The 72089-nt window shown below is 38.4% G+C and overlaps 1 protein-coding gene across 1 annotated transcript; it reads left to right on the top strand.

Annotated features, from left to right (window-relative positions):
• The first annotated feature begins 13370 nt into the window (after positions 1-13370).
• Positions 13371-48402, top strand: LOC145770729 (phosducin-like protein). The gene is made up of 3 exons (XM_082582428.1): positions 13371-13772; positions 28466-28591; positions 47772-48402. Exons 1-3 carry the CDS (start codon positions 13371-13373, stop codon positions 48039-48041), a joined length of 798 nt encoding a protein of 265 aa, XP_082438554.1. The 3' UTR covers positions 48042-48402.
• Positions 48403-72089: the final 23687 nt, after the last annotated feature.

Raw genomic sequence — 72089 nt, 5'->3', positions numbered from 1 at the left:
ATCAATTGAAAACCTGACCGATGGAAAATGTTAAGGCAGTGGCTATTTGACCGGCGCTGGTCTTTGAATCTGAAACACTATTTGACCGGTCATGACGTCACTATGCAGCCACTTTTTTTCTTTTTCTCTTTCAAAGCAAAAGACGAGAAGCGCGTATGTAAGTTCTAAATCCAACCATTTTATTCAACTCGTTACGTGGCGCGTGTGGTACGTCGCCGCTTCCTATTCTAGAGGGACTGAGTTCGATACTTCTCGGAAGCACTCCTTTTTTTTATATTTTTTTTTTTTAACTAAATTTTGACCCGAAGTGCATTTTTGTAGTCAATTTTTAATTTGAGTTGTCTACAGCTCATTTTTATAGGTCTTTTCAAATGTGAGTAATAAAGTTAGAGTTTTTTTAATTTGCTAGAATTTGAGAATTTCTCTGGGTAATTTTCCGTTTGTGGCCGTGCTAACTATAGCCTAGGTACTACATAATTTTTCATTCAAGCACGTTTTAAACCTTTCAAGGTTTTGCCACCTTTTCCCGTTCATTAACGTGCTGGTAGGTCTATATCGATTTTTGTAGTTAGTATCTTTTTCGTCCCGGACACGTTAATGACGAAAAATAAAATGATTGATTGATTGATGTGACCGTGTTTGCCGAACGAAGCAATACATTTTTGCTCTCAACAAGTTAGTTATATAGGCTACAATGCTTCTTTTAAAAAAATGGTAATGGTATGTAAATGTAATGCAACTCAAATTAAAAATTGACTACAAAAATGCAAAAATGCATTTAACCTAAAACTTACTCTTGCCAATTTTTTTTCGATTTGAAGAATGTTTGGAGGTAACTCATAACTTTACATTTTAGGGGAAAGTAGGCGAATTTACGAAATTTGATGCATTTCCAAAATTTTAACAAAATTTTCCTTTATTTTCAGTTGTTTAGTATGATATAGTACATTGCATATTGGAAATTTATAAGGATAATATTTTATTCTGTGTTTGATCATGCCATCCAAAACTAGAAGTTCTCCAGAAATTTGGATGCTGGGGCATTTCCAAGAAGATATTACCTCTTCCGGATTACCAACAAATAAAGAGGTCCTTCGAAAATCTATGTTTCAGCATCAAGAGAAAGGCTTGTGTATAAGTGAAAGTGCTAAAATTGCAGTAAATGCAACAGTTAGTTTCTGGAACAAGGCACATATACCTACCCAAAGAATTGGTTCTGCTATCAGAAAATTTAACAAACTTCTCAAATATTATCATGCTATTAAAAGCCAACCAGCTCAAACAGCACAACTGCTATAGAGCAAAGGAGGGATTATTCCAAGCCAATTTAGATAATCTATTTGATATCTCAGCAAAAAATTGGGAAACAACAATGTAAAATGAAGAAGACAAGAAATTCCTGCATATGCAGCAAATTGATACCACTAGCTGCAGCATGGCTGGAATTGATGGCACAAACAGAGTCACATAAACGAATGCAAAGTGAAGCATTTGCATGCCAGATGCAGCGCTCAGCAACCGACAGCCAACAAACTGTACCACTTGCTGAAATCTTATCAGAGTCTGGTAATTCAACTGAATCATCAGAAGATGATTTCAACCAAGCAGCAAGCACTGCCATCAACTTCGAAGATTAGAGTTGTCACCAGTAAAGTTGCAGCTTCTCTGGATCGCACCAATGTTTCAGACCGTAATGCAATGTTCATTATGGGAGCATACACCCAGGCCATGGGCTATAATCTAAATGATGTCATTCTCAGGGAACACTATTAAAAGATCTGTATTGTAACACGTAAAGAAACAGCTGCATCAATCAAGGCACAGTTCACACCGAAAATCCCACTTGTTCTGCACTGGGATGGAAAATTATTGCAGTACTCAGTAGTGTCAAAAACAAGCCCTTGAATTTTATCTTTTAGCTTCCACTCTTCTAGTGCATTTAAGAATGAATCAGCTTGTGTTTTCCCAGTGCCTCTACCAATTTTTGGTACACCAAGAAGCTGCTCTACTTCTGTTCCTCCAGTGACTGGGATAGCAATGCGATCTACCATTCCCTGGCCACTAGCATCGAGTAATAATTTTCCATCCCATTGCAGAACAAGTGGGATTTTCGGTGTGAACTGTGCCTTGATTGATGCAGCTGTTTCTTTACGTGTTACAATACAGATCTTTTAATAGTGTTCCCTGAGAACGACATCATTTAGATTATAGCCCATGGCCTGGGTGTATGCTCCCATAATGAACATAGCATTACGGTTTACAACATTGGTGCGATCCAGAGAAGCTGCAACTTCACTGGTGACAACTCTAATCTTCGAAGTTGAAGTTGATGGCAGTGCTTGCTGCTTGGTTGAAATCATCTTCTGATGATTCAATTGAATTACCAGACTCCGATAAGATTTCAGAAAGTGGTACAGTTTGTTGGTTGCTGAGCGTTGCATCTGGCATGCAAATGCTTCACTTTGCATTCGTTTATGTGACTCTGTTTGTGCCATCAATTCCAGCCATGCTGCAGCTAGTGGTATCAATCTGCTGCATATGCAGGAATTTCTTGTCTTCTTCATTTGACATTGTTGTTTCCCAATTTTTTGCTGAGATATCAAATAGATTATCTAAATCGGCTTTGAATAATCCCTCCTTTGCTCTATAGCAGTCGTGCTGTTTGAGCTGGTTGACTTTTAAAGGATGATAATTTTGAGCAGTTTGTTAAATTTTCTGATAGCAGAACCAATTCTTTGGGTAGGTATATTGTGCCCTGTTCCAGAAACTAACTGTTGCATTTACTGCAACTTTAGCACTTTCACCTATGCACAGACCTTTCTCTTGATGCTGAAACATAGATTTTCGAAGGACCTCTTAATTTGTTGGTAATCCGGAAGAGGTAATATCTTCTTGGAAATGCCCCAGCATCCAAATTTCTGGAGAACTTCTAGTTTTGGATGGCATGATCAAACACAGAATAAAATATTATCCTTATAAATTTCCAATATGCAATGTACTATACTAAACAGCTGAAAATAAAGGAAAATTTTGTTAAAATTTTGGAAATGCATCAAATTTCGTAAATTCGCCTACTTTCCCCTAAAATGTAAAGTTATGAGTTACCTCCAAACATTCTTCAAATCGAAAAAAAATTGGCAGGAGTACGTTTTAGGTTAAATGCAACAAGAAAATGCTTGTGGAGCATGACATTTCCGATTTTTCTTTTTTTTGGGCCAGTCTAGCGCACAGATAAGATACAAGATGCAGTAATGCAACGCAGAAGCGATTTTACGGCAATTCAGCTCCCGAGAAGCCATCTAGCGATAAACTGCGCTATTGAACCGAGCTTACATTGAATCTACAAAACAGTTAAATAACGAAGGAGCTGAATTGCAACTAATGACAACCAACGGTTTCGTCCGGCCAAACCACAGTTTAATATCAGTGACGTAACAGACGCAACTGTGATAATTGAGATGACAAAATAGAGCATTTTGGCAGCAGAGTTAATTGATAACGTGGTTTGAGAGACAATTTTACTCCTTTGAAGAACAATGCTACAGTTTTTACACCGATTTAACATTTGGCGATGTTAAAACAATGCAAAAGCAGTGGAAATTGCGGTCAGACTTTTGCCACGAATGAAGTTTTTCGGAGGTTTGCGTAATTTACTTGATGTGGCAGAGTGGAGACAAACGGCGCGGCTGGATACTTTTGCTCGTTTAACCCTTTACAGGCGGCGAAGACTACCTTTCGTTATTTGTTCGTGATTTTTCCGTATATTGTCGTTTTTAGTCTAACTAAGAATATTTTATGAAAAAAATTTAAAATTTTTAATTCTTTGTTTGTTTTTTATTATGTTCCCAAAATGGGAACGTTGGCATGGAAAGGTACCAAAAGTATCGTATCGTGTTGTTTATTTGAATAAGACGTAAACTTGGCTAGCCTACTTTTTTCGATACAATAGGATTGAAAAAGACAATAAACAAAAGTCCACACGTTTCAAAGATCCATCAAACAACAAATATAGGCTACTTTCTACCCAAGTGTCAGTAACTTTATTTTTGGTGGTATGCGTCACTGCATAACTTATGCATCCGTTTTTCGCATTTTGTGCATTGCAATCTTGTATTTTTCATACACACTACACATCTTCCTTGTAACGATGATACAAGAAAATGATTCAACGAGTCGAATCGCACGGTTGCAGACGGAGGTGCAGTAGGTTCCCCAAGTCGACGCATAGGTTTCTCCACTTTCACCAATGACCGAGCAATCTCGCACTTGAACTGAAGGTGGTTTTCAGAACATTGATGCCTACGTGATTACAAAGACGGAAGGCAGCTACAATTGAAAGGTTGACAATATGGGCAAAAAGATTCCACCACCATTTTTTCGATCGAAGTCGTGGCCGGTAAGAAGATAGCAACCTGTCACATACATCTACACCCCCCATTCCCTGATTGTACATTGCAATCAGAAATGGTTGTGTCACTGATTTTTTCTTTTCATGTTTCACTCTTCGTTGAACTGTTTGAGTTGGTGCTACACCGTAGTAATTGCTTGCAACAGTGACAGCACAATTATCGTTCCATCTGGCACAAATTACAGTGCCGTCAGATCTATAATCAAATTCTCCTCTAGGCTTTTTCTGGAAGATTTTCTTACTGGAGAGAGGACAGGATCCGGTCCTGTTCTCTCTAATGGTACCACATGCTCTGATATTTTCTCCAGCAAGATCAGTAAGTAGTTGATGGCTTGTGAAAAAATTGTCAAAGAATACAATATGTTGATCTTTGTTGGAAACACATGACAGCATTGTCTCAACTACGTGTGCTCCCAAAGGTTTAGTTCTTCTTTCATCTTTACCACAGTAGATTTCGAAGTTGTAAGGATAACCATCGGAGCTACACAACATCCATAACTTGTAACCAAACTTTACAGGCTTTCCTTTTATGTATTGTTTTGCGCTGTGCAGTCCTCGATAAGGAACCATCGATTCGTCAATGCTAAGTAACTGATGAAATGTACCAAATTGTTGACAATTGGATCTTAGCAGATCTAACAGCGGCAGTACCTTGGCCATTTTAGACTGAGCTAGATTATGATTATCAGCAAGGTGCAAGTACGTTTTTATATTGCGGAAACGGTCTCTGCACATGGTCTTAGAAAATATTGGTGCCTCCATGTCATCTGCTGTGCACCAATAGTCATTTTCTGATGGAAGACTGTGGTAACCACTGATAACTAGTAAACCAATAAATTTTCTCATATCAGCCTCATCAACTTTGAAGTTTGTCCTATTCTTGTCTCTTCTTGCGTATAAGTTTGTTTGTTCTACGAGTAAAGAGAACATGTCATCAGTAAAGAACAGAGAAAATATCTCAAACATGCTTTTCCCTCCATGCGCTTGAACCTCGTCGGATGGTTGCAGTTCTTTCGGGTCGCTCAATGATGCTTTGTCCTTTTTTCGCCATCTGCAAGCTCTTTCTGTTCCTTCGATAGACTCTAAATCATCAGTGAACTCGCCTCGGTGTATTTCGATCTCACCTGTAATATCAAGTAGGTTTTATTAGTATTACTTTCCTGCAGTAACAAGATTAACGTTGTGACTACATGTTTATCCTCGGGAGTACAGAGCCACTTGCGGTTATGACATGGTCTGAACCCGACTCCTGAGTGCCATCGAGTTTCCAGGTGATAAAGTGAGCGTTAAGTGTCTTGCTCAGAGACATAAAGAATGGCCTGGTAAGACATCGAACCCACAACCTCTCGATTGTGAGTTGCGCGCCACCATCTCGCTTACATAAATTTTATGTTTTGAAAATATCGCTTACCTGCAACTTCATCAGGAATTGTATCTTCGTCAAGAATGTCGTCATTTATCTCTTCGTCGCTGTCTATTCCTTTATCACCTGAGTCGGGCGGAAGTACCACGAGCTCTAAATCATCAGCAGCCTCCGCAGACTCGATAATATCTGCTGCCGATTCCAAAAATCTCAGTCGCGGCCTTGGCCTTGATGCCCCATAAAATATTCTACCATTCATTACTGCTCTTGCAAAAACTAACTACTGTACCTATACTTGACTTATCTAAATTGAAATGATCACTAGTTTCTAGCCTACTGTTGCAGCTAGTGCCTAGTGATAGCAATTACTTTTATCACGTCATAGAAGTGTTTTTTGCTAAGATTAAGCTGTGAAAACATCAAGCTGTGACAGCATCAAGCAGTAAAAATGTTCTCGTGGTAAAAGTAGTGAGAACTTTTTTGAGATAAACTCCGTTATTTGTGTACCACATGTTGCCAACGTTCCCATTTTGGGAACAACGTATAAATTTAATTAGGTAAAGAAAAATGTTAAATATAACGAAACAAATGGTAGGGGAAACAAGTTATTAGTACTAATCTCAAATAAAAAACGCAAATATTTCGAAAAAAAGTTTAATTTGTATTTTCGAGAAGCACTTTTTCTCGAAGGGTGAAAAACATGATTTTTGGTTAAATCTATCGCTTTCATAAAGGAAGAATTTTGCAGATATTATTTTTTCAACAAATGCATCTGAAACAATAATCATTCAACAACATTATCCAAAACAGAAAATTCTTCAATGAGGTCTGTGCAAAGCTGTGCGCGACTTCAACCCCATGTTCCCATTTTGGGAACGTTGGCGTGTAAAGGGTTAACAGCGAATCAACGTTGTTTAACGTTGCATGAATGTAACAATGGCAATAATTGACGAAAACTAATCGCTTAGTTAGTAGGTCTAGTAGGGCCTATCATATGGCGACAAAACCCTGCGAATAAGGTACCTAAGTAGGCTAGTATCAGAAGGTGGCAGATGGTTACAGAAATTTTGGGACTTAAAATTGCATTAATTTTTTTTTTGTAATTCCTGAAATGTCCGGCGGGCAGGGCCCGCCCGCCCGGGACTCGTCGCCGGTGATCACATCCAAATTTGTTTCTGCGGGTCATTGTCTTGGAATCAAACTCCGTGACAAGTTCTTCCATGTTTAATTTCTCCGCCAATTTGCGATGACTACCGATAACGGCCAAATTGTTCATTCGTTGTTGCGTTTGAGTGCTGCGAAGGTAGGTCTTCAAGCGTCGTAATAATGAAAAGGAACGTTTAGGAACTTCACAGGAAGAAGTCGGCATAACAATGTAAGTTATCAAAGCTGCATATATATTTGGCATTATATCGACCATTGACGGCTGTGCAATGAATTTCTGACGTAGCGTATTCACTGTCACAACATCACCGTCACGTTTGCAACAAGCGAACCACTGTTTGCGTTCACGCAGCAAATCCTTGCGTTCCCAGTCACCATCATAAAATTTGCTTACTTTCGTAACATCGGCTTCTTTCATTGTGGGATTCTCTAGCAGCTCTCGTAGCAAGTCTGCCATTCGGTATGATGAAGAAGGAAACGGCTAACGATTGCATTGCATCTGACGCCGTTTGCAGAATGTTTTTGTAGACGTTTGAGTAGAAAACAGCAATTTTCTTTGAGCCAGACAAATTGTTTTCTCTCGAACGGCACTTCTTGACGCAGTGGGCGTGTTTGTGCTTAATTGTTACGCAATAGTACAATCATGTCTGCCTTTGATATGTATGGCGCTGCGTACCACACACAAATGTAAAACACTGAAAATATTGCGCTTTGGTGAAACGACTTTCAAGAAAGAAAAAGAAACATTATTTAGCAATGCAAATTTCCATTTGAATCGGTGTATTTTGTATGCAAATCAGGGCCCAGGGGTGCTCTCGCATTTATGTTGTTACCTCAGATTTTCACTTTGGGGTGCTCAAGTACCCTTCGCACCCCTGAAATGACGCCTATGGACCTACCAGCACGTTAATGAACGGAAAAAGGTGGCAAAACCTTGAAAGGTTTAAAACGTGCCTGAACGAAAAATTATGTAGTAGGCTATATGTACATAGGCGTCGATTTTTTCTTAGAAGCGAGGAATTCTGGGTGGGCGAGAGTTTTCAAACAGATTTCATTGAATCTGTATGTTCGCAAATTCGCAATGATTCAGTCTTCAAAATTAGCATATTTTTACTTCGGCAAAAACGTTGCCGAGGCCAAATTGCCCCGGCAATTGCTGTGAACACTTACTACGAAAAGAGTGTACTAAAACATGTAAAACGAGAAGCTAAAAATATACTAGAGTAGTTTATCACGAACGCATTGTTTGATTTGTTGTGATGTAATAATACCATAAGTAGCGATAAAGCGAGCAACGCGATACGCCATGGATTACGCACGCTGTTACGGTAATTCACGTTAAAAAACTCACGGGGAGAGGGGAGAACAACAATGCCCAATAAGAAATTTATGTTTGTTTCACATTAATTCGACATCTAGCGACATTGAATTATCATAAAATAACGTTACTTGCTCAACCAGGTACAGGTAGCATATTAATAGCTCCCTGCGTGAAGATTGCCTTGATTTACGAATAGTCTAACATAATTTCGGCACAATTGGGACACTGCGAGCAACACAAAGTCTGTTTGAGGAACTAGTCAGAATCGGTATCATCAGATGCTGTATCAGCTGGACGAGATAACGGAAAGCGAGGCGCAATAAGGAGAATAAATGCTTACAATAATTTGACGTCTACTAGAGTTAAATCATTGCAAATAGGGTGATATTTCTATAAAAGATTCTCCCAGCTGGGCACGTGGCTAAGCGCCAGCGAAGTAGGAAGTATCCCAAATAAAAACATCCAGCAATAGTAAGATTGAATCAACATCCTAGTCTGGTGTAGTCTTAGAAGATTATTTTTTTTTTGTAATCTTATGGTCCTTACAACAAGCGCTCGTGTGGCTTCGGCATTGTTATTGCCGATGCTAATTTCGAAGACTGTGGCTGGTGTTTCTCACAAAGACTGCGTTTAGCGTCGCTGCAGCAGTTAAGCTTTAATAGGTTTGATGTTTGCTTTCTTGCACCTTTCGATCTTATGAGCTCTGCTAAACTAAACAAACTTCTTTTATGTAACTTTCCTTTGCGACCTAAAAAGCGCGTGACTCGTGGCGCCTTCGGGTTTGCCATATTTTGATTTGTAAAAAGCGATTGTTTCAGTGCGTCTTTAGTTTGTATCTTTAGTTATTTTATTGTCATGTTCATTATGATGTCATATTCCCTTACGATGACCCGGAACTGAAGTTTGATTGTGACGTAACAAAAGTGAGACCATTCGGAGATCAAACGTGGCTTTCTCTCACCAGGAATTGCCAGCATGTGGCAGTTGTCGTAGCAACAACAATGCAGTGAGCAGGGCTGCGATTTTTTCTTTCTTGTCGAACGACCAAAAATTATGCGTTTGTTTGTCGAATAGTGGTATGACGTCACAAGAGTCAGATTATAAGCGTTTGGCCGCGAATTGCTGCGTGATGGAGAATTTTTTCTTTGGCATCTCTTTAGTCTCGCTTAGTACGTTAACGGTTATGCACGTAGCCGCATGCGAACATAGTTAGGAGCGAAACATGCAAGTTACCAAGATACGCAGCAAAGATAAAGCAAAAAATGAACTGCAGATAAAAGAAAACGGAACAATACCACGATAATGCAACTTGCCTATTACCTTGCCTTGTCCACTCCCAGTGACTACCTAGTACCTACTATGCTTCTAGAAGCGAACTCTTATATACAGCGACCTTTCTTATCTGTGTTTCTGATTCTGAACATCTGGTCGGAAACTAGGCTATTTTCTTGATGTAAAAAACTTGCGTTAATAAGTAGGCTTTATTGTGTTCTTTTATTGTACGTGCTTCTGCGATCATTTTCTCCTGTATCAATCACCTGCTTTAAGTTATGTATATAACGGAAAGGAAATCTTAAATTTGTTTTCGTCATCATGCACTGGCTACATAAATCCATCATTGTTTATTCTTTCAAAGGATGGCATCTCGCCTGGTGCGAGACAAATTTCCTGCAGATGTCCAGACTTCCCAGCCAGCAAACTTGTTTATACATGTTATGCATTCTGCAGCGTCATAACGTCTGCAGACATTGAATCAATGTAAAAATGACGGGTTTTGCTAGCTTTGTTGTGTGCTTTTGTGAATGTGCAAAATTGCCCATTACGTATTCACAGAAACTCTTTTAGTGGAAGGAAGTCCAGTTGCAACCGTGTTTATATGTCTACTATTCTTTATTCACATTGCAAAACATTTCTGCAATCTTGGAACAACAAGTGCATAAGTCAGACATAAATACAAACTTGCAAACACGTTGACAACTAAAAGTAGCCTACTTCGGTTGTTTTATCTATAAAAGAAACCCGTTGTGTCGAATAGCACGAAATGTATGTTGCGAAATGTTTGATGTCAGGCTTTGGAACTTCGATCAAAGCATTCTCCCGCAGTGTTCAAAATGGCGGCGCAGACGCCGTGGGAGTTTCTCGTGTGAAGCGTTACTTTTAGACCTTTGAAGTACCTGGAGCAAGAAAGTTTTCGTAAGTCAGCACTTTTATGATTGCATCACGTGATGCACCCCCCCCCCCGATTGTTCCTCGACCTGACGACGTTTAGTCCTCTCTCAGTTTTTTTCCTTTTTATTTTCCTTTTTTTCGTTTTTTTTTCCCGTACGGCAAAGCGTGTCGAGTGATCTCGTCACCGAAAAAGACAAAAATCGCAGCCCTGGCAGTGAGTACCGCATTTTTTCAATGCAGCGTTGTTGCGGAATTGCTTTGTTCTGTCGGATACCTAGCGAGAGACATACCGCAAAACAAGAAGTTGCGCTGCAGTTGGTTGGATAATTCAGCGTTTAACAAAAACGGAAATAATTGTAATGAACATTTCATAAGTGTCATGAAAACAGGGTGGGCGAAACATATTTTGCCCACCCTCGTTTCACGGCAGGGTGGGCGTCGCCCACCCGGCCCACCCTATTTCGACGCCTATGGCTATGTACTGTATATCGGTAGTTAGCACGGCCACAAACGGAAAATTACCCAGAGAAATTCTCAAATTCTAGCAAATTAAAAAAACTCTAACTTTATTACTTACAGTAATAAAAAGTTTCTGCAGACTCTTAACCTCAGTTCTGGCTTCTCGGTGTTATGGGAATTGCTAATCATCAATAATTGTAGGATCCATGTGAGAGGATTCAACCAAACGTATAATAATCAATAAAAAATCAACCAGGTTTGGTAACTACAAAAATTTATTGGTAGAGCTTTCGCCGCCGTAAAGGCGGCTTCATCAGTACTCTATAAAAGCACAAATAAATTAGCATTAAAAAAAGAATATGTAAAAAATTATAAAGTACAAGGTAACACTTCAAAAGGTAACGTTTGAGCCATAAATAAATAATAATTTAAATTAAATGTAAACAAAGTCTAGGTTTGAAATAATTATCAGCTTAAAAATATCTTAAAATTAGCCAAATCTTATAGATTAGTTTGACTGCATTAGCTTGTTATGGTTTTGTTATTATCGCCCAGCATTGCCAAAAGCACATTTTTGGGATGAGCAAAAAGCAATTTTGTTGATGTTTATTGGAAAAGTCACATTCAAGCTAAATATAAAAGTACTATCAGGGATGAGCTGAATAATCTTTTTCAAGAAATGCAATTGAAAAAGAGTCTATTCAATAGCAATGAAGTGCTCCTAGTCATACAACAGAGTGTTCAACAAAATTACTTTTTTGCTCATCCCGAAAACGTGCTTTTGGCAATGCTGGGCGATGATAACAAAACCATCACAAGCTAATGCAGTCAAACTAATCTATAAGATTTGGCGTCCACCACCGTCCACCAATGATAAAAGTCAACTTCACCTTCCCAAATTAAATTTTGAGGCAACATCTTATATCATACGGTACAGAATTGATAACCATATATGGCAGTGGGTGCTCCACAATATCTTACCTCTCAAACAAAAAACGAATCATTCCCTTGAATGAACCTCCCCTGACCAAACCATGCATTAACATTAAGCAATTTGTGGAACATCCTTTTCATCTAAATTATCCAAGTCACACTCAATCTGTAGAACATGGAGTTAAACTGACAACAACAGCAACTGGGCAGATAGCCGGGCAAAAATGACAAATTGGGGAAGCTTTGTGCACCATAGAAGGAAGAAAAGCCATGGATCTGGAAAAAATATCGTGTCACCAGAAAATCCAAGCAAACATAGATTCTATTGTGTGAAATGTGATGTGCTGTTACTTCTTGGTCAATAAGTTAGTAGTGCTTTCATCACTTTGTCTTTTGCCTAACTCAGAAAGAAATCATACCACTTCATCGGTCAATTTAAGAAGCATTTACATTGATACTATAAAATGAATTATATAATAAAAAAGTTGTTCAAATCTTGAATCAAGGCATGCAAGTGTCTTCCTTGCTGAAAATCAATAAAAATGAATACTGTACCAATAACATATATCTAGCTCAAATAGTACTAATTTTATCATTAAAAACGTGATTTAGGGGCTCGATTTAAAAATGGTGTTGGGACAGGGTCTAAACAAGGTCAGATTTCAAAAAAAAATTGGATTTATTAATATTTTGGGCTAAGGCAAAAATCTATCACCCAGGCAAGTTGAAATGAAAAAATTGCCTCAAAAGGGGCCACCCTATCGTACATCTCCACATGCGCATTAACAAAACAATGTATTTTTCTGTTCAATATAACATTTTGTGTGAAAAGCATTACCCTACCTGCCAAGCTGATACAATCGGCATACTTCACTAGGAATAGCACCTAAATAAACGGGCGCCACAGTGCTCCACACCTAAATATCTAGACGCCACAGTGTGCGCACCTATTTGACTGGCGCCTGTCTGCTCCTAAAAGACGTGGACTCGTATCTAACTCTTAATGTTACTCATACTAACTGCAAAAAGCTTCAAAGTCCTTTTTAGTGGTTAAAATTCTCTTCCCCAGTACCGTACCATTATTTTATATCAAATTTCTTTCTTGAGTTGGGACCTTGAGTTGTTGGAGTAGGAAAAAAATATTTGAGATTATGAGTTTTTAGCTTATTTCTGGACAAAAAATTGGTTTCATTGGAAAATTTGAAAATTTTTTTAAAATGTGCACTCCACTGTACATGGTGATACCCAGTCATCAAATATGTCATTCTTACATTGATTCAACGTTTATGTGATTGATTTTTCAGTCTGGGAAAGGATCTAGTGAAAGGGAAAGGCAAGTACACAAAAGCGTTCTTGTTGAGTGAAAAAGAAAAATGTCCACGCTGCGTTGCCCACTGTCACTAAATAAACTCGCAATGTTTTGTTGACAATGGTTTCAAAATGCACAGCTAAAGGGTTAGTACAATTTTCTCTGTACCACCTCATTAACCAAAGACCTTTTTAGGCTGGTTAAGATTAGTTTTTCCAAAAGTTAATAAGTTTTTCATACTAAAATGGCTCTATTGTCCCTGGATGACAAGTTTCTTGGAGAAAAGGTAAACAATTACTGCAGCTCGTCAGAAGATGAAGGTGATAAACCTCCAGCTCCCAGGGCTTCTGATAAAAGCTCCCATTTTCACTCAGGAAAAACAACTGCCCAAACTGGTCCTAAAGGTGTTATTGAGGATTGGAGAACATACAAGCGTCTGGAATATGAACAAAAAGAAAGAGATGCTTCCAGAAGAAATGAACTAATCAAAAAGCTTGCTTTCAGATGTACTTCGAAAGCGAGTACAGAAAATAGTGATGACATTGATGATGATGATCAAGAATTTCTTCAACAATATCATAAAAAAAGAATGTTAGAGTTGCAACAAAAGTTTGGTTCCCGATGGACAGGAATTACATTTGGTAAAGTAAGTGAAAGCAATTAATATTAATACCTGTTAATTTATTAATAGAATTTTTTAATACAGTTAGATTCTGCATAACTGTACAGTAGGGTGTTTCATGATTGTATGCAAAAAAAAAAAAAAAATTGGATATTGATGATGCATACCCCCTCATTTTGTGAAGTTGAGGGAGAAATTAAGAACTGTAAAGTTTTAGCCTGATTGGAGGTTGTTTACTGACCCCTCAAGGACTTGACAATTTTAGCATTATGGGGATAGTGACTTCGAAATCAAAACTATTTAGCAGTGGACTACCGATATACTTAGACAGAACTAAACAAAGTGAAATATAAACCGCCATATTACAAAAGCCACAATAAATTCAATTCAGGCCAGCAGCAATATTCATCATTGCATCGTCAGTGATCCTCTGTTTAATGCCAGCCTGGATTGAACAAAGGCGACACCTCGACAGGCCATGCATATCATTGCTCCAGCATTGGCACCAGCAAGTGTTGAAATTCAAAATATTATACTATCAACAAGTTCATTGTACAATACACAGAGCACGCAAAGATTAACGAAAAGTAGATGGTGGAGTGCGGAGGGATAACTTTCGTCCCGTAGTACCGCTTGTTGCCCATTTTGATGGTAAAATGTTGCCAGATCATGATGGTAGAAAAACTCCAATCATTTAGCTGTGGTGGTTTCGGGCCAACGTGTGGAAAAGTTGCTCGAAATTCCCTGTCTGTCGGCTGGAACTTGACCGCAGATGGGGGGAAAAGTTGTTTAGGTTCTGCAAGAATGAACAAGAGTCACGGATCATCTCGCCGGCTTATGCTTTGATACCACCGCAAGCAACACAGTCATTCATACAGGAGCAATCACTGTAGTACACAGGCATGCGATTGCCGGCTACTCTTCCTTGCCTGTCGACATTATATTCTGGAAGTAGTAGGGCTGCAACATTTGATACGTTCTTTGTGAGCTCCGGACTAGAAGTTGCCTTGTTCCGGAAATTCAAAGATTTGTGACCATTTATTGACCAATCCCTTTCAACTCCTCTTGATGATGTCACATCTGGAAATGGAAAACTGTCTGACGCTGAATTATCTGAACACAAGAGTGAAGTTATCGACTTGCTATGTAAACAGCTGTGTGAACATCAACTGCGGGAGGATTATCGCGAGTTCATCATCCTGGTTCTTCTTCTTGGTCATCCTGTTGCAGATCAAGCAAAGTTCAGGCCACCTGCTGCAATTGTGCATACCATCATGCTTGCTGGATGGTAAAAGGAATATACTGCCCAGTGCCCAGGCCTCGAAATTCGTTTTTGTTGACGGCGGACAAACTTGACCGGTTTGATCAGCTATCTCGGTGGACAAATTAAGTCTCATGGCGGACACACCAGTTTTAGTGTCGATCGTTATGCTTAATCACTTTATCTTGACAATTCTTCACCATTTGAGAACTATAGCTACGGTTGAGAAGGCTTTTTAAAATTTCAGCAAAGTCACTCTTTCATCAGACCAACGACGTGTGCTTGAAGAGTCAAAGCGCCGTATAGCTGCTTAATACGTCGTATAACTGATTAACTTCCACCGAACAGGTCGTGTGGCTTCGTGCGTCACGATGCTCTTGGCACGAGTCAGAAAACTTCTACACTAAGGGAGCGTTCAAATATTACGTAACGCTGTTTTTCTGAATTTTTGACCCCCCCTTCCCCATGTGACGCCAACGTAACGTTTTTGTCAACCCCTCCCTCCCCCACGTGACGCTTTTCCATTACAAAGCCCGTTTTGCCAGTTTATATCAAAATTATGACGTGGAAACACGTGCTGATAAAATATCTTGGTTTGTATGCACCTAAAGCTTACGTTTGGGACATGAAATTTTAGCTATAGTCTATTCTTTTTTTAGATTAAAACGTTATGCACCTACTACTGAAAACGTTTATTAGCCCACCGTCCAAAATGTTTCGATTCAAACCTAAACACCTTCGAATGGGGTCAGCAGCGTAGCCAGGAATTTTGGAAGGGGGGGTTTTGAGGACCCAGCGGCGGGGGTCTGGGGGCCTCCCCCAGAAAATTTTGAAAAATTACTTTGAATTTGGTGCATTCTGAGAGCAATTTCAACAAAAATGTGGGTATGAATATTCCTGTAAAATGGTGCTGTCCAGTGGCATAGCAAAAGGATAAGATCATGTTTTCTTCGGCATTTTTCAGAAATAAAGCTAAGTCTCTATGTTTTCTTGTTGCTAATTCCTGGCTGAGATGTTTCAATGTTTGGTATTGGAAAAACTCGCTCTTTTAATGACAATTTTGTTTAAAATTAGGCATTTTTTTTATTTTTACTGAAAGCATCATTCTGAAGCATAAAGAGACTGAAAGCATCATTCTCAATATCGTGACGTCACACGCGTGTCAAAGGGGGAGGGTTGTAACCCCCAACCCCCCCCCCATGGCTACGCCACTGAATGGGGTCATCAATGCTTCAAAAATGTTTCTATATATTGGAGCAGTAGGCTACTCTCGCTTGTGTGGTTCGAACTTGATGCATAATTGTCTTCTTCAGACTCGCACTTATGAATGTCTTCTACCTGTTGAGAGGTTTGTGTCAAAGTCGTTTGCTTCTTAAATGAACATGTGTAGGCCTAGGCCATGTAACAGTCATAGGTACACTAGAGCTGGGCGATATTGGTAAAATAATTTCGATACAATATTACCAAAAATAAAACGATATTATCTAAGTTTCGATATTTTACGGCGAATCGCAAAGCACGGCTTTCTATAACTGCATGAAAAACATACTGAGCACTGGTACTGAAATGAACTACATTGCAAACAATGCTGTAATTTAACTGTCGCAAACTAAAGATTTTTAGACAAAAATGTCAGCATGTTGACATTGCAGGGTTTTAGGCACAATCTCTTCTTGGAAACAATTGAGCCACTAATGAAAACACCCTTTCACTACTAACGCTGGTGGCTTGAATGCACAGAAGTTTTCTTGCAACTTTTGCAAGTGTAGGAAGTCAGTGCATTAGCTCGCCACCATGTACAGATGCAGCTATCCTTGTTGATAGTTTTTGATGCAAAATAGAGATGCAGCTGTGAGTAGCAAAACAAAATAAAGTATCTACCTAGCTGTAGCTACCGTAGGCTACAGCCGCTACACTATGCTACGGCCGCTACGCTATGCTACGTAAATTCAGTCAGCTTGCAAGTTTCCAATTGTATTTACCGGACTTCATCCTTTGCAACACGTGGGAATCAATAAGCAGGATTGCGTAATCACAAAGACTGCTTGTAATGCGTAAACAATGCACACACGTTTGAGGGTTGTCTGCGCATGCGATGTCAGACTGTTCGCAATGCGTAAACAATGCACACACGTTTGAGGATTGTCTGCGCATGCGATGTCAGACTGTTCGCAATGCGTAAACAATGCACACACGCTTGAGGGTTGTCTGCGCATGCGATGTCAGACTGCTTGCAATGCGTAAACAATGCACACACACACACTTGGCACACTCTGCGCATGTGATGTCTGTGTCACTGCGCATGCGAAAATATTGCTATAATTTCAGTACATTTAGAAACGATAAAATCGGAGCTTTGTGAATAAATATCGCTGCCGAAAAAATATCGTATCGTATCGAAATATCGCCCAGCTCTAAGGTACACCTACATACCTGTTCATGTAGGCTATCACCATGTGTTGCTTTTTTGCTGCTTGACTCGGAAAGTATGCACAAATAATCTACCGTAAGCGTTACGTAACGTTTTGCTTGAACCCCCTCCCCCCGATGTGACGCTAACGTAACGCTTTTCATAACCCCCCCTCCCCCTCGATAGCGTTACGTAATATTTGAACGGTCCCTAACGCTACTATTTTCTTCTGTGCAAAGTTGCACTAGGCTTTTTTCTTTAGGTTTATTTTTGCGTGTCATGTGAGCAAAAGTGAATTTTTCCTGGGCCTTTTCTTTCTCACTGTAATACCAAAACTTAACAAAGTTTGTAAACAACCTTTGCTTATCAATATTACTCGGGGGTCATTCCATTATATTTCAGGTCATGAAAAAACCAATACTCTTGGAAATGTTTTATACTTTGGCAGTAAGTACACAATCATTAACTGAGCACACCAAAATTTTTTCTTTTGAAATTGACCAAGTGTTTTAGAAGTTGTGGGGGTTTGAAAGTCACCACCTGAAAGGGGCATCGTGCCCCCCCCCCAAAATTCAAATTTTGCTAATATCTCGTAATTTATAGCTTAAAAAACAACCAAAATATGTAGAATACCATTTTTGCGGGCAAGGAATCTGAATTTCCATTCAAATTTGGTAAAAAGATATCATTTATAGATGAAAACAACGTTTCAAAATTTTGGGGGGATAACTTTGCGGAGTGCTTTGGCCATGTAGCCATGACCAAACTCAAAAATTTTTTTTCTGAACTTATTTACCTGTTCATGTTATGTCTCTATGATGAGTTATTTTAGTTGTTCCATGTGTTTTTTGAGAGGGACTACAGTTTAAAACTGATACTCAGTTTGGCAAAATTCCAATTTCTTTGACATGAAGTTTTGGCATTTTTGAAACAGCAAATTGCAATGTCTGTCATCTGACAGTGATTTGTTTCAATCCATATGATCAAAAAAGTTAAAAGTATAATTAAATCTTATAGGTACAGCTTAGAAATTATTGAGTGAGCATCAAGTGATAAAAAATACACCAAATTGCACATCAGTCTAGTTAAAAAGTTTTTCAAGTTTGTTCAGTTCTTGTGAGCTAAAAGTGTAACTTCTACCATTGGATGTAGAAGGTGGAGTTAGTTTCAAAAGTGCAGAAGTGGGTGGCATCCAGCATATATCATCTTTTCCAAACAAAACTGTTTAACACCTCACTTCCTGCTGAATAATAAAAACATCATAGCCAGGCAGTTTTCTACTTCAATAAAAAGTTAGTTCAGAAATGATAAGGGTGCAGGTGCTGGTTTGATAAGAAACGGTAATAAAATTTTGATCAGACTAGCTGTGTGATATCAGCTGAATAATAAAATATTGGTAGTTTGACACATCAAACAATTCTTAAAGAAATGGACCATAATATGGCTGAACCCTGCAAATATTGTGACAAAGCATCAGTTATGTTTCAATTATTTTCATTTTTTTGATATGTATGGGTTGATATTTTCTAAGTTGATTATTTTGGTTTATGCAAAACTTACATCAATCAAATTTCGTGAAAATATTATACTTCAATTGCTTTGTTGTTTTTTTGGGATCTTTTTCTCAACGCTCCGAAATATTCCCCCAAACTTAGCGTATCAAAAATAAATTAAGAAAAACTTTAAACCTAAACCCATTTGAAATGTTCATCTTAGCATATATATATATTTTTAATTGCAATTTAAATGAATTCCTTTGATCTTAAATTGGTAAAATGCATGTTTTCAGTGAGAAAATCGTTCTTGAAGGTAAAGAGTTATTGTCAAAAAATGAAGGCGCAAAATGAAAAAATGGCTGTGCCCAGCTTCCAAAATCCTAGCCTACTAGTGGCCGAAAATTCAAAGTGCTCTATCTCAACCGCCAGTGAAAATACTTCAAAAATTTTTTTGCTACATTCATCATTTTTTAGTATGTACAAAATATGTCAAAATAAGCAAAATCTGTGACTAGTGGTTACAAAATTTAAAAAATCTGATGATTATAATTGGAATGCCCCACTGTACAGTGTACAATGTTAAAAAAGCATTTAAAATTTGCAAAATTTTAGAAAGAATTTTGACCACCAGCCCAGGCAAGGAACAATATTGTTGTATTTCCAGACGATTAATATAAAATAAGCAATAATAATAGTAGCCAACCAAGTGAAAAAATCATTTACCTCTCGTTACTTACTGATTCAGTGTATAAAAGCAACGCAATATATAGTAAGAAAGAAACGCAAAACAATCAACTAAGGAACGTGGTACAGAACGCTTAATTGATTACACGCGTTGGTGGTAATCAATTCCAGCGTCTGTACCAGAAAACGCTGAATGTTATTATGTAGTGAGGCAGGTCACAAGTTACATAAAATCAACGTAAATAAAATGACGACTATAACACCCCCGATAATTTTTATACACAAAGAAAAAATGAACAACACACCGAATTAAACAATAAAACTCAAAGTCGGAAACGAGCCGGAGGTCTGCGGCGACGGGTCGACCTTCATGGGTTGTGTGGCCCGAATTCCGGTACAGTCGGTGTGTCGTCCGAATCCGTTCGAGTTGAGGTGGAGACAGGGGAGGAGTCGACTGTTGGTGCAGGAGTTTCTCCCGGCTCCTGGTCCTCCGATGATGCATAGCGAGGTTGCAGTTGGTCCATATGGCGCCTCCACGTCGAACCATGTGGCAGCAGACGTACCAGGAAGATTCGGCTACCCTGTTGCTTAATCACCTCGGCTGGAACCCAATGAGGATCCTGGCTCCGTCGTGGAGTGAATGATAGCGCATAACAGGGATCTCCCGGTTTGAAATGTTGTTTTGTACCTTCGGAGGCGTCCGTGTTGTGAAGGTTTTGTCTTGGTACCACTTGAGACGATGTGGGGAGAAGCGTGTCGATCTTGGTTCGAATCTGATGATTGTTGAGTAATTGGCTTGGAGAGTAGCCACTCGGAGTGGGCGTGCGTCGATACTGCTGTAGGAATTCCAAGACGGCCTGCTTCGGGGGTAGGAAAGATTTGCGAAGTGCTTGCTTGAACGTACGTACGAGGCGCTCCGCCGCTCCATTGGTTTCCGGATGGTAAGGGGCACCCGTGATGTGTACCATACCCCTCTCCTTACAGAAAGTTTGAAATTCTGTGGATTTAAAAGTAGTAGCATTATCGGTAACTATAGTATGGGGATAGCCGAAATGAGCAAAATCTTCTTCTAGCAGGTTGATGGTAGTTGTCGACGATAAGGAAGTAGTAGCATGAATACATGGGTATTTAGAAAAAGCATCAATGCTGAGTAACCAATGGTAACCCATGAATTTTACCGCATGATCTATGTGTAAGCGACTCCACGGTGCGTCTGGAACTGTCCATGATTGGACCTTGGTTTTAGATTGCGGTTGATATTTGCCACAGGTACTGCACTTGTGACAAAGTTCCGTTATATCTCGGTAAATGTTTGGCCAGTAAACGGATGTTCTTGCCAACTGCTTCATTCTCTCAATGCAGAAATGTCCCTCATGAAGCAATTGAAGGACGAAGTTTGGACGGATGACCACTCTGGAACCATAAAGTAGACAATAGACATCCGTAGCAAGTAGAAAGAGAGTCTGCGTACTTACGAAACGGTTCGACCGAGTCTTGTGGGGAAGACTTGGCCGGCCATCCTTCATGAATGAAACTCATTACCGTGGAAATGGTAGGATCTTTAGAAGATTCTTTACGCAGTGAGGCAGCATTTGGGGTCTGGACGTGCAAATCCAAAGCATCGTCGTTCGATAGCGCAGACGATATCAATGTCATCCGCACTTTCTTCTTCATCGAAGACTTTATCCCCTCCTGCTGGTAAGCGACTCAAAGCATCAGCGTTTTGATGGTTCTTCGTCTTTCTGTACTCAATAGTGTATGTAATTTGCGACAAAAAGAGTGCCCAACGAGCCAAACGATTTGCTGCCAAAGAAGGTGTCGATTTGGTCGGGCCAAAAAGACTAAGCAATGGTTTATGATCTGTGACCAAAATGAATGATCTACCTAAAAGATATTGATAGAATTTCTTTAGCGAAAAAATTATCGACAAAGCTTCTTTCTGAATTTGACTATAGTTTTTCTGCGAAGCTGTTAATATCTTTGAAACATTCGCTATAGGCCATTCTGGAAACAAAGTAGCACCGATGCCCACACTAGAAGCATCACATGCGAATGATGCGATACCTACCGGAAGTGACGCATTGAAATGTGTAAGAACCTCATCAGTAGAAAGATAATGCTTCAGCTGAACAAAAGAGTTTTCCTCTTGTTTTCCCCATCTCCAAGGAATGTCCTTTTTCGTGAGATGGTATAGTGGTTCTGCTACTGTGGAAGCGTTCAACGGTAGAAACTTCAAATAAAATTGTAAGGAACCTAAAAATGAACGAAGAGAAGATACGTCAGTGGGGGCAGACATCTCCAGTATGGCGTTTACCTTAGGACCTTTGGAGATGCCCTGCCTTGACAAAATGTGTCCGAGATACTCTACCTGAGGTTGTGCAAACTTACACTTGTCCTTTCTACACCTCAGGCCTTTTGAGTGAAGTCGATCGAGGAGCCGTCTAAGATTCTGGAGATGCTCCTCAGCAGTAGTGCCACTGACAAGAATGTCGTCTAGGTAGACTGCGACCCCTGGAAGGTCGTCCATGATCTTCTGAAAATAACCTGGAGCAGAAGATATGCCAAAAGGTAAAACATTTTGTAAAAGTACGCCACGGTGAGTGCTTAATACGAGTGCTTAATGCGAGTCGCTTCTATCTTGCTGAAACCATACCCACCACCCAACTTTTGCATTAAGTCTTCTGGTAAGGGTAACGGGTTACGATGAGTCTCCAGGGAAGGGTTCACTGTGACTGAATAATCGCCACATATGCGTAACTTTGCCTTAGCTTCTGAAGAGTTTGAAGGCTTACAGACTGGAACAACCGGTGTGCCCCAATCGCAAAACTGAACTGGTGTCCATACACCACGTGCAATGCCCGAATCATAGGCTTGTGCTAAGTCCTCCTTTAGCGCGAAAGGTACAGGCCTAGGTTTGAGAAAAACAGGTTTAGCATCAGACTTAAAATCTATGTCTAGTTCATAATCTTGTAAGCACCCGAGTTCAGGCTTAAAAACATCTTTGAACTCATCACATAAGAGGGAGCATGCTTTCTCCAGACTCTTATCAGGCTTGTCGTATGACTGGATACTCTGTAAAGTAGAATAGTTAGACAGAAGGAATTTATCGATAGAAATTCCTAAAGACGAGATTGCATCACGACCTAGCAAGTTTAGTCCTTTGACTGTCGTGACTACAAAAGGAATATTATCTGACCTTCCCAACCCATGGAAGGACAAGTTACCTGGGCCGTGAAAGAACCCGTGATTGGTACTAGATGCTTGGTAGCAGATTGGAACTGCGACACTGGTGCTTGCCATTGAGGTGCGTCTACCCGAGTCCAGACGTCGCTGGAAAGGAAATTTCCGTTTGTAGCAGTGTCCAGTTCTAAGTGTGTGGTTACCGAATTAATGGAGATCGGTACTTCCAACTTTGAATTTTGAGGTTTTCTGCAAGAACTAGAGAGCATGTTAATTTCCTCGATACAATTTACCTTAGAAGGTTTGAACTGTCTAGCTTTCTTTTGACAAACACTCTGTAAGTGTCCCGTAATATTGCAGAAATGGCAGGTGGCTTTCTTAAACCTACAGTCATTGGCGTTGTGGTTGGAATTACCACAGCGGTAGCATTCTTTATTTTTAGAAGTAAAGAAAGTACCTGTAAGTTGCCTAGCTTTTGGAGGTTTGCTGATGGTCCTTACTTTCGCAACCTTTGCCCACGCAGGTTCGAATCCTGCTGGCGACACCAGTTAAATGTCTGTTGTATTTCCAGACGTTTAATATAAATTAAGCAATAATAATAGTAGCCAACCAAGTGACAAAATTATTTACCTCAAATGTTACTTACTGATTCAGTGTATAAAAGCAACGCAATATATAGTAAGAAAGAAACGCAAAACAATCAACTAAGGAACGTGGTACAGAACGCTTAATTGATTACACGCGTTGGTGGTAGTCAATTCCAGCGTCTGTACCAGAAAACGCTGAAAGTTATTATGTAGTGAGGCAGGTCACAAGTTACATAAAATCAACGTAAATAAAATGACGACTATAACAAATATGGAACAACAAAATTGGAGTGTGTTTATTAAAATATAAGTCCAACTTAACATCCCCCCCAAAAAAAATGGTTTTTTTCTTCTTCAGCTACACGGGCAAATTTCTCCCCAAAATATATACCTCAAAAATTATTTATAATCAAATTACTTCAAAACTACATGTTTTTCTTATATTCTGTTTGCAAATTTGAAAAGTTTGTATGTAATGATAAAAACAAAGTAAGGTTGAATATTTGCTGTAGAGACATTACCCTAACATTTGAACCTACTCAGACTTAACTGCGTTACAATTTTATTTTTTCTTGCCCTGTCACACAATTTTGAAATATGCCCAACTATTTTCTTTGCCGGATTTTTCAATTGCTTGTACTTGAGGTTAGTTTCTTCTGATCTATTTCGGCACCAGTTCTTGTATGCGACTTTTTTCTCCCCAATTACTTCCTTCACCTCTTCATTCCACCACCACGTATCTCCTTGATCCATCTTGCTTTTTGTTTTCCCACAAACTTCATTGCAAGCTTGCAGAACGCCATTCTTGAAGGATCCCCATAGATCAGTCACATCGTTGTGAACAAGACTTTCAACTCTCTTTTTAAACCTTTCTCTTGTGTCGGCATTTTCTAACTTCCAAACTTTTTTTTTGATCACCCTTTTTTATTTACAGTTTTCTTCAGACCTTTCTTGTCCATGTCGATAACCACCAATCTATGCTGAAGTTTGCATGGTATTACTTTCACATCTTTGATCAGTTTTCTTTTTTTCCTGCATACCAACCCAAAGTTAATTTCAGTTTCATTTCCACCTGCACTGAAAGTTATTTTTCTTCCTTCCTCTTTCTTAAACCAGGTATTAGCAACACACAGGTCTTTTTCATCACAAAACTCAAGTAGTTGCCTTCCATCGCGATTTCTTTCTCCCACGCCAAACCCTCCATGAACACCTTCAAACCCATCAATTTGTTTGCCAACGTGTCCACTAAAGTCCCCAAGACCCAATACGATTTCCTGATCACTTGTGCTCCATTCATGGGCTATTTTGTCATAAAATCTTTCTTTTTCTGCATCGGATCTTCCACTTTGTGGTGCATAGGCACAGATTACTCTCATCACTACATTCTCGACCACCATCACTATCGCTATTATTCTGTCACTCTGTCTACGAACCTCAACAACATTTTCACATAGCTCTTCTTTCACCAAAATCCCAACTCCTCTGATCCCAATATCATTGCCCGACCACCACAGCTTGTATCTCCTTCCTTTGCCACCCAAAAACCTGGCTCCTTTGTTCCTCCATCGGACTTCCTGTAAACAGCAAACATCTACCTTCCTCGTTCTCAGCTCTTCACTCACATCAGTCCCTCTACAACGCAAGCTTCCTACATTTCCCGCTACTTCCCAGCCGTACTCCTAAATTTTTAACAGAAATGTCAGACAACCCGGAGATTCTTTGCACCCCCTGCCCATTTAAGGGCTGCCGGGGACTGAGGGCCATTCCTTTTTTAACACTTATTATGGGGATTTTTTGGTGCATGTTTTTCTACAGGGAGCATGCCCTTGCTTACCCCCAACCTCCACAATTAAAGACCGGAGTGGTCTTGAAGACCGGATGCCTCTGCACGTTTACTAACCAGTTCGGCCAACTCGGGTTTGACTTAAGTTTTTTTTCTTGAATGATGTTGCCATTGTAGCCGTTTTAGCATGTAGTTATCCTCTGCCAACCTGCCTGGCACGGGCATTAATGTCATAAGTGAGGGCCAGAACTACCAGCGGGACGTGTTCTGGTGTCAACGGGCCCAGACCTGGGGTAAGGTGCTACCTCTCCTCTTGACATCGAGGATGCAGTTTAATGTCATACCCAGGATCAAATGTGTAATGTCATTATTTTTATCTCTTATGGGTTTTTTCGTTTTACAAATTGCGTTTATTGGATAATGGGTAAAACTTTGTTTATAGTATAGAAAATTAATTATGTTTAATTAGTTATTCAAATGACGAAAACAATAGGCCTACTTAGTTTGAATTTGATGATAATTCCCACAGATCACTCTGATATAGCACGGAAATTGTTCAAGTTTTTTTTTTCGCATTTTTTGACAGGCATTATATTTACGTTTATGTCCAAAGAGGTTAATTCTTTTCCAGGAGCTCTCGAGATCAGTTACGTTAAGCATTGATTAAGACAAATCCCAGGATGAGCAGTAAAACAACATTACTAATTTATTTTCAATCCCTCCGTATTGTCACTGGTCATTCTCAGATGAAGTCCACCTTATACCGGCTCAGTGGCTTAATGGTAGTGCGCCCGCCTCTGAATCGGTAGGCATGGGTTCGATACCTTGTCGGGTCATACCAAAGACTTTAAAAAATGGTAGGTACTGAATCTAATTCCTGCTTGGCACTGGGCACTGGAGTGGATTCTGGTAATAATGTACCCAGTTGCGCCTCTATACGGAGCTGCATTTACACTGTCTGCTCTGTAAAGCACTGAGGAGCAACGCATTCTGCGATGGTTACAGAATTATATAAACACTAACATTATTATTATTATTATGCAAAATTTTTCTCAACACGCCTTTCCTTACTCCTTCAATCACAACGACAATAGCAAATATCAATGTCCAGAATATCAAAAGTCAATCTCCAGAAGAAACAACTTGTTGCGGAGGATTGAAAGACAAAATTAAAAAATAAAATACAATTCTGTGCAAATGCCCTTCAATAACAGCAATCAATTGGGTAGTTGGTGCAGTAATTTTTTTCTCCGTGAGGAATTATTCTTTGTTTCTTCAAAATCCTTTGTTATTGTATTTTATCAAACTATTATAATTAACATCCAGCATGTTGTTTGCTTCGAATGTAGGTAAAATTTTTAAATATCTCTCACAAAAACATTCATTTGAGTAATGATATTCCTGGGAAAAAAACAACCTGATAAATATTTTCCCAAAACAAATCCCTCTGGTAAATGTTCTTCCGCACAAAAAATCGAATTTATTTGATCACTAACTCAGAACTTGATAAACTAATAGGCTACACCACGCTATAATATTTCTTGACTGCAGCTGTCTTCACAACAACTAATCGATAAAAGAAATTGTAACCAGGGCTCGTGTTATTCTATAAAACTACGGTACTATATTTAATTATTGCAAAGCTGGATATTTATTTTCGGAACTTTGACCCAATTGGCTAATTTTGTTATGACTTAAATTGACTATAGTATTTACTGAAAATTCTGTCAAAGACTGAAAAATGATTGAAAAAACAAATACAAACTAGAACATTAAACACATCCCCATTGCCCAAATGCATACATCTCTAAATTAGACTTATGTTTGTTTTAAAAGCAAACTAAATAACAACAACTTAATTTGTAATGTTGTTCTACGGCTCACTAGTTTTTTGCTGCTTCCTGTCTGTTGTTGAATATATTTGTACCGGTTTATATTTGTATCATAGTCTATACTATTTTTCGCCACAGACAAAATAAAAGGTTTATCTCTCTCATCCTGGGATTTGTCTTAGTCAAAGCTTACCGTACCTGATCTCGAGAGCTGCTGGAAAAGGATTAACCTTTCTGGACACAGACATAAATATGATGCCTGTCAAAATATTCAAAAAAACTTGAATAACTTCTGTGCTATATTAGAATTATATCATATTGTTTTCGTCATTTGAATAACTAATTACTGTGTTTGAAGCTAAGTAAAAATATTTATATTTGGATTGTGTTCAAAATGGCCGAGTATTCCATCAGTTGAAGGCAGTGTAACAAATTAATCCAATCTTTCTTTAACAGCCATTATAGTAAGTGACATAGTTTACATCCTCATATGAATGTGTAGTGTTTGATATTACTTAAATGCAAACCAGGCCTTAAAAATCGTATTTTTTTCCGGCAGCCATCGTGGCCTACCAGGAGCTCCTTCTCGGCGGCCAAATCTGCATGCTTGGAGGCCAAAATACAAAATAACGATAGCACAAGTAAATAAAATAAGCTTGCAACAATGCTAAAATGATCACTTAGCGTTGTTGAAGTCTGGGCGACGTCCTGCAATAGAATGGTCGTACCACGCAATAACTGCTTTGCCGGGATTGTAATCCGGTATTGCAGGACCATCTAACAACACTAAATTATTTCAACTGCTCGCTGCTCATTGTTTGAACTGCATACCACCTTTCATAAAACCTGACCATTTAAACCGTTGTGATGTCACCATTGAGGGTGTGAAGTCACTAACCCACAGCGGGAACATTTCTCAACTATGAATTGAAGACACATGTTTTCCCCTCGGATGTCAACTAACCTAGTTCTCTTTTTTAACAATGATTCAATGTTCGACAACATTGAATCTATTGCCACCGATGTAAGTTAGCACTTCTGATTAATACTTTGTTAAAATATACGTCGGGAATTACCAACAAGACTTAAAGCTAGTGATCGCAGCTGGATGTATTCCATATATACAATAGCAAATGTTCCTGCACAATACAACAGTGGTGATTATGACGCGCTGACCTAATTCTGCGTCACTCTTTGATACTACATATTTTCGACAGTTAATCCACCATCATTCGAAAGCATTAGATAAATAAAACACAAAATTAAATAATTGGCTAGAAGAAACCAGCTGCCAAACTTGGCCGACTGAGGAGGTAGTATCGGCGGTCATTCAAGGACTACTTAGCGGCGATGGCTGCCGGCTGCTTAAGGCTTGCAAACAATGACATTTTTTATACCAGCTTTTCTCAAGTATATATGCAATGCTTCTTCTGTTATTTGACCTGCCACAGAGTTTCTAATGTTTGGTTTATTTATTTTTTTAGGTGACTGAGTTGTCTATGGATAATTATGTTGAAGAAATTGAAAATGAAAAGCGTTTTGTGACGATCATAATTCACATTTATGATGACACCATTGCTGCTTGTGAAGCCATGAGTGGTTGTTTTCATGTAAGTTTGTCAGTATTGTCACCAAAGGAGTTCTGTAAGTATGACCTGTACAAACATCAAAAATATTTAATTTTTTTGCCTCTTGCATTGTTGCCGAATTCCCATTGTTTTGACCATGAAAAATTCGAAAATGACCTCCATTTGGCTCTGAAATGATTGATACCCTACTTTAAGAGGTCTAAACATTTTTCCGTTTGTGCCAAAATCACACATTTTTGACCTGTTAAGCCAGTGGTTCCCAACCTTTTTAGGCTTACGACACCCTTCAGAAGAGAAACATATTTTGTGGCACCCCGTGGCAGAGCAACGATTATTTAACTCATGTGCAGCAGGAACAAAGCTTAACCGTTTCATACCAAATATATACAGTAGAACTCGGTTAATCAGGATTCGGTTAATCCGGATCTTTGCCTAATCCGGATAAAACTGGAAGTACAAATGATTGTAATCTTTTTCTTGAGAAACAGCTTTGGATTATTCGGATTATTTAATCCGGATCTTCGCCTATTCCAGACAAAAGTCGCGCTTTTTCCATCTCTTTATCCGGATTTGCTTTGTTTGACCGTGGTTTTTTGTAAGTTTTCCATAGAAACTCGTCTTCTGTAACTGTTTTCAAAAGTTTTGAGTGACTACAGATTATTCCGACACGCATGTCTGAAGATGTAACTTTTTCCAGTGTGTTCTTGCGTTAGACGCAGAGTCTACAAATACATTCGTTTTACATGCATACTGCATTTCAAAAGAATTCTATCGCTAATGTGGTGATCGCGCGTCTCGGAATTGGCAGATGACCACACTAATGCGTTCAATTTTGGTGATTTTTACCCATACCCTTCTATCTAGGTAACGTCAGGCTTGATAGAACCCGTCATCGGTTAATCCGGATCTTCGCCTAATCCGGATGGAATCGTCGGTCGAATCGAATCCGGATTAACCGAGTTCTACTGTACTTCAAAAAATGGTATTCATAGCTTTTCTGCTTGACTCAGATCTTTCATCATCATGCTTCGACACGTCACATTACTCTTTTTGCTTCTGTAATGCTTGACAAGTCAGCCTGCTTAACAGCTCTGTAACAGCTCTTATTCAGTGTAGAAAAAAGTTGTCAGATTTGTTGTGCATGCTCTTGGGAAAAGCAATTAATTATTTAACATCCAGAAATCAACATAAAATGATGTTCGCCCTTCGTTTCTAAAGATGGCCAACTAGACGGAAGCAAGTCTTTTAGGTGCAGACAGTTAGGCGCAGACAGTTAGGCGCGGACAGTTAGGCGCCGGTCAACTAGGCGCGCACACTGTGGCGTCAAGATATTTAGGTGCGGAGCACTGTGGCGCCCGTTCATTTAGGTGCTATTCCTAGTAAAGTCTCCAGATTGTATCGGCTTGGCAGGTAGGGCGAATGGGCGATGCTTTTCACACAAAATGTTATGTTATATTGAACACAAAAATATGTTGTTTTGTTAATGCGCGTGCATTTATTTGTTGTTAGTCATGCTTCAGTGAGTGAAGCTGTTTCACACAAAATGTTCAACTGTATTTTGAACAGAAAAATATACCGGTATTGTTTTTTTAATCGCGTGTTTGGCATTTATTTGTTATTAGTCCAGGTTTGCGTCGGCGAAAGCTTTATCAATAAATTATTCAAGTTTCCGAACATGACTAAGTTCACTTTTAGTTATATAAGTCAAATAATAACTACACTAAACATCAGTAAAAAATATACCGTAGCTTACTGTATATTCAAGCGGGTAGTAGGCTTGAGTGAAGAGTAACTTAGTTTTCCGTCAAAACTCCAACTAGGTTATTGCCAAAGCTGAGCTGAAATAATCTGCAGACTTTACTAGGAATAGTACCTAAATGAGCGGGCGCCACAGTGCTCCGCACCTAAACATCCTGACGCCACAGTGTGCGCGCCTATGTGTCCGGAGCCTAACTGTCTGCGCCTAAAAGATGTGGACCCAATTAGACTGAGATCAAGCTGATCCAGAATCATGACTTGCGCATGATTTTGTTTTAAGTGAGGGAGGGCTGCCTAGGACTCCAACCTCACTCTCTCGTCTCAGGGTTCAGGGTCCAATGGCAAGACATGGTCGAGACGATTAGGTGAATGAGATGAGATGCAGCAGGATGACCATAATGTCTACGTGTCACATCATGCTCTTGGGCACGTCCTGCAACTGTGATACTGGGTGGTTACGGCCCAGAGCAGACCTGGGAGTAATGGAAAACTAAGGGGTAACTCCATATTCCCCATAACTCCAGAGTTCCCACACTGGAGCCTTTACCACCGGTTGCAGTTTTAACGTCATGCCCAGGACAGGATACATACTGTATTATAATAATAATGACAAGTGCTTCAATTTTCTATACAAGTAGAATGACACTTTGAAACTTCATTTTGATTAAAACAAAACAAGTATGTATAAAGTTTGCTTAGTATAAAGTTTGCTTAATAAAGCAACTTAATATACGGCACTGCTCTGGTGTTAGTGGCAAGCTTGAAGAGGATCTCAGCTATTGTGTGAGAGATTTTGTGGTGAGACCAGAATGGCCCGATTCGGAGAGTCTGATTCGGAGAGTTTCCTATTCAGAGACAGCCTTTTTCGAAAAATTTTTGAAATTTTTGTTTTGAAAATTATCGGGTGCCCTAGCCTAATCGTCACTGCCGTTTTTACATCGTTTTAACGTCGCTAAACGTTGAAATCGTGCAGAAAAAAATAGAAAATTATCGGGTATCGTAGCTTATTTATCATTGCCGTTTTTACATCGCTTCAACGTTAGGGTGGCCAAAAAAAAAATCGAAATTTTTTATTTTATTTGCACACCCTCTCATTTGAGGAGGATTCATATAAAAATGACACTGTGAAAATTTGAAGTCAATCCGACAAGAGAAAGTACTCTCCCACCGGCTTCTAAATTTGCTATCTTTGGCAAAATTTCGAAAAGCCCCCCCCCCCTAAGTTTTTTCCATTTTCTTTTACATAATAGGCCTCGAAATTCACCGCGGACATATCCGCCGTCATAGAATGTGATGTCCGCGGGAAGTACCATCTAATGATCTAGATCGGTCATGTTTGTCCGCCGAGAAATAACACAGGAACTAGCGATACAGATCGTCATTCCTCATTGCATAGCACAAACAATTGTTGCAAGAGAATATATTTTCCTGCGCATTCTAGCGCGCATCTAGAAAACATTAATACTGTATCCCTTAGCTTCCATTCAAGCAAGAAAACTTTCGATTTTCACGTTGCTTCAACGATTGATGACATTGAATCAGCGTAACAAAGGTGAATTGTTTGCTAAGATTTGATGGGAGTACAGTACTTCTACACTAATCACGCATAACTTAGTTCAAGTCTTACGTCACAATGTCTGGCTTTGATCTCCGAGTAATATTGATAAGGCAAGATTTGTTACAAAATTAGATCATACGAGTAGGCTATCACAGCAAGATGCAGCAAAATTTGTCAAGTTTTGGTATTACAGTAAGTATTTGGTATTACAGTATGTCAGTTCAGTTGAGTTGTTTTTATTTCTGAACATCATATGAAAAACAATACACGTCAACATAGCAAAGGTAGAAGCGACAAAACGCGAACGTTAAAACGTGCTTGTGACCGAAGTAAGTTATTGAGTTGAAATAAGAAATAAAGAGAAAATAAAAAAAAGAAAATGTTACAAAAAAAAAATCATGTTTAATGTCTATAAGTTAGTACTTTTGAATATATAGTTAAAATGATTAGTTTGGAATTGGATCAACAAATGTGTGGCCTACAGCTTGGATTGAAAGGAAATTATCGGGTACCGTAGCCTAGTTATCCCGACCAGCAGAAATTGCCGTTTTTACATCGTTTTAACGTCGCTAAAGGTTGAAATCGTGTAGAAAAGAGAACTTTGCTGACTAGGATACGTTGAAACTGGGAAACATTTACAGAAGCCCTTCGATTTGTTCCAAGAACCCATTTAGCCTAACAGTTCATTTGTACATTGATTTAACGTCTGAATACATTATCTTAAAAATGCATAATCTTAAAAATGCAACGTATCGAAGGGCTTCTGTGAATGTTTTTCAGTTTCAACGCAAGCCTTAAAACTCGTTTTTTTTTTGGCAGCCATCGTGGCCTACCAAGAGCTCCTTCTCGGCGGCTAAATCTGCGTGCTTGGAGGCCAAAATACAAATAACGATAGCACAAGTAAATAGCATTAAACTTGCAACAATGTTAAAACGATCACTTAGCTGTGTTGAAGTCTGGGTGATGTCCTGCAATATCATCATTGTACCACGCATTAAATGTTTTATCGGGATTGTAATCCGGTTTTGCGGGACCATCTAACGACCCTAAATTGTTTTAACTGGTTGCAGCTCAGTAAATTTTTTCAACTGCATACCGCCTTTTATAAAACCTGACCATTTATTCCATTAAAACTTGACCATTTATTCCGTTATGATGTCACCATTGAGGGTGTGAAGTCGCTAACCCACAGCGTTTTCAACTATGAAGACACGTGTTTTACCCACGGATGTCTGCTAACATAGTTCTCCTTTTTAACAACGGTTCAATATCCGACAACATTGACTCGATATAAAAACGACAATATTGCCAGCCGATGTAAATTAGCACTTCGGATTAACACTTCGTTAAAATAAACATCGGGAATTGCAAACAAGACTTACAGCGCTGGTAATCGCAGCTGGATATATTCAATACAACAGTAGTGACCAGGCCTAAAAAGTCGTGTTTTTTTCCGGCAGCCATCGTAGCCTACCTAGAGCTCCTTCTCGGCGGCCAAATCTGCGTGCTTGGAGGCCAAAATACAATAATGATAGCACAAGTAAATAGCATTAAACTTGCAACAATGTTAAAATGATCACTTTAGCGTTGTTGAAGTCTGGGCGATGTCCTGCAATAGAATCGTTGTACCACGCATTAAATGCTTTATCGGGATTGTAATCCGGTATTGCCGGAGCATCTAACGACCCTAAATTGTTTTAACTGCTCGTAGCTCAGTAAATTGTTTCAACTGCATACCGCCTTTCATAAAACCTGACCATTTATTCCGTTATGATGTCAACATTGAGGGTGTGAAGTCACTAACCCACAACGTTCTCAACTATGAAGACACGTGTTTTCCACTCGGATGTCAACTAACCTAGTTCTCCTTTTTAACAACGATTCAATGTCCGACAACATTGAATCGATATAAAAACGACAATATTGCCAGCCGATGTAAATTAGCACTTCGGATTAACACTTTGTTAAAATAAACATCGGGAATTGCAAACAAGACTTACAGCGCTGGTGATCGCAGCTGGATATATTCCATACAACAGCAACATATATTCCATACAACATACAATTCTGCGTCACTCTTTGATACTACATATTTTCGACATTTAATCAACGATCATTCTATTGCGAAATTAAATAATTGGCTAGAAGAAACGGCGGCCAAACTTGGCCGACGGAGGAGGTAGCACCGGCGGTCATTCAAGCACTACTTAGCGGCTATGGCCGCCGGCTGCTTTAAGGCTTGAGTGACTATGATGCGCTGACCTAATTCTGCGTCACTCTTTGATACTACATATTTTCGACATTTAATCCACGATCATTCTATTGCAAAATTAAATAATTGGCTAGAAGAAACCGGCGGCCAAACTTTGCCGACGGAAGAAGTAGCACAGGCGGTCCTTCAAGCACTACTTGGCGGCGATGGCCGGCTGCCTTAAGGCTTGCAACGTATCCTAGTCATCAAAGTTCTCTTTTCTACACGATTTCAACGTTTAGCGACGTTAAAACGATAGGCCACACATTTGGTTAGCTTTTTCATTCTGTTACTACAACGTAAAAATGAACTGTTATGCCAACTGGGTTTATGGAACAAATTTTTGCTGGTTGGGATAACTAGGCTACGATACCCGATAATTTCCTTTCAATCCATGCTGTAGGCCACACATTTGTTGATCCAAACTAATCATTTTATCTATTCAAAAGTACTAACTTATAGATATAAACATGATTTTTTTTTGTAACATGTTCTTTTTTTTATTTTCCCTTCACATCTTAAATTTTTCTGAAGGTGTTGCGACCGTGTCAAATTTCTTTCAAGTCAATAACTTACTTCGGTCACAAGCACGTTTTAACGTTCGTGTTTTGTCACTTCTACTTTAAAAACAACTGAACTGACATGACGAATTCAAGCACGTTTTAACGTTCGCGTTTTGTCGCTTCTACCTTTGCTATGTTGACGTGTATTGTTTTTGATATGATGTTCAGAAATAAAAACAACTGAACTGACATGACGAATTTTAATTTAATAGTTCAAACATTTTATTTTTATTCCTTTCTGCACGTTCAGCGACGTTAAAACGATGTGAAAACAGTTAAGCTACTGTACCCGATAATTCCCTTTCAAAAATAAAATTTCAAAAAGTCGCCGAATAGGGCACTCGCCAAAAAGTGCTCTCGCCGAATAGGGAACTCGCCAAATCGGACTAGCCGAATCGGATTAGCCCAATCGGACTCGCTGAAACGGGCCATTCCGTTTAATCGAAGGCTGCTATTTCTTGCATGCCGACATCATATGTTTGAAATATGTGCTTCTGCAGTGTTTGATAACTTTTTTTCCTTCAAGAGGGCCAGAAATAGACCTGTTCAGCCGTTTTAAGGCTCAATGGGACTCCATAGATAAGTCAAACTTCGACTGCATTGATACCGATGGCATTGGTGCAAGATGTTTGAACAAGCCGGAGAAAGCTTGGCTTCAGTCTCGTCGTAAAATTGTTATCAATGATATTCACCAACACTTGATGAATTTGCAACCTCGTGAAGACTATAGAGAGTTTGCACAACTTGTTCTTCAACTGTTAGGAGCTAAAGCGGATTTAGAAAATAAATTTTATGCTCCTGGTGCCTATCACCGGGCGAGGTGGATGGCAAAAGGCATATACTGCCTTAAAATCTTTGGATTTCGCCATCAATTCAACATGAGCAAACGAGAGATTGGATCACTGCAGAGAATTTGCCTGTTTATAACCACCATCTATGCCACTTTTTGGTTTGCAGCACCTTTATCAATATCTGCCCCTACAAATGACCTAGCAATGCTACAGCTCACAGAGGAATATAAAGAAGTTAATAATGAAATTTCTAAAGTGGCAGAAAAAAAGTTGAGGTTGCATTTGTGGTACATCAGTGAGGATCTTGCTGCATTGCCTTTATTCAGTGATAACATCACAGATGATGAAAAAAAGGCAATCGTTAATGCTCTTAAGAAAGACCCATTTCCCGAAGATGTTCGTCGAGTTGCCCCAAACAAAATTGTCAAGTTTCAACGTCTCTCGATGGCACAATTTGTAACCCAGCGTTCACTTAACCTTTTCGAGTTACTTCATTTGTCAAAAGAATTTCTAACTGCTTCTGTCGACACATGGCGTGATCGTGAAGATTACAAAGAAGCATGCAAAGTTGATCTCAAAGTCGTCAATGATTGTGCAGAGCGGGCAGTCAAATTAGCTACTAACTTCAATGAAGTCCTTACAAAAAATGAACAACAGCGCCAGATCCTCTATCAGGTGGTCGAGCACCACAGAAAGCTGCTTCCATCAAGTGCAAGTAAAAGCCAACATGCCAACAGCACCACTAAATAAAGTCAACGGCTTGACTCTTTACAAACATTTCTTTTGCATTTTCTGGGCAATGTGTTGTCACGTGAAGCGTTGTGATCGTGATTGGTGAACGTAGCCTACTTTTATGCGGTTTATACTAAAGTTTAGTGCATTTAATTTCATACCAAACGCTTTTTAATGTGATCTATTTTGTGTATTATTCATGTTTTTCTGCATGTGGAAACACTTATTGTATCATTAATTCAGAGTGAAACAATGGTTAACATAAAAATGCTGCAACTGCAATGTAGATAAATCAGAAAAGAATTACGTCACTTATTCAAGGAATATTGACGAATTATGCCAAAGAAAGCAAATTTATAGGCCGGTGGGAGAGTACTTCCTCTTGTCGGATTGACTTCAAATTTTCACAGTGTCATTTTTTTATTAATCCTCCTCAAATGAGAGGGTGTGCGAACAAAAATAAAAAATTTCGATTTTTTTTTTTTTGGCCACCCTATTCAACATTGAAATCGTGCAGAGAAAATAGAAATAAAATGTTTGAACCATTAAATGAAAATTCGTCATGTCAGTTCAGTTGTTTTTATTTGTGACCATCATATCAAAAACAATACACGTCAACATAGCAAAGGTAGAGAAAAAGGTAGAAGCGACAAAACGCGAACGTTAAAACGTGCTTGTGACCGAAGTAAGTGATTGAGTTGAAAGAAATTTGACACGGCCGCAACACCTTCAGAAAAATTCAAGATATAAAGGGAAAATACAAAAAAGAACATGTTACAAAAAAAATCATGTTTATGTGTATAAGTTAGTACTTTTGAATAGTTAAAATGATTAGTTTGGATCAACAAATGTGTGGCCTACAGCTTAGATTGAAAGGAAATTATCGGGTACCGTAGCCTAGTTATCCCGACCAGTAAAAATTTGTTCCAAGAACCCAGTTAGCCTAACAGTTCATTTTTACATTGTAGTAACAGATAACCAAATGTGTGGCCTATCGTTTTAACGTCGCTAAACGTTGAAATACCGTAGCCTAGTTATCCCAACCAGCAGAAATTGCCGTTTCTACATCGTTTTAATGTCGCTAAACGTTGAAATCGTGTAGAAAAGAGAACTTTAGCTGACTAGGATACGCATACTAGGATATTCCACAATATCGTTTCTTTTATAGTTGGAATTATCAAAGCACTAGATGAGTGGGGTTTAGACCTAACCACTGAGATCTTAAATCATATTTATGACACCGGAAAGACCCTAGTGATATGGTACGTTCCATATTCATAACTTTACCAAAGAAAACCGGAGCAACAGAATGCTCACTTCACAGAACAATTAGTCTTGTGAATCACCTAACAAACATCTTACTCCGAATCGATGAGATTGAGACCAAAACTATAATCGGAAATTTCAACAGCACAGTTTTTATTTGTGCCAGACAAAGGGACCACAAAAAGGAATTTTTACATTAAAAATGATTACAGAGAGATGTATGTCCGAGTATTCTGTTTATTTAGAGAATTTTGTATTTTATTCCACAATATCGTTTCGTTTGCATTCTTGCATTCATCCAGAGTTTACCTTTGAGTGCCTTCCCAGACGGCAAAATTCGTAATTTTTACATTGATTCAATGTCTGCAGACGTTCTCGGACTCTCCGAATAGTAGCAGACCCTGGTGAGACCCCACTTTTAAAAGAAGCCATAACGCAGTTGAACTTGGTTGAAGACCAGTATAAATGTGTTGATGCCTTCTGCTATGTTGGAGGCATGATTAGTCAGTCAGGCGGATGCAGGGAGGCCAGCACAGCTAAAATGTTGTGCTCATGGAAGAATTTTCGAGAGATCCTTTCCATTCTGGCGAGCACAAGTATTCGCTTCCTAATTCAATGGCAGGTGTACTACTGCAACTGTGTCAGAAGCGTAGCCTAGTTGTTTGCACCAGTAAGGTGTGGCCTGTCACTGCAGAGGACATCAAGCATTTGAGCCAAAATGATAACATTATAGTGAGGTGGAACTCGATATGCACAAAGCGACTGGCATATTGAAGAACTGACAAGAAGGCTTGACATCTAACCTGCATCTAACAAGTAGAAGAGGTCTTGCAGTGCAGATTCAGTTACGGTACTAGAAGTGGAGGTGTGTACTCCATGTAGATGGCCAAAGAAAACGTGGTGCGATATCATGCGGAGCAACCTTCGAAAAGGAAACCTTGTGGCAGTCAATGTTCAAAATAAGTATGTGTGAAAAGTTACCATCAAATTGGATCGATGTTTGCTGGAATCCGATCGTCGCAATATGGGGAACAAACAATGAAAAATTGTGTAGGCTACTAACTAACTTTAGTAAACAAAATGGACAGAGACTTTTCCATGTACAGCATTAAACTGCTGAACTACAATCAACAACAATAACCACAACTTGTACAGACGTTAACATTATAAAGCCACAACTAGATAAATGTGTCATACTAAGAATTTGTGACCATGAAACATCGTATCGTCGACTCCAGCTCGTGTCAAAGCATTGGTTTTATCTTCAAATTGCATTTGGCTTTAGATGGTGATGTTATTTGTGGCTTTGGTGCCCAGTCTATGATGGAAAAAAAACATGGGCAAAAGTCACAATGAAGGGTGGGGGATGGGGTTGTTTTAGCTTTTCTAGTGTTTCGTTTTTCTTGGGATTTTGTATCCTATTTTTTTATTTTTTTTTGAAAATTTCTGTGCCTTCCCTAGTTCTTTTTCTCCAGAGTCATCTGTCACTAGCAAGTTGTTAACAAAAATCCAGATGAATGTTTGAATGTTCAAGGGAGACTTTCAGCTGATCTTTTTATTTCATTTTTGGTTTTCCTGGGTGGGAGTCATTTCCCTGTAGTTCACCATAAAGCATTATTCGAGGAAGGCTCATTGGATTCATTCGCACGACATGTCCTGTTCACTTAGAGGTTTTTCGTTGATATTGATCTCTGGGGAGGTGTGATCAGGTGACCTTTGATACTTGGTTAGGCCTCGACATTCACGGCGGACATGTCCGCCGTCACAGCATGTGATGTCCGCGGAAGTGCCATCTAGATCGGTCATATTTGTCCCCCGAGAAATAACACAGGAACTAGCGATACAAATCGTCATTGCATAACACAGACAATTGTTGCGAGAATATAATTTCCTGCGCATTGTAGCGCGCATCTAGAAAATGTGAATAATGTATCCCTTAGCTTCTGTTCAAGCAGGAAAACGTTGAATTTTCACCTTGCTTCAACGATTGATGACATTGAATCAGCATAACAAAGGTGAATTCTTCGCTAAGAATCTATGGGGTACTGGACTACCGGTACTTCCACACTAATCACGTTAAAGTCTTACGTCACAATGTCTGGCTTTGATCTCCGAGTAATATTGATAAGGCAAGGTTTAGTAACACTTTGCACAGCAGAAAATAGTAGCGTTAGTGTGGAAGCTTTTCGACTCGTGCCCAGAGCATTGTGACGCAAGAAGCCACGCGACCTGTTCCGTGGTAGTTAATCAGTTATGCGGCGTATTAAGCAGCTACATGACGCTTTGACTCTTCAAGCGCATGTCGTTGGTCTGATGAATGCCTTTCAGAGTGACTTGGCAGAAATTTTGAAAAGCCTTCTAAACCGTAGCTATAGTTCTCAAATGGCTATCAAGATAAAGTGATTAGCATGACGATTAACGCCAAAACTGGTGTGTCCGCCGTGAGACTTAATTTGTTCGCTGAGTTAGCTGCTCACATCGGACACGTGTGTCCGCCGTCAACAAACACGAATTTCGAGACCTGCTTGGTGCATAGTAACATAGGCCAATTGAAGAATATGAGTTGTTGAGTTTTTCGTGAGAGAAAATAAAGATTTGACCATTGAGATGAGTATGTTGCAGAATGCAGGCCATCAATTAGTTCAGAAACAATTGTATTGGCTTTTCCAAAAGCAATTATCACCAATTAAAATATTTTCACCACAATTGATCATCTTTCCATGTCAAACAGTCAAACCACTGCCATCGTCGCTGCTGTATTGAAGGTTGGTGGTGCAAACCATGACAAACTTTAATTTAAAAAACCGACCACAAGAAGAGAATCAGTTTAGGGTGTCACTTAAGCCTACCTCATAAATCACTTTTGAGAGCTAGTACTGAAGCATTATGTTCATTGGGTGGCACACTCTTGAAAAATATGCTGGGTTTGCAGCCAGGTCAGGCATCAGAAACTTTGATAGTATCAGTGTTTGCGGCACCAAAATATGAAGAAGAAACACACCTGGGTGTGTCAAATCTCGGAGATGTTTCTGGTGCATCCTAAGCAAAAGCATCACTGCAGTTGTTCAGTGCATGGGAGCTGAGGAGAATATAGTTGCCTTGGTACTATGGTAGGTGATACTCAGGGCTGGAAAAAATGGGGAATCCGGGAATGACATTCCCGGAAAATTTGGCGCTTTGCGGAAAATTTTTATCATAAAAATCACGTTACTAACGTCTTCATACGAGCGTGGCAAATGCGTATTTACAAGAAACGTTATTAACGAAATAAAGTTTGGTATTGTGATGTCATAATTGTAAATTCCAGTATAGCAATGGTAGGCCTAAGTCTGCTATTTTGCGTTCATCAAAATATGCTGGTGTTTGTACAACGGGAAAAAATTCAGCAGTCAATGGATGCTTTTAGCGGATTAGCCTTCGCAGTGAAAGTGTTAATTTAATTTCTCAGCGGGAAGTTTTTCCCTTCTATCCACTTAGGGTCGGCGTTTTCGCTTACGTCATGGTGCCATGCCATTGGCGTTTTGGCTGTAATATGAATTCAACGTGTCCAGGCCTTGAATCAACGTGGAAAGACTCATTGAACAGCCAGTTTGAACTAAATTTCTCAAACCTGCTTGTAAACACTCCAGCTTTTTCCTTACGAAGCAAAACCATAACGATGATTTATTGAACCCAAACTATTGCTGATAGATAACAAAAGCTTTAGGGAATTCACCGAAGCGATACAAGCTGTACCTGTATACAACCGTAAACGTTGTTCCAAAGTTAAGCAACAAAAATTTGCGTGTATAGACGCTTGCCCGGTGACGCAAGCAAAACGCGCCCGCGTCTATTAACGCTTGCCGATGCTAAGCGGCTATTCGACTGCCCGTGTTGGCGTTATTATTACTATTTGCATCACTCAAGTTAGCCCTATATTCAGTTCAGCGTGTATTTTCAGTAATTCTTGGTGATAAAATAATGGCAGCTACGCCAACGTTTAAATCAAAGCTTCCGATTAGGTGTGGCTATTGCAGAGTGTCTATGCGAAGGGACAGGCTTAGCGAACATACCTGTCAGCAACATCGAGGTTTTCATATTGCAGAATATGGTCAAATAAGTCTAACGGAAATGTTTTCCTCATCCCCTTGGAAAAGACCACATCCCCAAGACGAGGAGAACAATCAAGGACAACATCAAAAAAACCTTGTTTTTGTTTGTCGTATCCAGGCTTACACCCGGTAGTTGAAGATTTAGATTAAGTGGACGGGAAGGCAAGGAAGCCAATCTTCTTGTCCACCTTCAGGCATGCCTTTAAGTGTCCTTCCAAAGACACAGCCACATGCTCTTGAGCGGTGTCGAACCGACGACCTTTCGATTGCCGTTCCAGGGCTCTCACCACTCGGCTATGCAGCCGACAGAAAACAAGTGTTATTGCTAGTAGTAAAGAAGTCGAAGACAGTGACGTCGAGTTATTGGAAGCGAAACAATCACAAATAAAAAAGATATTAAAGACATTAGCGATGAGCTGCTCATTCACTGGAATGGGCCACACATAAGCAAGTGTAATAGCATCGTGAAATAGGCTCTTGATCTACATTTTAAAGGAAAACCATGGCATTTTATTACCAGTGACGTTCGCTCGAAAATGTACAAAGTGTCTGCTGTGGTAGATAGACTAAACAACGAGAAATCGTCACTATCTTTTATGTCCCAGTAGTGTATTGTATTATTTGTAGTAATTTCGATGGACGAAACTTGCTTGCGGTTTCTTTGATTTAAAAAAAACAGCTGTTTTAGCGTCGTAATTTTGATTATGTTGTCAAGTTAATGGCGTTTCGTTATTCTCCGTGTAGCGGACTGGTTATTTTGTAAGTTATAGTAGTAATTTTCGCTATGTGTAGTAATTTTCTTGTGTTTGTCAGCAAAACTTGTTGTGCATTGATTTGTTCATCCGCTTGGCCGTTTTTTGTGCTATATGCCTAATGCCTATATCATTTTTCCTAATTGGTTATGCTATTCATGCACATTGCACATTGGCACATAGCATACAAACTATCAACCCATTTGAGCATGAAGTGTTGTTATTGTCAACTTGTCAAGTACGTAACAAGCAGCTCGTGATGGCGTATTGTTTCATGACATTCACACGGTGGTCAGTGAGTCAGTGGATCTAATTTGTAAGCATACGGCATCTAATTTATTAAGCCTATTGTTGTTCCAATTTATTCCGATCAAAGTGGGCACATCAGGAACAAACAGTGCGTCATGCCTGCTTACGAATAAAATATGATACCAAGACTGTTTATTGGAACTATGAAGCTACAGATGGCCGTCTATAATATATTTTTGCGTGGGGTTTTTCGCCAGAAAACGTGTAAATGTGTAATTATGACGTCATTATCATGATTGTAAACCACGGGAAATTTTTTCACAAAAAACAGATTCCTGGGAAGCCAAGCATTTTTTCCAGCCCTGGTGATACTTATGCTGGCATCAGTAGAATTCATAAGAGTGCTGCTTAGAGTGGTTCAAAAAAACACAAATTTCTCAGAATCTTTCTCCACAAGGCTTAAAATGTGCCATTTGCCCATAGAAGTGCCCTTGCAAAAAATTAGACTTATTGGAGGTCGTTTAAAGGTCAATCAGATTTTCACTTTTTTACCACATGATGCATAAAACACCTTATTTTTCAATATTTTTCTGTTCAAAGATATTCAAAGGCAAAACTTGTAATGCACAGTGCAAGGTTGATGGCAAAGGCCATCTACTCCCTAAAGATAATTTTGTTCCGGGACCAGTTCAAACTTACCATTAAAGAGATCACTGGTTTATCCCAGTTTTGTCTCTTTGTGGCTCTTGTTAATGCAAGGTACTGGCACGAGGCTCCATTAGCTACAAGAGCTCCCAACAACGACTTGAAAGTTCTCGACCTCTTTCACCACTACCCAATATGTCATATCAAAAAACAGCTCTGAAGGCCCTCCATCGTCACTTGTGGTATTTTTCTGAGCATCTTGCGCTGTTTGATGATTGTGTTGATGATAACGAAAACAGCAATGGTGACAAACTTGGCACAACTACCACATCCAAAAATTCTGAAGCGGTTGGATGGGACAGGATTCGACCATCAATCTCCAATAGTCATTTATAAAAAGTCGGTGACTAAAGCTTTTTGATCTGCTGTGCACAAATGGTAACAAAGAAGCAGGAGCATTCCTTGCCAATTCCCCCATGCCCATACCTCTGGGCATCAGGCCAGCATACCATAAATTTAAAGCCGGTGTCAGTCTCCTGAAAGTGGTTAATGACACAGCCGAGCGAGGAATTGCACTAATTCAGTCCTACAATTCAGCTCTAACCAAAGATGAGACTCTGAACAGTACCTACTGCAATTGGTAGGCTAAGCACCCACAGAAAAAGGTTTCTGGTGCCAACCAAAGCAACCCTCATTCTCAACAAAGCCTGAAATGAGACTGTGATGAAAACAATGGCCGAATGTCATATCTGATTTAACATCACAGTCCTTGACGCTAACATTGTATTTTAATTCATTTATCGTGATATTGATGGATGTCTCTTTGTGATAAGTAAAAAAATTGTATTATGTTTAAACTTATTTAACCTATAAAAATAATTGGTGATGACTGATGAGACTACTGCCGGTTTCGAGTGAACATTTTTCAATAATAATGGTAGTTGCCGATAATATAGTATGGAAATAAGACTTTTGCTTGGTTGGGTGTTAAGTTAATAAATGCTGTTTACATACATACTAAGTTTAATTCTGCATCATATATAAGTCTAGCTCATTCTCTGCTGTGGTTTTCGAGATAAAAGGAGACATTCCTCCTTCTGTAAGTCTTGCACACAATGTCGGCCTGTGTGTGATGGGGTTTAACATAGGCAGAATGTGGTAAAAAAGTGAAAATCTGATTGACTTTCAAATGTTCTCCAATCACTCTAATTTTTTGCAAGGGCACTTCTATTAGGAAATGGCACATTTTAAGCCTTGTGGAGGAAGATTCCGAGAAACTTGTATTTTTTTGAAGCACTCTAGTGCTGCTATAAACGTTTGGAGGAAGGGCAACAGGACATCCTGTCCCAGTCGAGCTGTCTAGGGACAACTGACCACGGCCGACCGACCACGGTCGATTCCGAATATGCAGTCACAGGCCTCGAAATTCACGGCGGACATGTCTGCCGTCACAGCAGGTGATGTCCGCGGGAAGTACCATCTAGATCGGTCATATTTGTCCACCGAGAAATAACACAGAAACTAGCGATACAAATCGTCATTGCATAGCCCAAACAATTGTTGCGAGAATATAATTTCCTGCGCATCTAGAAAATGTGAATACTGCATCTCTTATCTTCCATTCAATCAAAAAAACTTTCGATTTTTCTGTTGCTTCAACGACTGATGACATTGAATCAGCGTAACAAAGGTGATTTCTTTGCTAAGAATCGATGGGAGTACGGTACTTCTACACTAATCACGCGCAACTTAGTTCAAGTCTTACGTCACAATGTCTGGCTTTGATCTCCGTGTTATATTGATAAGGCAAGGTTGGTTACAAAATTAGGTTATACGAGTAGGCTAGTACAGCAAGATGCAGCAAAATTTGTTAAGTTTTGGTATTGTATTACAGTAAGAAAGAAAAGGCCCAGGGAAAATCGACTTTTGCTCACATGACACTCAAAAATAAACTTGAAGAAAAAAGCCTAGTGAAACTTTGCACAGCAGAAAATAAGTAGCATTAGCGTAGAAATTTTCCAATTTGTGCCCAGAGCATTGTGACGTAAGAAGCCGCACGGCCTCGTTCGGTGGAAGTTATTCAGTTATGCGGCGTAAGCAGCTACACGGCGCTTTGACTTCAAGCGCACGTCGTTGGTCTGATGAAAGCCTTTCAGAGTGACTTTGCTGAATTTTTAAAAAGCCTTATAAACCGTAGCTATAGTTCTCAAATAGCGAAAAATTATCAAGATAAAGTGATTAAGCATGACGATCGACTAAAACTGGTGTGTCCGCCATGAGACTTAATTTGTCCGCCGAGATAGCTGCTCAGACCGGACACGTTTGTCCACCGTCAACAAAAACGAATTTCGAGGCCTGCAGTCAGTTTTTACCTATTTGCCCTCATTAGGCTTCAAACGGAAGGTTTTCTGAACGCACCTCAGTTTAAAATGTGAATAAAAATTTGCATTTTTGTTAGAATATTAGTTGCAAGATGTTTTGTATTTTCCCTTACAAAATCTAATAATGAATAAGCTAAATATCACCACCTTTTCAAAAGGTTAACCAAGTTTATTGAGAATACAAAGAATACAAATCACATTTAAAGTGAAAGGCATAAATTTACCTAATTCTATTTTTCAAATGCGATTTATTCAAAGTCATGTTTTTGTTCACTAAAAATGTTTCTTCTAGAAAACTACTTGTCAGAATTGGCTAAAATTTTTAATAGATGTACAGTAGGCCCTTACGGACATAATGATTGAGTTTTGTTTGAATATTCAGAGTAATAAATATTTTATTACCAAATCCTGAAGTCAAATTTGCTCTCGATGCATAGCAATTATGAAATTTTTTATATTTAAAAAAATAAAAGAGTTAAAAGAAATTGATGGCTAGGATACCCTATATCAATTGATGGCTAGGATACCCTACCAGATCACCATGCAGTTTGAAGTCCCTACCTCTAGCCATTTTCGAGTTTTTAGGGCTGCAATGGAGACAATCGGTCGATTTTATGTACAAATTCAAAATGGTATAAACCCTTAATGGATTGCCCCAGCCTAACAAAGTTAATATTTTTGGATAGCTTGTTTCCTCCTTTTTCCAGCAATATATGGTTTGTTGAGGTTTGTGGGTGAACTTTTGTGTGTAGATTGTTATTTATGACAAGTACAAAAAATGCGATTCTAAGTAGAACTGCCCTGTTGTGGGCCCCTTTCCATTCAGCGGAACCAGAGGAATAGTTCAAGAATGTGAGAAAATGATGAATGAACGCTTTGTGTGTATGTTTCAACAATGCTTTTTAAAGACAGAAAGCAAACTCGTCTTATATATGCTCTTAATATTGCTGGACAACTGACTACGGCCGACCTATCGCCAGGACATCTCACCACTAGACGACTTGATGCTAATTCCCTACCAATCCGATTAACGTTATCTTATCATTATCATACCCAATTACCCATGGTTTGTTTGACTAGAACCTTGTACATCTGCTGACCTATTGTAGAAAACAGCAACATAGTAAGCTCATCATCGTCTATGAACATGTTGGGCCGAGAATCTATCCTTTTACCACCCCAGATTCCCGGTGTTCTCAGACTACACTGGAAGGCTGCTAGAAAGCGACCAGTTTTTGGTTTCATCATCCAAGACACGCAGACCTTCCACTCCATTAGGCGGGCTGAAGATGTTGTGAAACTGTCACTGAAACTGCTGTGTTGTCAGATAAATTATATCTGCACCCTGTGAAAATTTGACTGATCTATCTTGCGTAGTTTTTGAGTTACACAAGCTCAAAGTGCTATTGTCGAACTGACCCCCTCCCTGTCCGCAGGTCAACTGGCCAAAAAACGTCACAAGATATTGTGTTAAACAGGTCAGAGTGATTTGTTACAGCGCATTAAAAGACAATGATGAAACCTAGACGATGATTTCTTGAAAATCCAACAACGACTTCTGTTTATTTAGAGAATTTGTTGGGATCGTTTGTGGTGGATCAGGACAGGGTAGTAGTGTTGAAGGAAGGGGCGATTTCATACACCTGACCAAGAAAAGTAGTTGGCTTACACAAGTCAATAAAGTTAATTTATTATGTTTTAAGGATCCAATTGCCAACTTTGCCACTGATGTGTCAACTGATAATGATTCATGTGTAACAAGTATGGATGTGCAATTTGGAATTTGATCTTTGCATAGGCTACATCCTACATGTCTTAAATCACTACGGTTTTGCCAGGTCATGTATCGCTAAAACCCAAGTTTAATCTAAACTGCCACTACATTTTAACTTTGTTGATTATGATCATCAAATGCTGTTTGACAATTGTTTTCTTTTCGTTACCAGTAAGATTTTGGTTGTGAGATTTTCGCTGAGACTGTATTTAATTTTCTTCTATGATAAGCTATTTTCTTTGAATAAACACATGTCTATCTTTTCGAGATTTTAAAATCTCTGAGAAGAGCTGTCTACAAATTGGGGTATCTTTGAATTGACATTTCTAAATCAGATTCTCCAATTAGTAGCAGACCGGTAATCGATTACCAATTTACCTTTGTTTTTAGGTTCTAGCTAAAGAATATCGGTCGGTAAAATTTTGTCAAATCAAGGCTTCCGAAGCTAGACTCTCCGAAAACTTTTTGAACAATGGACTACCAGCTGTTCTTGCTTACAAAAACAATACTTTATTGGGAAGTTTTGTACATGTCTCAGATGCTCTTGGAGAAGATTTTTTTGCCAGTGATGTTGAAGAGTACTTAAAAAGTTATGGTGTGTTACCAGGTCGAGATGCTGCTAATGGTGGTAATGAAATAAGTAGTAGTGATGATGACTGAAAAATCCTGTCCACTGTTATGGCACGTGATGCAATTCCTATGTTATATTGTTTGTGGAATGTGCTGGTGATTCAAGTTTGACGCTTTGAATTTATGTTTGCAATAGGCACAAAAACACATCTTGCCAGACATTGTCCTTCTTTATAATACCGCTATGCTCATTATTCATAGAAACTGTTTTGTTGAAAAGTTTTTATATAGCATGTCCATAGGAGTAGATTATGTGGGACAGGAGGTGGTGCCTCCTCAGGTCTGAAATAGAGAGGGGGTGGGATAGTTTTGGCCCTGTTCAAATTCCAAAATGTAGGCTTTGCCAAACGTTTTAGCAAACTGGCAAGTCAGATCATTTTTAGTCAATTTTAGCTCGTATATTTAATGTCGAGGCGTAAGCTTATTTGAAATGTCTGTTACGACTTTCGGCAATAATAAATATGTAGTCTCACAATTTAGCTAAATTGAGTAGCGTCAGTGCTTTACAATAACACACAACAAATACAGTTCCAAAAGCAAAAAAGTGTTTAAAAAAAACGAAAAAAGTGTGTCTTGATATACTGTAGCTCATATTATGGTGAAGCGACCGATTGAAGAAATGGAAAATTAAGTACCCATACTTCAACTCCTGGCTGTGCGTTTAAGGGGGCAGTTCTACTTAGAAAAAAAAAATTTCATATTTATTTTATTTTATTGATATATTAGAAATTTATCGTAGATTCCGAATATGCAGTCAGTTTTTACCTATTTGCCCTCATTAGGCTTCAAACGGAAGGTTTTCTGAACGCACCTCAGTTTAAAATGTGAATAAAAATTTGCATTTTTGTGAGAATGTTAGTTGCAAGATGTTTTGTATTTTCCCTTGTAAAATCTAATAATGAATAAGCTAAATATCACCACCTTTTCAAAAGGTTAACCAAGTTTATTGAGAATACAAAGAATACAAATCACATTTAAAGTGAAAGGCATAAATTTACCTAATTCTATTTTTCAAATGCGATTTACTCAAAGTCATGTTTTTGTGCACTAAAAATGTTTCTTCTAGAAAACTACTTGTCAGAATTGGCTAAAATTTTTAATAGATGTACAGTAGGCCCTTACGGACATAATGATTGAGTTTTGTTTGAATATTCAGAGTAATAAATATTTTATTACCAAATCCTGAAGTCAAATTTGCTCTCGATGCATAGCAATTATGAAATTTTTTATATTTAAAAAATAAAAGAGTTAAAAGAAATTGATGGCTAGGATACCCTATCAATTGATGGCTAGGATACCCTACCAGATCACCATGCAGTTTGAAGTCCCTACCTCTAGCCATTTTCGAGTTTTTAGGGCTGCAATGGAGACAATCGGTCGATTTTATGTACATCAAAATGGTATAAATCCTTAATGGATTGCCCCAGCCTAACAAAGTTAATATTTTTGGATAGCTTGTTTCCTCCTTTTTCCAGCAATATATGGTTTGTTGAGGTTTGTGGGTGAACTTTTGTGTGTAGATTGTTATTTATGACAAGTACGCAAAATGCGATTCTAAGTAGAACTGTCTTTTAGGCGCCGGTCAAATAGGTGCGCACACTGTGGCGTCTGGATATTTAGGTGCGGAGCACTGTGGCGCCCATTCATTTAGGTGCTATTCCTAGTAAAGTCTGCAGATTGTATCAGCTTGGCAGGTAGGGCAATGCTTTTCACACAAAATGTTGTATTGAACAGAAAAATATGTCATGGCTTCCGTGCGTGAAGCTGCTTAAAACCGACAATGCTTATCACACAAAATGTTATATTGAACAGAAAAATATATTGTATTTTAATGCGCGTGTTCGGCATTTATTTGTTGTTCGTCCAGGTTTGCGTCGGCGAAAGCTTTATCAATAAATTATTCAAGTTTCCAAACATGACTGAGTTCACTTTTAGTGAGTCAAATAATAACTACCGGTACACTAAACATCAGTCAAAAAATATACCGTAGCCTATATTCATTATTCAAGCAGGTGGTAGGCTTGAGTGAAGAGTAACTTAGTTTTCCGTCAAAACCCTGACTAGGTTTAACAACGAGCAACGTCGCACTGGTCATTATGCTTGCAACTTGTAGCCAGGGTTCATATGCCCTATAGAAATGTATTCATGTAGGAGAGCGTTGTCTCATACGAAGTTGCCACACGACCAATCCATCCCGAGTAGAAGTAATTGCGAAAGATAACAGATCAAATAACATTCCATCTGGCTGTAACCTGTGTTCACGATGCAAAGCAAATGTCCTGTGGAAGTGTGCTAATATCAAGAGTAGTAGAGCGTTGTCTCGCACCTCATCTCCACACGCGCATTAACAAAACAACATATTTTTCTGTTCAATATAACATTTTGTATGAAAAGCATTGCCCTACCTACCAAGCTGATACAATCTGCAGACTTTACTAGGAATAGCACCTAAATGAACGAGCGCCACAGTGCTCCGCATCTAAATAACCGGACGCCGTCAGTGTGTGCGCCTATTCGACCAGCGCCTAACTGTCTGCGCCTAAAAGATGTGGACCCCCGATTAACGATAGCTAATCTTATCATACCCAATTACCCATGGTTTGTTTGACTAGAACCTTGGACATCTGCTGACCTATTTTAGAAAACAGCAACATAGTAAGCTCATCATCGTCTATGAGCATCTTGGGCCGAGGGTCTATCCTTTTACCACCCCAGATTCCCGGTGTTCTCAGACTACACTGGAAGGCTGCTAGAAAGCAGCCAGTTTTTGGTTTCATCATCCAAGACACGCTGAGTCGCTGACCTTCCACTCCATTAGGCGGGCTGAAGATGTTGTGAAACTGTCACTGAAACTGCTGTGTTGTCAGATAAATTATATCTGCACCATGTGAAAATTTGACTGATCTATCTTGCATAGTTTTTGAGTTACACGAGCTCAAAGTGCTATTGTCGAACCGACCCCCTCCCTGTCCGCAGGTCAACTGGCCAAAAAACGTCACAAGATATTGTGTTAAACAGGTCAGAGTGATTTGTTACAGCGCATTAAAAGACAATGATGAAACCTAGACGATGATTTCTTGAAAATCCAACAACGGCTTCTGTTTATTTAGAGAATTTATTGGGATCATTTGTAGTGGATCAGGACAGGGTAGTAATGTTGAGGGAAGGGGCGATTTCATACATTAGTGGGGAATTTTTGGCCATTGGAATTAGCTAATATCAGAAAAAAATCGACGCCTGTGAGCACATCTATAAATGTACAGTACACCTTTTATGTAGTGTTGATGTTGTATTACAGTGATTGTGGAATAGTTATTGTAGATAAAAAGAATGTAGCTGTATAACATTTGAGCTGGGAGTTGGCTGTTTCCATGCCAATATGCACAAATAGGGTTTTGCTTCCTCATTAGCCTGCAAATGTGGCATAGAGGAACAAACCGTTGACCATTTTGCTCTTGAATTATTTACTACAATTATAAACAATTTACAAAATACCAAATGTATATTATGGGTTGGTATTATATAGCAGCACTGAACGAACCTACACTAACCTGGCTTCCCATTATTTGCCCTGAAATCAAATCACCATCATGTCTCGTATAAATAAAAGAAGAAAAAAAAACAATGTGTTTATTCTTGTGAGATTTATGTTGATATAGTATTATACAGCTACCGCAAAATGACTTCGGACCTTTTTACCAAAATTTACGCCAGGTTTGTAGCTGTGCGTTTTACATCAGATCATACCACTAACAATAAGCATTGTGACTAACAATGCGAAGATTGTGAAAAATGTGAAGAAGGTTATAATAATGCATTATGACAAATTATTAAGAAAGGTCGATAGTTTTTATTAAAAAATTTTATTGTATACAAAATGCTTGTTTTTCTTGAAAATTTAGAAATGTCCGAAGTCATTTTGCGGTAGCTGTATACAGGGCTGCGATTTTTTCTTTCTTGTCGAGCGACCAAAAATTCGGCGTTTGTTTGTCGAATAGTGGTATGACGTCACAAAGTCAGATTATAAGCGTTTGGCCGCGAATTACTGCGTGATAAGAGAATTTTTCCTTTGGCATCTCTTTGGTCTCGCTTCGGCAAACTGTGCTTGGGCAAACTCAGAAACGTTATCACTGTCTCGTCGAGAAAAGAATGTATCGATGCGTGTTCCTTATGCACTTGAACGGGTTTATCTATAAAATTTTATTGTTGAAAAGTGAAAACGTAGTAGGCGTATTTTACTAAGCATGCTTTTGCTTACCACTATTATATTAAACATGTTCAAAGTTGAGAATGCTTTGCGACGTTAGGCTACTAAACGCTATTAGCCGGAAGTTTACCTGAATGATAAGTTCCAAAGTGACGTGGCAATGCTTCTCTCGATAGCTCCTTCGAACAGATCCCGCACTTCACTCGCTGTTTGTTGAACCTTAACCGTTTCTCGGTAAGACCGACCGAAGCTTTTGCCATCCGTGTTGTCGGAGGATTCTTTCGTTTTTTAGTCATTGTAGGATACTGACTAACTGAAGACTATTTTATCTGTAGTTGGGCAAAGCTATGCTGTTCTTACAACTTGCATATTACCTTGCCTTGTCCACTCCCAGTGACTACCTACTATTCTTCTAGAAGCGAACTCTTATATATAGCGACCTTTCTTATCTGTGTTTCTAATTCTGAACATCTGGTCGGAAACTAGGCTATTTTCTTGATGTAAAAAACTTGCGTAATAAGTAGGCTTTCTTGTGTTCTTTTATTGTGTGCTTCTGCGATTATTGATCAATCACCTGCTTTAAGTTATATAACGGAAAGGAATACTTAAATTTGTTTTCGTCATCATGCACTGGCTACATAAATCCATCATTGTTAAATCTTTCAAAGGATGGCATCTCGCCTGGTAGGCGCATTTCCAGACTTCCCAGCCAACAAACTTGTTTATACATGTCATGCATTGTGATTCAACATCTGTAGACGCTGAATCAATGTAAAAACGACGGGTTTTGCTAGCTGGGTTGTGTGCTTTTGTGAATGTGCAAAATCGCCCATTACGTAATCACAGAAACTTTTTTAGTGGAAGAAAGTCCAGTTGCAACCGTGTTTGTCTACTATTCTTTATTCACATTGCAAAACATTTCTGCAATCTTGGAACAACAAGTGCAGAAGTCAAACATAAATACAGACTTGCAAACACATTGACAACTAAAAGTAGCCTACTTCGGTTATTTTATCTATAAAAGAAACCCGTTGTGTCGAATAGCACGAAACGTGTGTGGCAAAATGTTTGATGGCAAGCGTTAGAACTTCGATCAAAGCATTTTCCCGCAGTGTACAAAATGTTCTGGAAGAGAACTCCTTTCCATAAAAATAGCAGCTTTTTTCATCTGTATTTCTGAACATCTGGTCGGAAACTTGGCTGTTTTCTACATGTGAAAAACTTTCATAGCAAGTGTCCAACAGTCATTTTACCAGAGCAATATTGTTAATTGGCTCAAACGGCGAAATACAAACTGGCGTAGACGTTGACAACTCAACATAGCCTAGGTTATTTCATCTATAAAAGAAACCCGTTGTGTCGAATAGCACAAAACGTGTGTTGCGAAATGTTTGATGCCAGGGGTTGGAACTTCAATCAAAGCATTCTCCCGCAGTGTTCAAAATGGCGGCGCTGACGCCTTGGGAGTTTTTCGTGTGAAGCGTCGCTTTTAGATCTTGCTTTGAAGTACCTGGCGAGTTTACGTAAGTCAGCACTTTTATGATTGCATCACGTGATGCACCCCCCCCCCCCCCCGATTGTTCCTCGACCTGACGACGTTTAGTCCTCTCTCAGTTTTTTTTCCTTTTTTCGTTTTTTGTTGTTTTTCTGTAAAGCACGGCGTTTGTCGAATAGTGACGGCACGTGTCGAGTGACCTCGTCACCGAAAAAGGCAAAAATCGCAGCCCTGGCTGTATATACAATTATACAATATACATAATCTTATCTTTGGTTGATTTTTTTGTATTGCATGAAATAAGTTGAAAAACCTGTGCAGACTAGTTCATGTAGTAAAACAATATTTTTTTACATTGAAATGGTGTTTGCACTTTAAATTAGTAAGCACTCTATTGAGTGTAGGGTGGAATGCATCGGTTAATTGATTGGCGTTTTTCATAGAGAGATGTGTGTCTACAAGCGCATTATGCGGTTTACATGCTGGTTTTTAACGTTTACATGTGCAGCACATAAACAATTAGTTCTATTCACTTGAAAAATTTGTTTTAAGATTTTCACTTTAATGTCATAAAAGCTTTTTTATCATGAAGGCAATTTTAATAGAATAAAACATTGTATTTTCATTTCACACACTAAGGTAAACAAACATGGCATGTCAAGTATATGCATACCCCATTACCGAAACTATTTAGTATTTACTTTCCACTGAAACAAGCACTCTTGTTGCCATCGATTATGCTGTGTGGATATGACTATTCACTCTAACTCAAACTTGATAGTAAGTAAAGTCTACAACGTTCAGACACACACAGTCACTTAGGTACATGCCAGGTAGTTGTTTTCACTATGTCGCCACTCTATTTAACTGTTAATGTACTTTGTCACATTATTATCATTTAGGAAAAATTTAATGATCTTATAGAGAGTTTTGTCGTATTGTATGTCCAAAATACTTCAATTCTCTTGTTTGAACTACTTGTAAGAGCATTTTGTTTGAATTGAATTATATTTTATCGTTAACAGTGGCGGCTCATGATCATTTGTAATGGAAGGACTGCAGTCTCAATTTAATATGTTTATTGGTCGATGATGATTTTATTAGAGTTTTAAAACATACTATGCAAGATGAATTGGTCTTCAACTGTTACCCACTACGCAGCCTATAGCAGTAGCTGAGCTAAAAATCTTTCACTAACGTAGGTTTTATCACCAATGACGCAGCCAAGTGTCAACTAGTCAAGCTATATTCAAAATAAATCTTTTTGAAATAATTATATAAGCTGGAGTCACAGGAGATGCGGCTGTCGTCCTGCCAGGATAGCCAGATTCTGAAAAGATATATATATTAAGGTGATGCGAAACAAGGGGTTAAAATTCTTTTGTCTTCGATTTAGCTAAATATATACCATCGAATTTGATTATTTTTTACACAAAATTTATCTTGCGAAAATTTTAAAGCAAAAAATGACATTTAGAGGTGGCACTCGGTCTTTCAATATTTCTGATTTTCATGGCACCCATGAGGAACAGCAATTAGTAGGAGTAGCCTACTTACGGTATTAGTCCAGTTTTAATCTGGTGATGTTCTCACTACCGAGGGTGGCCGGATTCACCACCAATTGCCGCAACCCTGCCTCCACATCGAACTGTCTAATGCGTCCTTTCTTGCCCACCATGCTGCTTTCCTCCTCAACTTGCATTTTCCACGTTTTCTTGGGTCTTCCTTGTTTTTCTAGAACTCTCCACTTACAACTCCAGCGCTCTTCTCAAAACATAGCAAATACCACTAAAATTGAATGACACTGTTCGCAAGGCATTTACTTCAATAGCATGACATGCTCTTCTGTTGTACACCAAAATAAATTAACAGAAGGTGTTTCAGGTAACAATCTGCATCAGACACAACCGATTTGAAGGTGTTAGATTAGGTAGTCACAAGGCTACCTATCTAGCATGGCAAAACAGTTTCATATTGCTGCAAAACAAATGTGCATGTTTAATTGTTGATCTGCTTCACTCGTGTATTTGCCAGTACCTTGAAAAAAATTTATCACTCCAAGAAGTTGATATACACCAGTCACCAGAGGTTCTTAAACGTTTTGGGTTGCACCCCCATTGGCCCCGCTTAGCATGCTACTCTTACTAAGGTACCGGTAACGTGCATACCGCTACTTCTCCTGCCACTATTATTTTATCTTAAACTGACACAGGAAGCATTTTGTGACATCAACATGGCCTTGAAAATGAATGATATCATTTGTTTACATTGCCATTTCAACATTGTTATAGAAAAACGTTGCGGGTGAAATTTATTGGTACGCATCTTTCAAAAACACAAGCATTTCAAAAGGCAAGTCGCTGAGCTCTGCTCACTTGGGCTTCAGCAGTTTTTTTCCAACGATAAAAATGTGCCCACGGCAACTCTGAAAAGAAGAATAAGTGTGTTGTATTTAATAATGAGACATTATAAATCAGCATTAGGCAAGCTCAAGGAATTGCTTCTGTACCTGTCAGTCAGAAAAAAAGACCTCCACAATTGACCTTTCTTTCCATGCCAACGTTTCATGCCATGGCAGCAACACACCAGAAAATTCAGGTCTGCTACTATTCGGAGAATCCTATTCAGAGAATTCCCCATTCAAAGACAGCTTTTTTCGGAGAAAGCCCTTATCGGAGAATTGTAAAATTACAGCGGCATATGTATATTGAAAGGAATTAGCTTCCATAAAAGAAATAAATGATTGGATTGTTGATGTTTGTAATGCATTGATGGATTGGGTTGTTGTAAAGACCATTTGTATGTATAAGCCGGTACACGACATCTGGGCGAGACCAACTGAGCGAAACCCAATTGGGTGACGGTCGAAGTGAGCGACAGTAGCAAAAGTTTAGCCGTTTAAATTGGTATGGATTCTTCCCTACACTTGAAAGGGTTGGAATAATAAGGAAGTCTGAGCGGTCACTTATTTTCGCCACATCTATGGACGGACAGGGTTTCAGTTAATATCACAATCTTTTTCTTTTTAGGATCTTTTAATGTCCATGGTTTTGATTCATAAAAATCTTTCATTTCACCTGAAGCATTGCTGGAACTTGTGCTACTTACATAAACAACTGCTGTATTAAATTGTGCCCATTTTGTTATGGGCCTCATCAGCACTCATGTACACTGACCATAGCCTAGGCCAGCATAATCCAACTACAGGCCCGAGGATAGAATTTTTGTGGCCGCGAGCTTTCACAGTATTGAAATAATTTGTATTTATGTTACCGGTACAGAAAGTAATTTCAATTAAAACAAGTATAGCATTTTGATAATAAGTGTCAAAAATTTAATTCAAAGTTGTAGACAGCAGGGCCTATACTGTTTCAACCTATCAGGTTTCGTCAGTACAACTGGGCTTCCTAAAGGCTGATATGTACCTAGTGTTCCGGATGTTTTTGTTTCCTTTAAATATTGATGACAATTTTACTGTGGAAGAAGAACTGGTCAAAATGTGTTCCTTGAATGAAGGTACAAAAGGTTCAAATATTTATGCTGCCCTCGAGTCTGTTATTCATTGCTATGGAGGGTTTGAAAAATGTTTATGCATCGTAACTGATGGCGCGAAAGCTATTACTGGTCATAACAAAGGATTAGTTGGTTTGCTTAAGAAAAATGGCGTGGCTTGTATAACACTAGATTGTATCATCCACCAGGAAGCACTCTGTGGAAAAATGTTACAAACGAGTGATGTCATGAAGACAGTTGTCGACATAGTAAATTTAGTTAGAGGTGGCAACAAGGCGCACAGACACAGGCGTTTTGAATTACGTTTCTAGAAGAGTGTCACGATTTCTTTCTATCTCTTACCAGGAAAAAGACTTGGAAAGGTTCAATGACGTAGTTTAATGGGTCAAACCGAAAAGCAGTCAATTAAATGCCGAATGATTCTACTAGTGAAATGATAATCTGACTTCTTGAAGGACTTTAACGAACGGCTTCTCAAATAACTCTAATTTCGAATACAATTTATATCAGCACCAATTCTCATCTACTTGTATTCAATTACTTCAAGTTTCAATCACCAATAATTTCTGCACCAACTACCAACCACAACTCATAACACAACTCTCACAATCAACTCATAATAATCTCAGAATCATAATTACGCAAATTACACCACTATTTATAGAAGGTGGCTTCGGTCTGGTAACATCGAGAAGGTTACGTAATGTCACATTGTTCTGTCAAGTTGCAATAAATGTCAACAAGCAGAAGCTTATAGAAGTCTAAAGAATGTCACGTTCGCAAGAAGATTCTTACATAATAACGATTTCGCAATCGGACATTTACTGATAAACAACCTTATGACGTCATGACAAACGACGCTCAGAAATCATGAAAAACAACAGAACCTTCTAGATTTGCATGCTTACAGACGATTCTAGAAATACGTTACATAATCCAGATTTCTCATTCTAAGGTTACTTCAGGTCAATACCCGATAATAACACATCGCTCAAAATTCCATAATGAAAACAGCACATTCTGTCAAGACGCAAAGCAGCTCGACGCGAGACCTTGCACATTGATTGTGACAAAGAGTTAAATGCAGAATTCAGTGATTTACCACTTGATACAAATGTCAGGTGGCTTAGTGCTGGAAAAGTACTGCAACATTCCTGTGCAATATTGCTCTTCTTACAGACATGGCAATGCACTTGAATGTGTAAAGCTTAAATTTGCAGGGGCGAAAGCAAACTATTTCACATTTAGTTGGACACATTGAAGCTTTCCAGAGGAAACTTTTTTTTATGTAATTTTGATCTCCAGTTGTTTGTGTCATCAACACCTGCACAAATAACCATTTAGCAATAAATAAAATATCTTGACATGGCAGGCTCCACCATTTAAACTTTTTTAAAGCCTTTTTGCTATATGCTTGAAAAATAACGATCTTTCACACTTTGATTCTTTGCATGCACTTGTGGTAGATGATTATGAAGTGGAATGCTCCCGTTTTGTGAAAGATATTAAGAATTTATCTTGTGAATTTGAGAATAGATTTAAAGATTTTGACAGATTAAAACCTAATCTCCATTTGTATAACAATCCTATGGATGTTAATGTAGCTACCAGAACTTCAGCTCGAACTCTGCGAGCTTCAGAGCAACCAATTCTTGCTGTGAAGGAAAAATGAAACCTCAGAGTGCTTCTGGAAATTAGTCAGCAAGGATAGATTTCCCAAACTGAAATATTTGCATTAAAAATGCACTCAATGTTTGGAAGCACATACATGTGTGAGAGTACATTTTCTACAATGAAGCAAGTCAAGTCTAAAAACAGAAATCGAATGATAGACGAAACACTGGAAGATAGTCTCCGACTTCCTACTACTAACATTGAAATTGATGTAGAAACGATAGTATCAGAGAAACCTTGACCACACTGAGAGAGATTTGCAATAAATTTCTATTTGCTATTGTATAACAATTTCGATTACGCACTCACTATCATTTTATTGGAAATGGCTCGCAACTTATCACGTTTTTGTAAAGTGTAAGTCAAAAGTAGTTGGACCACGCTGGCCTAGGCCCTACACTATTAAAGCTTGATTCAGTTTCATTGGCCATCTTCGGAAACGAAGGGCGAACATCATACGTGGAAAAAAGTTCTTCAATTTTTTCCTTGCATTTATTTTTTTTCTGTCTTTTGAGATTTTTTGACTTTACTCTTTCTTAATTGTTTCCAATCATTGTTTGATCTAGTTGATTTCTTTATGTTTCTGAGTGATTCATATGGCCAATTTTTGGGACACTTCCACTACATCACTATTGTGTTTAATGCTTGTTTTCTTGTTTGGCATGTTTGTATTTTATCAATAAACAAGTATCTTCTTTCTTTAATGATAAGTCAACCAAACTTCAATTTAAGCCTTTGGTTACCATGTCGTGGAAAGCATCCAAATTCTCGCATAAGGTGCTTGTTCAAATAGAATTCTATTTGAACAAGGACCTTATTCACATATTGTCAAAATTATGTCCTTATTCAAATAGAATTATATTTGAATAAGGAGTGAATCAATGTGCCGAATTATTTTTCCTGTGTGTGTTGTATCCAAGCTTATGCCCGGTGGTTGAAGATTTAGATTAAGTGGACGGGAAGGCAAGGAAGTCAATCTTCTTGTCCACTTTCAGGCATGTCTTTATGTGGACTGCTAAAGACACAGTTGTATGCTCTTGAGCGGTGTTGAACCTGTGTCCTTTCGAACACTGAACCAGGGCTCTTACATTTTTTTTCTTTAATCAGTAATTAATGTTTTTGTGTAGTAGATGTTTGCTGTTGGTATGTCCTTTTTCATTGGGATTTAATTCTTTTAACATGCAACAATTTCTATAACCATTACTAAGGGCATAGGCGGGTAAAGAAAACGGGCAATTGCCATGCTCGATGAATATCATTTTCCATCAAGTAACACTGCTGAAATGACTGCACTGGTGTATACTCGCAATCTCGCATGTACTCAAGATCGTCACTGCAACCAGTAAGCGATGCACAGTGCAACAATATACTCATTTTAGGAAAGCTTTTTTTAATTATATACACATTAGGGTGTTTCAAAAAAAATTATTTGGGATTTTGGGTCTGCATACCCTCTCATTTTGTGAGGCTTGGTGAGAAAATAAGTTTCCCAAACTTTTAGCTTGATTGGATATCATTAACAGACCTCTCAAAGGACATTGATATTGCATGGAATAACCCTATGCTTATGCATTGGTGTTAGCCCCACATGCCTATTATTGCATACAAATATGACCATAACCAAAACCAAATTGGCAAAACCAAAATGAAGAAGGGCAACTAAAAAGACCAGTGCAGTGGGTTATATGCGTACTGCACTGCAATGAGCTCCCTCTACGAGATATATTTACAAACTCAGGTGGGACAACAAACAGCCATTCATTCTTTTTCTGGAATCATTGGAAAGGAATTGGGAGGCAGCGATTGTGAATGTAAAGTTCAATTCAAATCAATCTCCAATTCCAAATTTCCTGCGTTGCCCAACAGTGTGATCGATAACCTTAGTTCTGACCAGTAGCCTATTATGGCCACAGAATGTTTTGGGCTGTTATGCTTGGGCATGTTGATGAAGACTTGCAGTTTTTGTCAGTCGGGAAATTATGTAATTCAAGATGATGATTGCCAAGTTAGAAGAGCACCAGTTCAACAAATTCATTCGTTACGTGCATAAGCACAGGAAAAGCAAAGCAAGAATCATGTTGGCTCCTCACAACAAGCAGAAGATGAAAATCAAAAGCTGAGAAAGGAAATTTCACCAGCAGTACCACCTGCAATACACAGATTTCTTGTGCCACAGCTTAATACTTCGGAAAAATCATGGTCACCAACTTGTGAAGATTGACACAGTTCATAAGTCTGAGCCACCTACCATGAGATCACTAACCAGATCAAGAGCTTGAAGATGTCATCGACTAACCTCTGCGGATGGATTATCCTTGCCACATCCAAGAGGTGGCGCGTCACGTCAACCTTGTGACTGAAGCAACCTTATATGCCATAGGTTTTGAAAGAAGGGGTGGGCTGATTCGTCAGAAGGTGCGATATCGTAAACTTATGAAAGAGTTTAACAGCAAGAAGCAAATCCCACTAGATTGACATATTCACCTTTTTGTGCTGGTTGCTGAAGTCTCAATGTAGTCCCGGTAGCCTAGCACATGCACCAGTATGGATGATATCAATCTGTGTGATGGTATTTCCTTGACAATGATTTCATGGCAGATCACAGTCTACCCATCACCTATTACGTCTACCAATTACAGTATATGTCATGTTATTATGCACCTACACTTTGAACAGGTGTCCAGTTAGTAACCTCCATATTGTGCAGTAAAGTTGTTTCTTGCAACTGTGTGTGTACATGACATGAGCAGTGAGCACTATATTGTATTACCAGTCACACTACTGTACCGCTTGAAAATGGTTGCCACTGCCAACATGCTCTCAATTATCCCTTGTATTCTTTATGTCATGTGTAGTGTACCGTATATTATGTATGCTATGCTGTATATTTATTGAAAATGCAATTAAGCAAAAGTATCCAAGTCATCTGTAACCTGCATATTAGGGTGTACCAAAAAAATCTTACTTTCACTGATCTTGCTGTTGGCTGGCAAAAAGTTGTGTTTGGGGTCAAAACTAATGCTAATATAAAAATTTTTAACTTTCATTGTTGTTTGACGCCTATTTTCTTTACGTTTCCATGGAAACGACCCAAATTTAAAAAAAATTGCGTAACTTGAAAACCACTATATATAGTTAGAAAGCTCTAATAAACACCAAAAGTTCCAGAACACCAATATTCCTATGAGTGTTTAATACATTTTATGGGTCTAGGTAATGTAGTTTTTTAGATATTTCCTAAAATAGCGTTTTTGTAAAAAATCTAGTTAATTTACTCTAAAAATTATTTTATACAAATTTTTGCTATAGCTGGCTAAAGTGGCAATGTAGCAATCACACAATAGTCTGGCAATGTAAACAAAAAATTAAAGTATATAATTGACTAAAAACTTAAATTACCGGTATACATACAGTATATATATGCAGTAAGCAATACTAATTTACTTCCATTGGCAATGCTCAAGACAAAAGGTATACCAGTGGTCCGGTACCTGTATAGCCGTAATGCGATATGCAATGTTTTACGCATCATATCAATGGAAATCAATGTTGCTTGATTTGTAGTTTTTACAAGTACAGTTTCATTCCTTTGTTAGTAACTCTTTCTGATTATGTAGCAACTGTGGCTTGTTTTTCTCTCAATCCTTTGATAATTTTTGAAATGTTTTGTTTTGCTGTAGAATTTCAGGTGAGTTTGTCATACAATTCAGTAAGAAGACCCAATGCTCGTTCAGATGCATCATTGACAACTGGGATTGCTTTGATTATATTTCTTACCTTTAAGTACAGTAGATTTTTGTGCCAAAACTTGGGATTAGCTGTTAAAAATTTGTATCTAATTTGAGCAAATTGAACGAAGTCCATGAGTCTTTTCCTATAAGGTTGTGGAGTTGAGTTTGTTGTTGAAGAACTGGCATTTGCTGGATTCTGGTTTTTGGAAGCTTACTTGATTTAAATGCTCCATCATACTTTAAAAGTTCTTTAGCCATTTTCTGTTTCGGAGTGAAGGAAGCATGATCGCTGAATAGTGCAAAAATAACTAGGCGCTCAGAAAGGTACCACAAATGTTTATCAAACTTTGTCAAATATGCTGAAAATTATTTCAATAAAAAGTGGAGGTATAGTTGCAGAATATTTTTGCATCTCTTTCGTATCATTCCTCAACTGGCAATGTAGTTTTAAACCACTATTGATTGGAGAATCAAGAGAATTGGGTGCAGTAAACCAGGGCTCTATATGATATAATACTAGAAAACTGCCAGGATGCCAAACAAGTCTTCCATTTTCAAGCTCCAGGAGCATCACATCATGCTCCTTGGATGAGTAGCATATCAATAATATATTCTTTGAAAATATCTTTATTCAAATCACAATTGCTGAAGTTAAATCTGGTATCTGAAGCAACATTGAATGAAATCTCATCTCTGGCAGTATTTCTAGTATTATATCATATAGAGCCCTGGTTTACTGCATCCAATTCTCTTGATTCTCCAATCAATGATTTAAAACTACATTGCCAGTTAAGCAATGATATGAAAGAGATGCAAAAATATTCTGCAACTATACCTCCACTTTTTATTGAAATAACTTTCAGCATATTTGACAAAGTTTGATAAACATTTGTGGTACCTTTCTGAGCGCCTAGTTATTTTTGCACTATTCAGCGATCATGCTTCCTTCACTCAAAAACAGAAAATGGCTAGAGAACTTTTAAAGTATGATGGAGTATTTAAATCAATTAAACTTCCAAAAACCAGAATCCAGCAAATGCCAGTTCTTCAACAACAAACTCAACTCCACAACCTTATAGGAAAAGACTCATGGACTTGGTTCAATTTGCTCAAATTAGATACAAGTTTTTTAACAGCTAATCCCAAGTTTTGACACAAAAATCTACTGTACTTAAAGGTAAGAAATATAATCAAAGCAATCCCAGTTGTCAATGATGCATCTGAACGAGCATTGGGTCTTCTTACTGAATTTTATGACAAACCCACCTGAAATTCTACAGCAAAACAAAACATTTTAAAGATTATCAAAGGATTGAGAGAAAAACAAGCCACAGTTGCTACATAATCAAAAAGAGTTACTAACAAAGGAATGAAACTGTACTTGTAAAAACTACAAATCAAGCAACATTGATTTCCATTGATATGCGTAAAACATTGCATATCGCATTACGGCTATACAGGTACGGACCACTGGTATAGCTTTTGTCTTGAGCATTGTCAAAGGAAGTAAAATAGTATTGCTTACTGCATATATGGTAATTTAAGTTTTCAGTCAATTATATACTTTAATTTTTTGTTTACATTGCCAGACTATTGTGTGATTGTTACACTGCCACTTTAGCCAGCTATAGCAAAAATTTGTATAAAATAATTTTTAGAGTAAATTAACTAGATTTTTTACAAAAACGCTATTTTAGGAAATATCTAAAAAACTACATTACCTAGACCCATAAAATGTATTAAACACTCATAGGAATATTGGTGTTCTGGAACTTTTGGTGTTTATTAGAGCTTTCTAACTATAGTAGTTTTCAAGTTACGCAATTTTTTAAAATTTGGGTTGTTTCCATGGAAACGTAAAGAAAATAGGCGTCAAACAACAATGAAACTTAAAAATTTTTATATTAGCATTAGTTTTGACCCCAAACACAACTTTTTGCCAGCCAACAGCAAGATCAGTGAAAGTAAGGTTTTTTTGGTACACCCTACTGCATAGTGCATATGCAGTACAGCATGTGCATTTATCCAAAATCTTGTGTATGCGCTACCGTTTTTGACCAAAACATGGTCAAATACACGTTTTTTGTCATAATTTTTTTTATAGTAAAATTAAGGCAAAAAGTCTTCTTAGAGCAGATAGAAACATTTTGATTCTGCATCATTTGATACCAAACTCGTGCTTCTAGCACCAGTAGTTCCAAATTTACAGCTGATTTTAGAATTTTGGGGGTATTCTCCCATGAAATGGGGGTAAAACGGCCAATAGGGGGTGCAACTCTTCGAAACCAGTTTTGCTATTGTTTTTTGCCAATTTGTCAAGGATCTAGACACCCCTTTTTTTGAATTTAAAAAAAAAGTTTTTTTCACTCTACCCTTGTCACTGTCCCCATAATGCTAAAATTATCAAGTCCTTGAGAGGTCAGTAAACGATCTCCAATCAGACTAAAACCTTGCAGTTCTTATTTTCTCCCTCAACCTCACAAAATGAGGGGTATGCATCGTCAAAATCCAAAATTATTTTTTTTGCATACAATCATGAAACACCCTAATACACATGTCAAACATTATAGCAATTTCGTAGGCAGTTAGCTCTCCAATGAAATATTATATTGGTGTGTGTCATCCTAATTACATGTATTGTATATTGTATAATATATACCATTTTAAGTATTTAGAAATTAGAGACAAATGTTAACAATTTTAATGACAATTTTAATGTAATAATTTTAACAATTTTAATGTATGAGGATGCAAGAACAAAAGTGAGAGTTGGATCAAATTATTCAAACGAGTTTTTTGTGAAGGTTGGTGTACACCAAGGATCAGTTTTGTCACCTCTGATATTTGCTATTGTGGTTGACGTTGTAACTGAAGGAGTGAGGGAGGGCTTATTAAGTGAAATTTTGTATGCAGGCGACCTGGTCTTGACAAGTAATAGTATGGAGGGACTGGAGTCTGGAGACAGGGTTGTCAGTATTTTACCCAACCCAAAAAAACCCGGGTGGGTTTTTAAAAAAAAAGCCCACTTAAAAAAAACCCATAAAAAAACCCAGAGCATCACATTTGTCCAGTTTTTATTAGAAAATTAAAAAAATGAACAAAAACACTACAAGGCACTTAAAACAAACTTTAAATTAGGACTTAAGGATGTGATTGTGAAGTAAATTTCCAAAAATAAACTGAAAACGCAGTGGATATTGTACAGTTACACAAAAATCAAGTAATGCCACTTTGTGTATACTACACTAAAACTCATTTATGCAAGAAGGCCTTATAGTTGAACTGGTGAAAGTACTACTCTACTGTAGTCTGCATATATGATGTGAAATGCAATTTAGGAGGCTATTTACCAGTTACAGATTCTGAATTCTAACGCATGGCTGTTTCAGAGCATTTGCCTGAATGGCCATTGGCCACGCAATCGCTCAATTGCTCATCCATTACTATATATAATATATATATATAAATGATAAAAAATATTTAAACATGATGGCATAAATGCTCCTTGCCTTCAAATCTAAAGCAAATGATGCAATAATGTGATTTCTACCACGGTAGCATCAACTTGGTATAGAAATCAGTGGATGATGCAACATCCAACTTGATCTTGAAATTAATGGATGATGCAACATTCAAGCAACAACAGGCTTTGTGCATTATTTTATTGAGTTATGCCAGCATGTACTGTGAGTGAAACGCACTTCATTCGTAAAAAGTAGTTTTGAAGTGAAATAAGCACAAATCTACCTTTTTTGCATCTTTTTAAAAAAAAACCAATAAAACCCAAAAAAACTCGGGTTTTTTAAAAAAAAAACAGGCGGGTTGGGCTTTTTTAAAAAAACCCGGGTTTTTCTCAACCCTGACTGGAGAGAAAGTTTGAGAAATGGAAAGAAGCATTTGAAACCAAGGGTATGAAGGTGAATCTTGAAAAAACAAAAGTGATGGTGAGTGGAGCAGAAGGAACAGTTGTTGAGAACAAAGTAGATCCCTGTGGAATATGTGGCAAGAGAGTGATAAGAAATTCAATGCAATGCAAGGAATGTGGAAAGTGGGTACATGCAAGATGTGCTAATGTCAAGAGAGCCGCAACAAGATTGGCGAAGTGTTTTGTTTGTGGGAAATGCAGTAAAGGAAGGAATGAAGTGGAAGGCCATGATGATGAGTTCTGCCATGGCATCGAAACAGTGACAGACTTCTGTTATCTGGGTGATCGGATAAATGGAAGTGGTGGATGTGAAGCAGCGGTGACAACAAAGGCAAGATTGGGCTGGGCAAAGTTCAGGGAATGTGGGGACTGGGGAAATGTTGCATGGCAGAAAATTTTCACTAAAGATTAAAGGAAAAGTATATCGGAGCTGTGTGCGGCCTGCAATGCTATATGGTAGCGAGACATGGGTATTGAGAGAGAGTGAACTGGCAATCCTGAGAAGAACGGAAAGGTCAATGATGAGAGCAATGTGTGGGGTGAAAACGAGAGGGGAAGAAAGGACTGAAGAATTGTTGGATATGCTAGAGATGAGAGAGACCATAGACCAACTGGCAAGGGCAAATGGAGTAAGATGGTATGGACATGTGATAAGGAGGGAGGAAGGAAGTTTTCTTAGAAAGGCACTAGCACTAGATCTAAAGGTGGATGGGAAGAGGAAACGCGGTCGTCCAAAAAGAACGTGGAAACAACAAGTGAAGGATGAATTTAAAAAAGTCGGACTGAAGGAGGAAGATGCAAGGGACAGTGTGAAATGGAGAAAAGGGATTAAAAGAATTGCTGGGCGGAAACAATCGGCCACCCCCACTAGTGGGGAACAAACCGACGATGGATTATGATGATGATGATGAATGAATTAGGAATAATCTTTGTTAACTGATATTATTGGTGCTCTTCCAGTTTTGTCCAAAGCTTATATGATGGGCACATTACAAAGTTATATGAAGGGCACTGTGGCTGTTCAAAGCAAAAATATTTCTTCACAAAGTTTTGTTTTAACATAAACCAAAAAGTGGCCATGACATTCATATAACAGATATAAACCGAATCATCTTTCAGTTGATAACTGTATTTGAATAGTTTATGATTGGAATGTATTAGGGATTGTAAATTTTTTCCATCCCTACTTATTTCAAATCTTTGTGTGATGTTGTGCAGTGCTTACAGTATATTGGCAAATGTAGCTTGTATGCTATAATAACGAGATGTGCTTGATATAGAGCTCGACCGATATCACTTTTTCAGGCCGATACCGACATTTATAAAAATTTTAGGCCGATACCGATATATATCGGCCAATATAAATCAGCTATGAAAAATTTGTTACCAACAAAGTTAGCAACAAACCAGTCCAAGAAAGTTTATGCATTAGTTGCTGTAATGGAAAAATCATTCTTAATGTTCACTAATCACAAAAAAACACCAAACAAAAAAGAAACAACCCAGGCCTCGAAATTCGTTTATGCTGACGGCGGACAAACATGTCCGGTCTGAATTCTTCGCCATTTAAGAGCTATGGCTACGGTTTGGAAGGTTTTTTAAAATTTCAGCGAAGGCTTTCATCAGACCAACGAGGTGCGCTTGGAGAGTCAAAGCGCTGTGTAGCTGCAATACGCCGCATAACTGATTAACTTCCACCGAACGAGGTCGTGTGGCTTCTTGCGTCACAATGCTCTGGGCACGGGTCGGAAAACTTCTACAATGACGCTACTATTTTCTTCTGTGCAAAGTTTCACTAAGCTTTTTTCTTTGGGTTTATTTTTGCATGTCATGTGAGCGAATGTTAATTTTCCCTGGGCCTTTTCTTTCTTACTGTAATACCAAAACTTGACAAATTTTGCTGCATCTTGCTGTGATAGCCTACTCGTATGATCTAATTTTGTAACGAATCTTGCCTTATCAATATCACTCGGAGATCAAAGCCAGACATTGTGACGTAAGACTTGAAATAAGTTGTGCGTGGTTAGTGTAGAAGTACACCGGTACTCCCATGGATTCTTAGCAAAAAACTCACCTTTGTTACACTGATTCAATGTCATCAATCGTTGGAGCAATGTAAAACTCGAAAGTTTTCCTGCTTGAATGGAAGGTAAGGGATACAGTATTAACATTTTCTAGATGCGAGCACTAGAATGGGCGGGAAATCATGTTCTCGCAACAAACGTTCGCGCTATGCAAGCACATTTGAGCAACTTGTGTTTCTTATAAAGGCATGTATGGCTGGTTTTGAGTTTGCTTTTGCTGGCCAATGTTTATCGGCGAAAAATAGCCGATACAATATATCAGCTACACCTGATATCGGCCGATATATATCGGCTGACCGATATATCGGTCGAGCTCTAGCTTGATATTTACAATACGTTTTAACCATAATGATCTGTATACACAGGCCTTGCTAACATGCAAACTGAAGGCCGATGTAATTTCAATTTTTAAATTTTAAACAAGATTTCCTTTATATTCTTTTGAAATAATTAGATGTGGGCATCCGCTACTTTGAAGTGGCACACTACCACTGCACTATGTCAAAACAATGGTACTTAGGCTGTACCAAATTTTGGTAACTTTGTCGGATTAAGGTTCTCAAAAGTTGTGGCTTAGGTACCTAATCAAAATGCCATACTTATTTTTTGAAAACAAAATTGGTCTTACGCCTCCTCAATGCTTGTTTCCATGACAATGGGCCCAAAATTGACGAAACAGCTATAACTCCGGAATCACTAGAGCTAGAACCAAAATTGTTTTTCAAATATTATGCAGAACACCCAAGTTCCTATCTTTTGTCAATACATTTTGTAGGCCTATGTGCACTGTGCAGCACTTTTCCCAAAATTTACGATAAACGTGTTTTAGCCTATTTTATCAGTGCTCAACAACTGCAAACACAAAGCAATGAAAATGAATTAGTAGAATAGCTAAAATCCTATTTAAGCTAATCAACATTTAAGGTTAAATAGTTTCACACATCAGAATAGCAAATACACTTCTCTAAACTTGCACATTTCAGCATGTCTACCTTGAATAAAACATAAAATACTGTAGTGTACAAACAGTCAGCAACAACTAAACAACAATCGATTGGCAAAATTAAGCTGAAATCTCACATTGCAACCAAAAAAGTATAGCTTTGTACAATTGATATTGACATTCCCAGGCAAAGAACATTACACAGTGCAATAATACCATTATAGAATATAATTACAGTATTGCTGAATATGTTTCAACAACAAACTAAACATATTCATAGCTATAGCTAGTTTATGCCAGAAAGCACAATGCAACACAACAGGCTGTGGTCACAGTGCATTGATTGTTTAAGCCATCACAAAACTCATCCTTGCAACTTCAACAATAGTTTAGGTGCTAGCGTTCATGGTCTTGAAAAGACTTTTTTAGTCACTCTTTCACTAGATGTTGCTGCTCCAAGTTCAACATGTCGTAACTGAGACACCATTTTTAACAATATTTGCTGTTGTTTTGGATTTTTAGTTATTTTACCGGTGTGAAAGGCAGTCAACAGGGGTCTGCTACTATTCGGTGAGTCCGATTCGGTGAGTTCCTAACCTCTAACCCCTAACCCTAAAACGGCAATGATAATTAGGCTACGGTACCCACTAATTAAAAAAAAAAAATTGAAAAAATCACCGAATAGGGATCGGACTCACCGAAACGGGCCATTTCCGTCAACAGACACATTGAGTGACTGCACTAAGGCTTGAGCATGTTTGAATGGTGTATTAACATTCCAACAACCTGGATCAGTCTTATGATGTATTAACATTTCCGACAACCTGGATCAGATTATTGGCACTACTCACTATCAGTCGATGAAAAGTTGTGCACTACTGCTACCTAGACCAAATGTAGCGCATGTTACCTCGAGTCTACAGTATGTGCTACTTTTGTCTTAACCTGGCACTGTAAAGCTCTATTCAGTCCATTGTAAAGTCAAAATGACCCTGAAAATGAATAATATCACTTTTCAGTATCGTACCACATTCATTTACACTGCCATTTCAACGTTAATGGTAAACATGTTCTAGGTAAAATTTTATTTTCATTCCATTTTTTGTTTTCATTTTCGTTAAATGGTCTCCGAAACTGAATTACCTGTTGGCCATGTTTAGTCACCAACTTCCACAAGCCAACATTACTCCACTCTAGTGTTTCCATAAAAAAATTCTAAAAATAGTTCATTTTTTTTCACTTTAAATTGGGAAAGTAGCAGAAGTATGACTGAAGCAAAGCAAATGTAGCACCTCTCAGCTATGGCTGCATTGTAAAAAAGTATCGTTGCTACTGCAACCGCTACTATAACAAAAATATTGTGCTGTTATCGCTACCAAAAACGTAGTGTGCGATTACCTACGCTACAAAAGTAGCATGCTACTGCCCGCCTTTAGAAATAGTTTTTATATCGTAATCCTAATTGCCAAGTGTGATCTTTCACCATTTTTTTGCAAACAAGGCAAAGTTTCTCACACGCTGACAAGAAATATTGCTAATAAACTTATCTTCCTATAAAAAGTCAAAGACTGAATTACATCAACATCCTCAACCTTTTCGCTCGGTATTAAAATGAAAATACCTTTGCGAACCGGCAATAGAGAAAACAAAGTTTGATATCTACTTATCAGTGTAATTTTTGGCAATGGTTTAAATACACTTCATTCTGCGAGTCACCTGCTGATTAGACTTTCAGGAGCACCAAACACAAAAATTGTCTGCTTTTTCAAAGATAAATAACCAGTATGTACAGTTGTACACATGTAAGATAAAAAAGTAAAACGTCAGTCAATGAAACCCCTGGGAGTGTTTGTTTTGATGTAAGACAGTGTTTGTCGTGAAGTCATTTTGTTTTGATGTCAGACTATGAAAAACGTTGTAACGTGGTAGGACAACATTAGTTACCGCCATTGCCCACAAATCAGTTTTGTAAAAATAGGAAGTTAGGCAAAGTTGTTGCCTTCCATTCAATGGATTTGTCTTTTATCGTAGGTTGCTTTGTTTCACCTGTAGCAACGAAACCAAATTTTAGATAAGATACACCATATTTCCAATGGAAAGCAGCTTTTCTATTATCATTTTGCTTGTGTGGCTGTCTCTGCATTTTCTTTGTTTGTTGTTTGCTAGTTTCCACCAAAGAAATTCTCAATCAAAGTCTATTTCTTAAATTTAAGCCATAAATAATAACCATTTGTGATGCTTATTCGGAATATATCATATACACAATTACACATTAATTTTTCTGCAAGAAAGCACTTTTTGTTTGATGACAATTTTTTATTTTTGCTGCTCAGCGCAAAAAACTAGCTCAAAATCACACTAATAATACCGTACACAAAGTCTGTATTTAATGACTACCGGTACTGCTTAAACCAGTATAAAATTATACTTAAAAACGATTTTGACTACTGTTTGATCGGCCTCTAGTCAAATTTGAAGCTTGCATGTTGGCATGGGCTGTGAATAC

The sequence above is a fragment of the Aplidium turbinatum genome, chromosome 5 (genome assembly GCF_918807975.1).
Source record: "Aplidium turbinatum chromosome 5, kaAplTurb1.1, whole genome shotgun sequence".
In the NCBI taxonomy this organism is placed as follows: Eukaryota; Metazoa; Chordata; class Ascidiacea; order Aplousobranchia; family Polyclinidae; genus Aplidium; species Aplidium turbinatum.
The sequence above is the reverse complement of the archived record's forward strand: the minus strand, read 5'-3'. Positions and strand labels throughout refer to the sequence as shown.

What these genes read in the sequence shown, in the direction of transcription:
- LOC145770729 (XM_082582428.1), top strand. Translation starts at nt 13,371, where the DNA reads ATGGCTCTATTGTCCCTGGATGACAAGTTTCTTGGAGAAAAGGTAAAC. An exon ending in CAGGAATTACATTTGGTAAA is followed by an intron (nt 13,773 to 28,465) that starts GTAAGTGAAAGC and finishes TTATTTTTTTAG; the next exon opens with GTGACTGAGTTGTCTATGGA. An exon ending in CCATGAGTGGTTGTTTTCAT is followed by an intron (nt 28,592 to 47,771) that starts GTAAGTTTGTCA and finishes CTTTGTTTTTAG; the next exon opens with GTTCTAGCTAAAGAATATCG.